At 39.8% G+C, this 72,089-nt stretch overlaps 1 protein-coding gene across 7 annotated transcripts; it reads left to right on the forward strand.

Annotated features, from left to right (window-relative positions):
• The first annotated feature begins 2,864 nt into the window (after positions 1–2,864).
• Positions 2,865–57,959, forward strand: ZFX (zinc finger protein X-linked). Of its 7 annotated transcripts, none has more exons than XM_027054672.2 (8): positions 2,865–2,960; positions 26,314–26,402; positions 29,270–29,839; positions 51,307–51,456; positions 51,676–51,819; positions 52,193–52,342; positions 52,876–53,016; positions 53,861–57,959. In XM_027054672.2, exons 2-8 carry the CDS (start codon positions 26,342–26,344, stop codon positions 55,042–55,044), a joined length of 2,400 nt encoding a protein of 799 aa, XP_026910473.1. In that variant the 5' UTR covers positions 2,865–2,960; positions 26,314–26,341; the 3' UTR covers positions 55,045–57,959. The 7 variants fall into 7 exon arrangements, with proteins under 7 accessions (XP_026910473.1, XP_026910479.1, XP_026910472.1 ...); XM_027054671.2 differs by lacking the exon at positions 2,865–2,960 and adding an exon at positions 3,050–3,512; XM_027054675.2 differs by lacking the exon at positions 2,865–2,960 and adding an exon at positions 5,301–5,654.
• Positions 57,960–72,089: the final 14,130 nt, after the last annotated feature.

Below are 72,089 nucleotides of genomic sequence, written 5' to 3' on the forward strand. Positions count from 1 at the left end.
CCTTTGTAGTGGAGCTAATTTGTTTGCAGTGTTCTGTGATTTATAATCCATGAGAATTTGGCTATTGGTGACTTTCAGTAATTAAACAATGTCTTATTCAACTAATGACTTGTGTGAAAAAAATACTGTTTGAAAATCACCTAATTGTCAGTCACTGTTTATTTTAAAATTATTTCCCTTGGAGAGGGTGTGTGGCTTAAAGGCTCAGATTAAAAATTCTTACTTGACATTAATTATAGCCAGCTGAATTCCAACGTGATGCAACTTGCTCATGTTAAGATAAGTATGACTTAAGTATCAAGTATCAGATAAATGGTTCATTTTTATAGGGCATGCTTGGTTCAATAAAACCAGGGCCTCTCTAGGGGAAAATAAATATTTTTCAACCTTTGGGATATAAAATAATGAGTTACTACAACTTTATTCAAGAAGGTCTCTATTTTCTAAGCCAATAATTTATTGTTTCCCATTTGGATTTCTATCAGTCAGTGATGTGGAGTGAAAATCAACAGCTTTTCTTCTTCTTGTTCTTCTTTTTTTAATGGCTTCTTTTCGACTAATCTTTCTTGGGAAAAGTGATTGAAAGGCCTTGTATTATTTTTGGCTCCAGGACCTATAAACATGTCAGGGATTTTAGTTAAGTTATTAAAACACTGTCAAAACCTGGAGTAGATGCTTTTAACTATCTGATATACATTAACAGCCCTGAAGGAACAAATAAATTGTAGCACATAACCAAAATCCATGTGACTGCATTGAAACCATCTATTCTGTATTCACAGCATATGCCTTTGAAATATTCTGCTCTCCATCTACCTAAATAAAATTTCCCTCTGTTGTGTGTTTATTTAAGTGAGAAAATGAAAGCACTTAAGAATGTTTTTATTCTGCCACACACAGCTTCCTTGTTTGCAGTTCCCCCAGGGCAAGCACCACGTATTTTTACTCCCTGTGTCCAGAATTCTATAGGTCCCAAATACCAAAACATTGAACAAAAGTATCAGTGCAAGATAGGCTGTCATTCAAGTGCAAGGTGTCAAGTCCTTCACCACTCACTGCTTGATTACCAAATGCTTTCAGTGATCTTGGGTGTCCTGCAGGTCTTTTTGTGAACATTTCCACAAACTATATTTTATATGTTATAGTAACATTGAACAATTTCTGATCTCTGCTGCTTATACCTTCTTTGCTCCTTCACTTTATCATGAGTGTTTTATATTGAGTGTATTTCTAGGAAAATGATTTTTATCATACACATCTTTATGGCCTTCCATAAATGGATTTGAAGCACAAATTACTTTCCCTTTTTTGACAACTCAAAAAGAGTTGAGCTCATCTGTACAATCATCTACAGAATATTTGTTGTACTGCAGTAAAGTTTTATCTACTATAATTAATAGAACTAGGGCAGTCTTTCCTTGTTTCCCATCAAAGTTAACAGTGTCTTATGTTTGAAAGGGCTCTTGAAAAGTCTGAAGACCTAAACTACTTCTGGACTTTTAAATGGAGGAAACCTCTTTTTTATTTACCCTCCTTGATACTCTTTTCTGAAGTGCTTTATACTGGTGTTCTTAGAAGTATTTGATGGTGATTATGGAAGAACTAACAAGAATGCTGACATTAGATTTTTGTGTTCATGCTGCTGTTCTCACGATGATGAGACCCCATTCTTGACACACCATAGCATTTAATGGACTCCCTTGGAAAGTACTTAAACACTGGTTATCAACCCTTTTTTGAAATTGTATTAGTGTGTACAGATATTTCTCATTTTTTACTTGAAAAAATATTAGTTTTATTTACCTTTCTGTGAATACAGTCTGTATCACAACCTAATGCAATTTTCTATAAATGGTGAAGACACGCTGTCATTCACCATTTTTGAAAGGATATTTTATCTCTTCAGAAAAACCAAAGGTAAAGCCTGGAGAGGAAAATTGCCTTCCAGTACGTTCTCAAGAGATTTATTGTTATTATACCTTTGTTTTTTCTTCTTGAAAGGATTTTATAATGGTAACATGTCTGAGGGAATGGACAACTTGCATTGTGGGAGTTTTAGAAAGTTATGACAGGAACCTAAAATACATGGCCTCTGTATTTAAAGAGACTTCACACCAATATGCTATTTGTTTGATAACTTTTGTGTTCTTTACTGTTTAAAAATCTCTTTGTCGAACATTTAGTGAACTGAAGAAAACATGTCACATTCTGGATTAACGTAAGGATTACAGTTTAACGTTTAACTAGTAACTTGTAAACATAGTTTGGGTCCCAAGTTCAGAATGGAAAGAGCATAAAAATTTAAACTAATGAAAACACAAAATAGACATTCTTGGAGTTGATAAACCCTTGTTTAATCAAATATATAGTTTTCTTTTTCTCCTAAATCTTTTTAAACTTTAAGCGCTTGTTTAAGTAGTTTGTAAAAAATATCCATACCCAATTCTACTACCTCTCTATATTAAGGCTGTGGAAAACTCATTATTTATGAAACAATTACACAAGACTTATATTTCATAGGCTCCCAAACTCTGAAATACAGATATATAGAAAATATACATTAAAAATCCCTGTTCATTGCAATGTGCGAAACCAGTTTCAAAAGGTAACCCTTTTCCTCATCCTTTTTTCCGCAAACTAATAAAACCAGCTAGGTCCTTTGACTGAATGCTTGTTTAAAAAAAAAAAAATAGACGGCTTGGTAGTAGCTGGAGATAACCCTTCTCCCCCTCCTCGTGCCCACACACCCATTTAGACTGGCAAGCCTATTTTCATTTTATTTCAAAGAGTTTTTTTTTTTTTTTTTTTTTTTTTTAAGCGAAGGCAGGGGACGGCGGGGGTTGCTAAATTTATCTTCTCCAGCCACAGGGATGAAGAAAACACATTTACTGCGGGCGGGGGTCTGAGGGCCTGCAAACAACTCGAGCAGGCGCCTCGGCCAAGACGGGCGCGGAGAGGCGGTAGGTCCCCGGGGAGGGCCCGGGGGGCGGCCGAGGCCCGCGGGAGATGGTGGGGGGCGGCCAGGCCGGGTCGGGTGCGGGCCGCCTGCCTCTCGGCGGGGTCGGCGGACCGCGGCCCCGCGCAGGCTTTACGGCCGAGGCGGCGGCAGCGGCGCGTGTGTAGCGGCGGCGGGCGGGAGCGCGGAGGAGGTGGAAAGAAGGGGGGCGCTGTCACGGAGACTCCGGCCGCCGGAGACCCCGCCGCAGCGAGGCCACTGGGCTGCCCGGTCGCGGAGCGTGAGCGGCGCCGACCCGGGGCGCCAGGGGGACACACCGGGCGGAGGAGGGGGCCTATCTACCCTTCCGCATTTTCCTGGGTCTCTCTCCCGGGCGGTGACGTGACGTGCTGACGGCGGGCCCGTGCCGGGGAGCTGGGCCGCTTTTTGTCAGCTCCGAGCTCGGCCCCTCCTCCCTCCCTCCGCCCGCCCCACCAGCCGGAGCCCGGCCCAGTGCTCCAGAGAAAGGCCGGCCTGCAGCACCCGCCACCGTCGCCGACCGCCGCACGCCCGTCCGGTGAGTTCCGGGCGCCGCCGCGGCCGTGGGGCCTAGCGCGCGCGGAGCGGCCTGGTCCCGGCCTGGTCGGCGGCCCGCGAGGCGCCCTTCCGCGCTAGGCCGGGCGGTGCGGCGCGTGGCGCCGAGCAGGCCCCGAGGAGGCCGCAGTTAGGCCCGGGGAGGAGCCCGGCTGCCCCGAGCGGCGGCGGAGGCGCGCTCCGTGAACGGGCGGAGGTTGGGGGAGGGTCGCCCGGTGGCCCGGGAGGCGGCGGAGGGGCGTCGGGTCGGCGCCGCGGCCTGCCGGGGGCACCGCGCGGGGGCGAGGCCTGGCAAGGAGGCGAAGGCTGCAGGCGTGAGGTGAAGGCCGCAGGCCGGCCGGGCCGATTTTCGCTATGTAAATATCGGCGAGGGGGGGAGGGACGGGGGACAAGATGGCGGCGGCTCGGCGCCTGCTGCAGGGGACGATTGAGGGGGTTGTCGGGAGGGGGAGCCGCCATCTTGAAGGCGGCGTCTGAAGAGAAAATTCCGCTACAGCCCGTGAGGGGGGGTCGGAGAGCGGGCGGCGGCGGCGGCGGCGGCAGCGGCGGCTCCGGTGACGGGCCCCCGAGGCCCGGCACGGCAGCGTGTGCGCGCGGAGGGGGCGTGCTCGCTCCCCACAGCGGCCATTGCCCTTGCCGCCATGATGGGCGCTCAGGCTCTAGGCGCTCGGCGGCAGCGCCACCTTGCTGCCCTGCCTGCCGCAGCCCCGTGACTGGTTGCTGCTTCCGCTGCATTTTAACTGAGCTGCCGCAGGCGGCCATCTCGTCCCTCAGCGTTCCTGGCCCCGCGCCTTTCTCCTCCTGTAGCCACCCGGGGGGCCGTCGGGACGGGTGGCAGCCCAGGCATCTGGGCTCACTACGGCAAATGGAACTCCACGACATTTTATTTTCACTCCATGTCATACGTGGCTATCATGGTGCCCTCGATGCGGTTGTTTTCCAACGTTCAAGTGTTTTCTCGAGTATCTGAATAAAGAAATAAAGATAAAATTTGATAGGAAACGAGTTCTCACAACTGTTTTATCCAGTAGGGGGAAAAGTGTAAATTGCACAGCACGAAAACGGAGGAATAAGTTTCTTAAGGAGTCTTTGCAACTTGCTTATTTGAAAACAACTTTCTTCACAGGGGGCGTCTAAGCAATTAGTGATCTGTTGGTGTGAACTTTTTTTGAGGAGCGAGAAGGACACAGGTTTTTAAAATTTTCTTGATGCAGTATCGTTCATGTGCTTGTCCTGTGTGTTAGTTTATTTAATTTGAAAAATTTTAAGTGGCATCTCGTCCCTTAAAGGGCGTTTGATTGCGTACTGCACAACTCCCCCGTAAACTCAGAACCCAGTGTTAGTGATGCGCTGTGCTGCTGAGTGATAAGAAAGATTAGAAAGGTTCTTGTAATGCAGACGGTGGTTGTTCAGAGGCGGATGGGACGAGGTGAAATGCGCTGAAGTGCTGGCGTAAAAGGTACAACCGATTACTGGGGTTCCAGAGGAAGGCAGGGTTTCCGTTTGGAGCATGAGGAAAGGGTTCCTTAAGTAGGTGACGTTTTGAGGTTACTTAAGGTTGGGTAGGACTTTGTTAGGCACAGGTGGGGGTGGGGAAAGGGCATTTCAAGGGTGAAGTTTCTTCGCAAAAGAGCAAGAATTTGGGGAGGGGGGATGTTTTGTCAGGAGTAGATGGTGAAGGTGGGGGGGGGGTGGTGGGAATCCCGGCTAGAAAAGGTGGAAGGACTTGCTTGCCAGGTGGAGGGGCTTATATGACAGGGGAGGCAGGAAAGCCCTCAGGTAGGGTGGTGACACACCTGAGCTGGGCTTTGTGTTCACTTAGCGGCTCCACTGGACTAGGAAAAGTTTTCCAGGTTGGGAAATAATGAGAGTAGCAAGTGGATCATTGTTCTCACTGCCTGAATGATTATCAGGACTTCAGAAGTTAAGCCAGCCAGTTTTGCTACTTTTTAACTGATCCGTTTGTACTAAACAGCTGCTCCTCTTTTCTGTCCTCACTTCTCGCTCCAAATAACTTCTTGCTCTGAGTTACAATTTCTGTAGTAAACAAGAGTGAGAGGTTTCTAACTTTTCACATACCGGGGTTGAGAATTGCAGCACTAGTGCTCTGGGTTTCTTGACGAAGGTAAGCAATGAACCTGTAAGTATTCTCATGGTAATTTTTTTAAGAAGTCGGTTTGAAAAGTTAGGTTAGAGGAAAGATTACTAAAAAGGCAGCAGCCTTCAGATGGCCTTTTGCAACCCCTGTTCTTCCCCTTGGTGAGAGTAACTACCCTTTTGTTGGATATGGGACTTGGACTGTTTGCTAAGCCAAGCCTTCTCATGTTTTTATTAATATCTGACTGTCCTAGATGCACACGTGCGGAATGTGTTCCCTAGAATTTTATGATATAAATCTGTAGGTAGCATAAGTATTCACTAGAAAGTTATTTCAGTTTTTCGTTTTTCCTGGACTGCAAGAGGTCATAGCAGTGATGCTCTGTGAGAGGGAACTGAAGATTCTCGTGTTTATCATAAGGGGCCATGGTTTAGAAAAGTTGGAGAAACAGTGCGTTGTAGGAGGCCGACAAGAAGCAAGTTGCTAAGCAAGTGGGCTGCGGTTGTTGAGGTGGTAAGGATAAACATAAACTTAGAAGAAGAATCAGTTGCTTTATGTCTGGACAGCTGGGAAAGACGTGGAAGAGCTCTAAAAAAGAGAAAATTGTGTAGCCGCGCACACAGTACAGCAGCAGTAGGTGTTCCAGGACAGCATGAGTGGATGGTTAAGATTAAGGAGATTCAAGTTGCATGGTTAAGAAGACAGATAATAACGTAGTTCAGAAGGATTTCTATTGGAAACTGTTAAATGTTTTTGCCTAAAAGGGTAGACCTTGATGATCTGGAAAACTGGTGTAATACCTTATTACCCAACCATTTTGGGTAAATGAGGTGTTAGTCTTTAATTTATGTGTATATTTCAGATAGGTGCAAGGTTCCTTTTTTAAAAACGTGCCCGCAGAGCATTACAAAAAAAATTTTGTCAACATTGCTCTTTGTAAATGCTTCCTCTTTAACCCCATCTGGGATCGTAATTGTCACTGACGACTTGTGTTATTTGTGTTTGTGCACACTGGCGATTCAAGACTTTCTTTTTTATTCTTAAACTCTTCAACTCGTCCTGAAACCCCTCAGCCTCTGCAGATTATCTAATCTCTGACTTAAACCAGAAAGATAGACAACAATCTGATCTAAGCATCTGAGTTTCCTTCCTTTCCACTGCATGCTCTTCCTCTTGTCTCTACCTACGCTTTCCTCGTGTTCTTTCGCTGCAGGAAGAATTGGCCTCCTTCAGGCCTGTCCTCGGGGCTCTGTCCGTGATTCTGCTGCTCGCTTGCATCATTGCCCTCTAACTCTGCTGGTGCCTTTCCCTCTCCTTAGAAACATTCCTAGGTTTGCTCATGTTAAAAAACCTCGCTTGTCTTGTTCCTTTCGCCATTGCTTTTATTTCTATTCATCGCACTTATTCCTAAATCCACTATTTCCGAAATTGAGAAACTTACACAGCATGTCATCTGGTGTATCAAATAAAAGTGTTCTTTGTTTCAGAAATTCTGTCTGTGCTCTCTCTGTGTTCTGTTTTGGGATTTCCCTCAAGGTCGATCCTCTGTCCTTTTTCTTGAATCTTCGCCCCTGTTTTCAGTGTTCTTTACCGTTTTTCTCATCTAGCATTTCCAGTTGCCTACTGACCATCTCCTACCCAGGTATGTTATTGTCTCAACGTGGCTGAAACCAGATTTATCTGGTATATTGTAGATGCCTAGACTGTTTATAGAAAATCTTCTGTTTCTTTCTTTTTCTTGGCCCAGAGTCCTTCAAACAAGTCTTGCTGTCTAGCTTGCTTTTTGTTAATTGCACTGTCGTTTCTCCCGGCTCATTCTTCTCTAGCTCATATAGCAGTGTGGACATCTTTAATTTAGCATTAAATTTACTTAATGCTATCATATTTTAACTGTGTGTTTATATTTTTGTCATTTTTTCCCCTAAACTCTGAATGTAGAGATAGGTTCTCTTTTATTCTTCTCCTCCAGCAGTACCTGGCACATGGTCATTGCCTCTAAAAACAATTATCTCGGTTATTGGGTGCAGAAAACTTTGTAGTTGATTAGTTTTCAAGTATTAAAGCATCTAGTCTATGTGTCCCTTGACCACAAGGAGTATACGTATTAAGGCACGCCACATGAGCTGGGTAACCCCCGTTCCTTAACTGTTCGGTTAATATGGCCAGTCTATTCTTATTCCTGTCAAATTATTTTTCCAAACAACCTTTTTATAAAAATCCAGGTATCTTGTAACATTTATTAAAGTGTAAACACTTTAAGGAAAACTAGCTGGGGAGTGGATATACAGCCATTAAGATTTAAAAAAATATATTAAAAAATTTTAAGTTGTGAAAAATTTCAGAACTACTGGAAAGCAAGTGTCACTCAGATTTAACAGATCTTAAATATTTTATTACATATTTGCTTCATAACTTGTTTGTTTGTTTGAAGAAAGAAAATCTCACAGATCCATTTAAAGAGTGTTCATCCCATTCCTGTCTTTTCTTTGCCAGAAGTAACGATTGTCCCGATATATATGTACCAAACCCAGTATCAGGTATAGCTTTTTGTGTTTTAACTGTACATAAATGGTATCATACTGTGTGTGTCATTTCATGGATTTTTTTCCACTTAACACCGTTTTTGAGGTTTATCCATTTTGTACGTGGATCTAGTTCAGCAGTTCTCAAAGTGTGCTGTAGGAATTCCCAGGGATCCTTGAGATTGTTCTGGCTGCGTTCTTGTGTGCACTGCACAAGTGCTGTACAGAGGCTGCACGACACATGATGTCATAATAGGTTGAACACAGAAGCAGTTATGGGAATCCAGCTGTTCTCTATTAAGCCTATTTTAAAGAGGTTTGCAGAAATGTAAAATAATGCTACTCTTCACTAATTTTTGTTTTGAAAAACAGCTATTTTTAAATGTTATGTTTATATACCGTTGGCTTGTTAGTTTTTATGAATTCATAAATATTTTTTAAATGTTTAAGATTTAATCTCTAATGTAAATATCTATAGATAGAACCCACATAAAGAAAACCTCTTTGGGGTCCTCATTTTTTAAGAGTGTAAAAAGGGTCCTGAGACCAAGAAGTTTGAAAGCTACCAGTCTGGTTCATATATTTCAATGTATAAATACACTGTGCTTTATCTATCTATTCTTACGGAGGGGCCTTTATGTTTGTAGTTTTGTACAGTTTCAAACATTGCTGCTGTGAACATCCTTATACAGGGTTCTTCTCTCTGGAGATTATAGATGTAGAATTGCTACATTCAAAAGTGTGCGTTTGTCAACTTTACTGGGAATTGCCTAATCATCAAATTGTGTTCCATATGACACTCCCACCAGCTGCGTGTGAGCCTGTATTTCTCCAGACTACTGCCAAAAGATTAGCCTTTGCAAGTTTTTCCAATCTGTTGAGTATAAATTGTGTCTCGTTGCTGTTTTCATTTTGCATTTCTTAGATTACTATTGAGGCTGAGCTTTTTGCCCCCCATATTTATTGGGCATTTGAATATTCTGTGACTTGCTTGTGTGTATCTTTGGTCCATTTTTCTATTGGATTGTTTCCTTTTTCTCATTGGTTGATGGATAGTCTTTTTATACTTTGAATACTAATGATTTGTAATTATACATCCTGAAAATACCATTTCCTAGTCTGTGGCTTTTTTTTTTAGCTTGTTTGTGTAGGACTTCCTAAGGTGAAGGTTAGTCTTCTCAGGTTTTTTTTCGTTTATGGCTTATGTTTTTTGTATCTGTAAGAAATTGTTCCCTTACCCTAAAGTCATACCCATGCTGTGCTTTTCAGATTTAGGTCATTAATTCTTCTGGAATTTTTTTTCTCTATTGTGTGATGTAGGAATCTAATTTTATCTTTTTAATATGGATTCGTTGAGCCTTTCTGCCCCCTGATTCGTAATGAAACTCCTGAGATTTATTGTAGTCTCATGTAGACACATCCGTTTTTCGTTGGTCTCTTCTGATTTCATTGGTCTGTTTGACTCTACCACTCTGATTTAATAATGATAGCTTTATAACTAAATCTTTTTTTTTCTTTATAATAGGTTCTTTTTCTTCAGAAATTTTAAAGCTATTTCCTTTGTTTATTTTTGGGTCCGTTTGTCAATGTCTGTGAAAAACTATTGGATTTTTGTAGTTCCATCAAATTTGTAGAGTAAATATATAGATACATATATGCTAAGTAGTGGAAATGGGATGATTTGAATCTGAGCATGGTCTGGTGATTTTCATAAAACTCTTGCACAACTTTTGGGTTTTTTTTTTTTTTTTGCTAGATACTACACAGTTCTTATTGTGAATAGGATTTTGTTACTAATTAATATTTTTATTTAGTTACTGCTAATGCATAGCGAACACTGCAGACTTAAATGTATTGATCATGTAACCTTGCTGATCTTCTCCCTTACTATGTTTTATAGATTATGAGATGCCCTTTCCCCTCTACATTTTAGCATTTCTGAAATCAAAATAGGTTTTTAGTAGACGTAGATCACCATATAAACACTGTTCAAGCAGTTGTCCGATGCAGTTACTATTGCCTACACGTGCACATACTTGGTCAGGACTCTTCATTTTGTCCCCACTTAAATGAGCGTGTACCCTGTGGTGTTATTTCATGCCAGACAGTACAACTGAAGGCAGAATAAATTGCGAAGTGGATGTCTGACTGGAAGGAATATCCTATAGATAATAATGGAGCATTTTAAGAAGGGCTGTATCACCAACGCTTTTTTGACAGAGGGCAATATTGTTGAGAAAGACTGACTGGCTTTGAGTAGCAGAGCAATCCATGGTAGGACCCTGAATGTGAAGTTTTAGGAATACCCTACCAATTTCTTTTTGCTTCTACTTTTCTATGTATGTGCAGGATCTGATAAAATACGTCAAAGTCTAAAAGAATGGCCTCAATCTAAATTGAATATTCTAAATAACAAAGTACGGCATCAGTTTGTCAGGGTTTTTTTTTTTTTTTTTTTTGTATGTAAAACAAGGATGCAACTTCTTGTTGGTAGTATCTTTAGATTCACTGAAATGTGTGAGTAATAATAGTTTCTAATTCTTTTATATTTTCTAAGTAGTTGTATGTGAATAATGAAGGTTTTGTTTGTTCTTTTCCATGACTTTTCTGCCTCGTGTCTCTTTTTTTATTTTTCTTGGAACTGCATTGACTGATGCCTTTAGCACAGTGTTGAATGGAAGCATTGGTAGCAGGCATCCTTGTCTAGGTACTTTAATGGAGTGCTTCTAATATTTTATCATCAAATACCATACCGTATTGATTTGTTTTTGGACGGGCTAGTTATTATTTATTAGTTTATCTTATCATTTCAGAGTTTTCGTCACGAACAGGAGTTGATTTTTTTAGTGCTTTTGCCGCATCTATCCGTGTGATAAATTGCATTAATAGATTTCCTATTTTAAACTGTCTTTGGATTCCCTGGATATTGGCATCCCTTTGTCATTGCCATGTACCTGTCTATTTGGATGTAGTCTTCGTTTTGTTTTGATAACAAGGTTATGCTAACTTGATAAGATGAATTATTTTTTTGAAACAACTTGTATTTAATAGAGATACTATGTTTCTTGAAAGTTAGAATTCATGTCTAACTCATGTCTAATTCATGTCTTTTCTGATTTGGTTTTTAATACAGTAATACTTTCATGGTGATAAGTCATTTTGGCTTTTCTTTTTTGTTGTTTATTTATACAAAATGAACAATATTCCAGAAAAATACACATTTTCCAATATATTGGTATAAAATATAGGCTTCTCTAATGACTTTAAAATATTAATTTCATTTATTTCTTTTCTTTCTGATCAGTACTACCAGTAACTTGATTGTATTATTAAGGCTTTCCAAATAGTTCTTTTATTGATCCTTGCTCTTCCTGCCAATATGATTAATATTTCTTTCACTCTATTTTATTTGCATTTATTCTGATATTTTAAATTTTTAAGTTGAAGATTTAGCTCATTAATATTTAATCTGTGCTCTTGTATGCCTTTAAGACTATAAATTTCCCTCTGAACTATAACCAGATGCTGTGATTTTGACGTGAATTAATTTTTATTATTTAGTTCTAAATATATTGTGATTTTCATAATTTTCTTATTGCCCACTGAATTTTTTAGAACTTTGTTTTCAAATTTATGGGATTCTTTTTTCCCCTGTTTTATCGCGGGACATTTTTGATTTTACTGCATTATAATTGGGGAGCATTGATTGATATGCAAAAATTAATTGTATTTGTCTATACTAACAATAAACAGTTTGAAAATCTAATTTAAAAGCCAGTACCTATCACTCAGCTGTAAAAAAAGAGAATGAAATCTTGCCATTTGCAATGACATGGATGGAGCTAGAGAGTGTTATGCTAAGTGAAATAAGTCCGTCAAAGACAGATACCATATGACCTAACTCATAAGTGGAATTTAAGAAACAAAACAAATAAGCAAAGGGGAAAGAGAGAAAGAGAGGCAAACCGAGAAACAGACTCTAAACTGTAGAGAACAAACTGATAGTTACCTGAGGGGATGGGTTAAATAGATGATTGGGATTAAGGAGTGCACTTGTGGTGAAGTAGCATGTGTTGTATGGAAGTGTTGAATCACTGTATCGTGCACCTGAAACTAACACTGCACTGTATGTTAACTGGAATTTAAATAAAAACATACTGGGCTACCTGGGTGGCTCAGTCTGTTAAGCGTCTGACTGTTGGTTTCGGCTCAGGTTGTGATCTCACGGTTTGTGAGTTTGAGCCCCACGTTGGGCTCTGTGCTGTCAATCTCCTGGTTGGGATTCTCTGTCTTGCTGTATCTCTCTGCCTCTCCCCTGTTCGTGTTCTTTGTCTCAAAAGTAAATAAATAATACTATAAAAAATAAATAAATAAAAATTTTACTAAGATCTTTAGTAAAATGCCTTACTAAGAACTTAATGAAGAATTAAAATAATGGGAAATAACAGAGTTTATGGATGAGAAGTGTCAATATTATATAAAGACATCAGTTATGATATATAGAGATTTCATGGAATTCCAATCAAAATCCCAACAGGACTTTTTTTTTTTTTTGGATATACCAGTTCTCAAATTTATATGGAAATGTTAAGGGCCAGGGATAGCAAAGACAATCTTGAATAAAAAGTTGGAAGACATACCCTACTATGTATCGAAGTTTATTATAAAATTATAGTGATGAAAACAGTGGGCACAAAGCTAGATTGATCAGTGGAATAGAATATTCTGAAAGTAGACCTACATATATAAGGTCACCTGATTTACAGCAACAGCGTATTGGGATTTGGATTGAATGTAGAGGTTAATTAAGGGAAAATTGATACTATTGACTCATCATACTGAAAAGCAAGGTTTTTTAAAAGTTTTTATTTAAATTCCAGTTGGTTAAATAATAGAATATAGTATTTCAGGTGTATAATACAGTAATTTCCCATACAAATCCATACAACACCTAGTGCTTATCACAACAAGTGTGCTCCTTAATCCCCATCACCTATGTAACCCACCCCTGCACCCACCTTCCCTTTGGTAATCATTAGTTTGGTCGAATAGTTAAGAGTCTGTTTCTTGTTTGCCTCACCACCCCCCCCCCATTTGTTTCATTTCTTAAATTCTTAAATATGAATGAAATCATATGGTATTTGTCTTTCTCTGACTTATTTTGCTCAGCATATCCTCTCTAGCTCTGTTCATGTCATTGCGAATGTCAAGATTTCATTCTTTTTTATGACTTAGTAATATTCCCTTGTATATATATACTCACATCTTCTTTATTCATCAGTCAGTGGACACTTGAGCTGTTTGCATAATTTGGTTATTATAGATAATGCTGCTGTAAACATGGGAATACATGTATCCCTTTGAATTAATGTTTTCGTATTCGGGTAAGTACTCACGAATGTGATTGCTGGATCATAGGGTAGTTCTGTTTTTAACTTTTTGAGGAACCTCCATACTGTTTTCCAGAGTGGCCATACCAGTTTGCATTCCCACCAACAGTGCAAGAGTGTTCCCCTTTCTCCAGGTCCTCACCAGTACCTGTTGTTTCTTGTGTTATTGATTTTAGCCATTCTGACAGGTGTGAGGTGCTGTCTCATTGTGGTGTTGATTTGCATTTTCCTGGTGATGAATGATGTTGAGCATCTTTTCATGGGTCTGTTGGCTATCCATGGGTCATCTTTGGAAAAGTGTCTTCATGTCTTCTACTCATTTTTAAATTGGGTTATTTGTTTTTTGGGTGTTGAGTTGTATAAGTTTTTTATATATTATGGATACTAATCCTTTATTAGGTATGTCACTTGCAGATATCTTCTCCCATTCCATGGGTTGCCTTTTAGCTTTGCTGGTTGTTTCCTTTGCCATGTAGAACTTTTTATTTTGATGAAGTCTCTACAGTTTAATTTTGCTTTTGTTTCTCTTGCCTCAGAAGACATATCTAGAAAGAAGTTGCTGTGGCCCATGTCAAAGAGGTACTACTGCCTGTGTTGTCCTTTAGGATTTTTGTGATTTCAGGTCTCACATTTAGGTCTTGTATCTATTTTGCATTTCTTTTTGGGTTTGGCGTAAGAAAGTGGTCCTGTTTCATTCTTCTGCATGTTGCTGTCCAGTTTTCTCAACACCATTTGTTGAAAAGACTATCTTTTTCCCATTGGATATCCTTTCCTGTTTTGTCAAAGATTAGCTGACAATGTAGTTGTGGATTTGAAGAGCAAGATTGGTTTCTTTATATATCTGTGTTTTTTAATTTATTTTTTATTTTATTTTATTTTATTTTATTTTTTAAAATTTTTTGATGTTTATTTTTGAGAGAGAGAGACAGAGTGTGAGTGGGGGAGGAAAGGAGAGAGAGGGAGACACAGAATCTGAAGCAGGCTCCAGGCTCTGAGCTGTCAGCACAGAGCCCGACGCGGGGCTCGAACTCACAAACTGCGAGATCATGACCTGAGCCGAAGTCGGACACTTAACCAACTGAGCCACCCAGGCACCCCATCTGTGTTTTTTTAAATGGAAACATCTTCTTTATTTTTTTTGAGAGAGTAAGTGTGAGTGGGGGAGGGGCAGAGAGAGCGAGGGAGAGAATCCTAAGCAGGCTTCGCACTGTCAGTGCAGAGCCTGCTGTCGGGCTTGAAGCCATGAACCACAAGATCATGACCTGAGAGGAAACCAAGAGTCAGACGCTTAACAGACTGAGCCACCCAGGCGCCCCTATTTGTGTTTTTTAACCCCACTTAGAGTTTTCAAGTATTTTTATCAATGGGATTTAAATGTGTTACGTAGGAAAGCTTTTGTCTTCAAGTATATTAATTTTGTACCAGCACAGTTTATGAAATCATACTGATAGTAATTTTTCAGTTGATTCTTTTGGATTTCCTAGATAGATCATGTATAAATAAGTCTAATTCTTTCAAATAATAATTATATTTTGCATTTTATTATCTTACCTAATCATATTGGTTATAAGTTCCCATATAATCTTAATAAGAGTGATAATGGGTATCCTTCTCTTAATTGACTTTAGAAGAAATACTTTTAGTGTTTTACCTTAGTTTTAATCCATGCCTTTTTGTATAAATTGATACATCATTCTCTTATCCAAAAACACATGTTGTAACATGAACTAGTTTAAGATTTGCATATACTCCTTTGTTGTTTATAATTTATAAAATTGTTATAAGATTCACCCTTTAAAAATGTACAGTTGGGTGGTTTTTATTAAATTCAAAGGTGTGAAATCATCACTAATTTTAGGACGTTTTATCACCCCCAAAAGAAACCTTGTGTCCATTAGCAATCACTACCCCCACCCCCCACCCCTCACCCCTGACAACCACTAATCTACTTTCCATTTTTATGTATTTGCCTATTCTTGACATTATGTGTTTTTTTTGTGTTTGGCCTCTTTGACTTAGCATATTCTTTCCAGGGATCATCCATGTTGTAGCATGTATTTGTATTTCATTCCTATTGTATTTTTTAACTGTTAAAATGTTTTTCTATTCCAATTTGAATAGCCTTAAATAAAAAAAATAGATGTTCTCAGAGTATGGGAAATTAAAAAGGGACAAAAAAAGGAGGCATCCTAACTCATTGTTTAAAATTATTTCTACCCTGCCGAAACCTGGAGAGAATACTACCAAAAACAAAATAACAGCAACAGAAATGGATGTTGAATTTCAACTTTTTGGCATCTGTTGAGAAAATTAGGTTTTTCCTTTTTTAACTTGTTAATTCAGGCCATTATTTGGCTCTGTCTTTGAATTCTAGACTAATCATGCTTTGTCAAGGTGCATGTGCATGAGTGAGCGCATACATATTTTTTACAAGATGGATCACATTTACAAACACTTCACTTGGGATTCATAATTAATCAAATTTGTAGTTTGATTACATTATTTTTGTTAGGGGTTTTAAAAATGGTAAAATTTTGTAAAAGGAATCAAGAAAGCTTTTCTCCTCTGTCCTGGCATAGCTCAGATAGCTTTGGGGAAAACCTAGAGCTTTTTGAAAGGGTAAGAGACAACTCTCCTTTATTAAAAAATTCTTTGGGGGGGATGGTGCCTGGGTGGATCAGTCGGTTAAGCGTCCGACTCTTGATCTCGGCCCAGGTCATGATTTCACAGTTCGTGGGTTTGAGCCCCACGTCGGGCTCTGCGCTGATGGTGCAGAGCCTGCTTGGGATCCTATCTCTCCTTCTCTCTGCCCCTCCCCTGCTTGTGCTCTTTCTCTGTCAAAATAAATAAATAAACTTAAAAAAAAAAATTAAAAAAATTTTTTTTTCCTAGGGGCACTTGGGTGGCTCAGTCGGTTAAATGTCTGACTTCAGCTCAGGTCACGATCTCACGGTTCGTGGGTTCAAGCCCCACATTGCCTCTGTGTTGACAGCTCGGAGGCTGGAGCCTGCTTCATCTTCTGTGTCTCCCTCTCTCTGCCCCTTCCCTGCTCATTCTCTGTCTCTCTCTCTCTCTCAAAAATAAATGTTAAAAAAAAAATTAAAGTTTTTTTTCTCCTTAATTTCATGGTGATTGGGTTTTCCTTTATTAACAATAACATATTTCCCCTCAATATGGTAGCATGGAATTATAGAAGATTTTCTTAGAAAATTTTCATTTTCTTTGTGTTTTTTTTTTTCTTTATCATTTCAAATGATATATGTTTGTGCTTTCAGTCCCCACTCCCTGCTTTAGATAATTATTTAGTAGTATTTTACTATCTCCCTATACTCCTGGAAAGAGCCAGGTTTGGGTTCCTTTGGGTGGGGAGTATAAATTAGCTGGCTCCTTAACTTTGTTCCAGAGAATGATCATGGAATTAATGTTGCCGATACTTAACCTGGAGCTGATACTCAGTGGAGCATGTCATTCTTAGTCATATAAGAAGCGGGTGTTCCTGCAACACAGGGGTTTGTAAAAAAAAAATAAATGAGAAAAAAGTAGCTGTATTGCAAACCAGTGCCTGTGGTGTCTAGCCTGGTCTCTCTCCCTCTCTCTTTTTTTAATTATTAAAGGATTTAGTATGTTATGGGTGCAAAACATACTATTGATTGCATTGACAAAAGATCAGTATTCCCTGATTCTGCGACTGTCAATTTAAAAATTTTTTTTGTTATAGTTGTTGAAAAGCTTGGTGTTATATTCTTGCCAGTGTTTAACATGTACTGTGAACATTTGTTAGTATCATTGCTGAGTTTACAGAACCTCACAGACCCAAGGTAATGTATTTAGGAAAAGCAATTAACAAGCATGTGATCATTCAGGTGAGGGAAAGAGTAGAGTCCATATTAGTCAAGTTGCTGTAATTTTAAAGAGTTTCATAGTTTATTAAAAATAGCTTAAAAACTATGAAGCTGTAGGGGCACCTGGGTGGCTTAGTTGGTTAAACTTCTGACTCTTGGTTTCGGCCTAGGTCTTGATCTCACAGTTGGTGAGTTTGAATTTGAGCCCCACATCGGGCTGTGTGCTGGCAGTGCAGAACCTGCTTGGGATCCTTACCCCCCCCCCCTTTCTTTTCCTTCCCTTCCCTTCCCTTCCCTTCCCTTCCCTGTGCACGTGCGTGCTCGCTCACTCTCAAAAAATAATAAAACTATGAAGCGGTGATACATGATTTATACAACTAGTTAATAGAAAACTAAGAAAAGCCCTTGTTAGCTTGAATGAAGTAAAATGAAAGTAAGACTGCTTTAATCCAAAAAAACCCAAATTCTAATGCATTATCAGAAAGATTTTCTAATATAAGGAGACATTACTTATTAAGAAGGAGTTTGGTAAGAAAAGCACTTACTCAGTTAACAACTTTGGGAATGATCAGTTAGTTCAAAGGGGTATTAAATGCCCAGTTTGGGGGGAAATGTCAGGTGCAAGAAAAAGGAAAAGTGGAGGAAACAGTTTCTGATAATACAAGCCTTTCTCCATGTACTGCATTTGACAGAAATTAACCTTTAAAAAAAGTCCCCCCCACCGTTTTATTTAGTTTAACTATTCCATGTACAGTATAGTTTAAATTAATTTCCACTTCATATCATGTCAGAAAACTGTCTTATCCTTTGATCACATCAAGTGTTTGACACATTCAACTCCAGTACACCTGCACCTAAAGGCAGAATACTTCATTTGAGGAAATATGTGAATTGAATTCCTGTTCAAAATCTCAGCAAAGGTTAATAAACTCTTTTAAAAATGCTTTTCATGACAAAATCAAGAAGAGTGATCCAAAGAAAAGGGTTTTTATGTATTATTTTTAAATTGAAGTATAATTGACAGTGTTATATTAGTTTTACTGTGTTACGTATATTGCAGTGTATTCAGTATATGTGGTATATATTCAGTGTATTAAAATACCGTGACTCGACTTGTATATACCTTCTGAAGTAATCACCATCTGTCACTATACAAAGTTATTTAATATTTTTGACTGAATTCCCTATGCTGGACATTGTACCCCTCATGTCTTAACTTATTTTATAACCGAAAGCTTGTACCTTTTACTTCCCTTCCCCTATTTTGCCCATCCCCTTCCACCCCATACAGTAGATTGTTGTGTAATGAGCATGGGTTGATGAATTATTGAATGTGTTAAATGGCAGTGTTTATTTAAGGAGACTGTACCGCTTTACGTACGGAAAACTAGTTACAAGGTATATGCATTTCCTCACGTCAAGCTACAGTCTTACAGGCAAAGACATTTAAAAACTAGTGCTTAGTGTGGACAGCACATCAATGCAACTAGGTTCAGAAAGTACTTTGGCAACTCTTAGTCTGAGCACGAATAAGGGTTTTGGAAAATTAGGTGGTAAGAAGGCTTGTCATTTCAGGATCAAATTTTAATAGATGTTGAAAGTTCAAACTCTTAGACTTTAAACAAAACTGTGAAATTTATTGGCTCAAAATGATTCTATGGAAACAACTAATCTGAAACAAAACCTTGGCATTGAAATTTTGAGCAAGTGTACAAAAGTTCCAAGTAGGACAGGACACGGAAGGCCTGGGCTCTGCAATTTACAACAGCATGCATTTTCTCCTCTTCTTGTCATAGAGGGTGGGCAAGGTTGTTTGAAAACAAAGTATTCTCTTCTTCAGGAATGGAAGGTGAAATGAAGCTATTACATTAATATTGTTAATTATATATATCTCTTTCCTTAGTTTTTGAGTATTTGATCTGTCAGGGGTCGATAAGAGTTGTAATTTGTCCCTACTATTGATTTTTGTTTTCTGTCTCATAGTTTTTTGTTTTTATGTATTTGCATGCTGTTTTATTTGATACAAATCATAATGACTTTAAATTCAAGATAGAGTAGAGAACATACAATTTACTTTTTTTGCCCTTTCAAAATCACATTGAGGAAGAAATAGAAAAATAAATTCAGGGAAACAAAAGAACCTGATAGGTATGTTACTTGCAAACCAAGATATGATAAATTTCTGGTTGAATAAAGCACTTGGGAATCAATTCATGGCAAAACCCTAGAGAGCTTAGTGGCCTTGTTCAGAAAGCTGGAAGGACCATCCAAAAATTATATTCTGCATTACCCCCAGTGTCAAAAGCAGGCATGTCCTAGGAGGAGCAAGCCTTGGGCACAGCCAGATAATTAAAGGTATGAAAAGCTAAGTCATTTACCTATTAGTATAGGTGTCTTCTGGTGTGGGTTTCCTCCTGAGAGAATGCCAGAAATTCAACTTTCTGATTTGCAAATTCGTCCATAGGAAATTCCAAAGTAGGTCCTGTGGGGAAAAAGGAACAGTGCTTTAGGTAGCTTGTGGCTATCCTGAGGGATGGCAGACCTCCAGTACCAGGAAGATGGGATACTTGCCCACCGTTAAAAAAAAGCCTGGCTGGTTGCATGGCTCCTTTGTCTTCCTTGGACTCATTCATTCTTCTAGACTCTAGACCTCTAAATGTGGTCATAATTTAGGTTCATTGCAAGCGAAGATTCTCACTTGAGCTGGGTAAATATAACCTAGCTATCAGAATGTAACTCTGATTTAGATCTTCATCTACAGATATGAATGGACAACCTAGAAGAATCATGCTTTTGAGGAAAATCAGCAGCCTGAAAGAGAGGCACCAAATCCAACTGACTGAATAATGAGACAGCAGAGGAGACAGTTTAATATAGAATACAGAATTAACTTTAAATCTTCAGAGACATTTGGTAAGATACTGTATCCACTAAAAGAGAAAAGATTGCTGTGAAAAAGTTTATTTTGATATTAAAATATGACCTTTTAGATAAAATTCAGTAGATAGAGTGAAAATCAAGGTAGTTAGCTTAGAAGAAAGAGTTGAGGGGTTCTGAGAATGTAGTACAAAGAATATATGAGAGGAAAATTAAGGTAACATGGAGGCTAGTTTTAGGAGTCCTTGCATCCTACAGTAGAAATTCTAATATGAATGAACAGAGAAAATGGAAGAAAGTATAGAAACAACAGAAGAAAATTCCTTGAGTTCAAGAAAAACTCAAGCCTTTTTTTTCCCCCCCAAGTAATCTTTATGCCCAACATGGGGCTTGACCTCACAACCCTGAGATCAAGACTTGCATGCTCTTATGACTGAGCCAGCCAGACGCACCTTAGAAGGGTTCAAGTCTTTTGATTGGAAGGGCCTGTTGGGTTCTGGATATAAGACACCAGAGCTTGTTAGAGAGGTAGCAGTGAAAATAGAGGACCTGATGAATTTATGAGTGGCTAGCATAGAGACAAATTTAAAGGTTGAGTTGGTAAGAGAAGTGAAATAGAATTCCACACGTGAAAATTAGGTATCCGGGGACACGTGGGTGGCTCAGTTGGTTAAGTGTCCATCTCTTGATTTTAGCTCAGGTCATGATCTTAGAGTTCAGTTCGAAAGATCGAGCCCTGTGTCGGGCTCTGAACTGACAGGAGCCGGCTTGGGATTCTTTGTCCCTCTGCCCCTCCCCCACTCACATGAACGAACTCTGTCAAAATCAATAAATATTAAAAAAAAAAAAAGAAGAAAATTAGGTATCTGAAGAAATGGCCAACATCAAACAACATGGGGGAAAAATTGGAAAGAAATGTAACTTAAGAGAGAAGATTTAAATGTAAATTTTCATCAGTTCCACTTTCACTCTAAGAAAAATTCTGTTAGGGGTACCTGGCTGGCTCAGTTGATAGAGCATGTGACTTTTGAACTCAGGGTCAGGAGTTCGAGCCCCACGTTGTGGGTAGAGTTTACTTAAATAATAATAATAATAATAATTCTTTTAGAGACAGATCAGGTTTTTGCCTTTCCTGCAGCTTGAGTAATTTCATCTACAATATGTAAGTACAACTGGTTCTCTGAGTTTGACTTAGGGAGAGGGACTAGAGTTGAGTCATAAAATTAAAAGGCAGTGAGTTTCTGGGAGGCCGAAAGCAGAAAAGTAATTACTGTATGCATATTAGCTGCAAAAAGCGAAGTTATATGTAAGCACCCTTTTAACTTGCCCACGAGGGAGATCATCAAAGTGTCTAGGCATCAAGAGATCCACAAGGGCAATGTCCTATATTCATTATCACTAATTTAAGATCGATAAATACCCTTGCTATACCTATTAACTTGGTATGGTATTTTTATTGTTTTATTTTAAGGAATGAAAGAAAGTTTTTGTGAATTTCCGGAGTTTCTCTCAACCCATGATTTCCCTTAAAACTGTATGTTTTTCTGTTGTGAATTCTTCCATACCATGTTTAGGATCATGACTTCTGCAACTGGGAAGGGAATATTTTACTGAGCTTGAGGTAGAGTGGGGTCCCAGAAGTATTTTGAGGACATTTGATAATCAGACAGAATGTTAGTATGTCTCCAAATTGTTAGTCTTGGTTCTGTGAACTATTCTGGTTTGAATTCTCCAAATTCAAGTGAGAATTCAATTCTCCAATTCTCCAAATTCTCTGGGCTTGGTTCTTGCAGCAAAGGTAGGAACAATTTCAGTTACGTTATTTGTGCCTGTTCCCTACTCTCAGACTTTATCACAGTCCTGAGAACTCTTGTGAGTAGGTTCTGTTCTAAGAACATTGGTTTCATTCTGGTTGTCAGAGAGAATTACTTCTAACCACATAGGGGTTACACAGTTGAAGGACAGTCCTCTCTGCTTAGAAGTAAAAACACGTTTTTTCCTCATTGGAGTTTTTGTAATGACAAAATAGAAGGAAAATGAAGCAGTCAAAACTGTTTTAACAATTACTGCTCACCTAAGTCAAAATAAGGTGAGTGGATTACCCTCCATTTGGGCCAGAGTATCTGTTAGAAAATAAATGGAGGGGCGCCTGGGTGGTTCAGTCGGTTGATCGTCCGGCTCTTGACTTCAGCTCGGGTTTGTGGGTTCGAGAACCACATCAGGCTCCCTTCTGACAGCGTGTGGAGCTTGCTTGAGATTCTCTCTTCCTCCCTCTGCCCCTCCCCAGCTCTTTTGGTGGGGGGAGGGTGCGTGCTCTCTCTCGCGTGCGCGCGCGCGCGCTCTCTCTCTCTCTCTCTCTCTCTCTCTCAACATAAGTAAACTTAAAGAGAAACGGATATGATATAAAATGATGGGAATAAATAGCGCATAAGTCTGTTGTGGTACCTAGGGTTAGTATTTTAGAGCACCTTTCATATGGGGGAAGTGCGAAGCTTTCTGAGCAAGGGAGTGCCCTGATACAAAGCAGGGCTTTCATCCCCGGGGGGGGGGGGGGGGGGGGGGGGGGGGTGGAGATCGGGAAATAGGAAGCTGAGAGTGAGTGGTGACAGTGGGAATAAAAAGACAGGCACAGATTCCTGAGAGGTTGTGGAGAAGAAATGAAGGTCTGACTACCTGACTGAATTTAAGCGGGGAGGAAGGAAAAGGCCATAGCGGTCATGTCAGGAGAAAGCAGGGTCCTATCCTGGTGAAAATAGTCCGCAGAGGGTCTGGTGGGAGTGTTAGGTGCTGCCCTTAGTATGTGGACTTGAGGACTCACCTCTGTGTAAATGGTAGTTGAGACGGTGGCATAAAAGTGGAAGGCAGAGGGCTGGGCAAGGCTGCGGTGAGGAGCCAGAAGGCAGAGTAGCCAGTGGCCGGGAAGGTGGAAAGAACACTGAGGAAGGAGAGAACTTCAGAACCTGGGGGATTGATTATCTGTCAGACTCTGAGAGAAAAGCCCAGGAGGATGAATACCCAGCACAGGAGTTTGTGTGCAGCTTGAGAATCCTTAGAGCTGGTGGGGTTGGGTTTATGTAGGGAAATTGGTAGAAGGGCCCTTAATACCTTAACAAATGCTGTTTATTGCCCTCTTAATTGGATTAATTTCGAGTAGTAGTATAGCGTTATGTTTAGAAGATTAATTTATAGTTTATCATTTTGTAATTACATTATTGGGAAGAAGAGAAAGCATTATGGCCGGGGTGATTTTAATGGGGAGAGAGCAGTTGACAACTTTTTCAAAGCATGTACAAGTTCCATTTTTCAGAGTTGAAAATTGTTTTGTTGTTTTCAAGAAATTTGTTTTTAATGTTTGCTTATTTTTGAGAGAGAGACTGAGCAGGGGAGGAGTAGAGAGAGAGGGGACACAGAATCTGAAGCAGGCTCCGGGCTCTGAGCTATCAGCACAGAGCGGGACACAGGGCCCGAACCCACGAACTGTGAGATCGTGACCTGAGCCGAAGTCAGATGCTTGACCAACTGAGCCACCTAGGTGCCCCTGTTGTTCTTTTTAATTTGAAGCATTTTGAATAAATAACATGAAACATGTCCTTCCTTGAAAATGAATAGAAAGGTTCTCAGAGTTGATATGTTGAAAATTAATTTATTACATTAATGTTATTTGAGTTTCTAATGGGTATATAAATAAGAAATATTTATATGTAAGTTTAGCGTCTGAAAATAAGATCTATAAGTAAATAGTTATTTATGGCAAACAGGTAAAATCAGAGAAAAATGGTAAAAGTGCCAGAGAAATTCAGAGGAGGGAAAGATTATTTTCAGCTTTTTCTTTAAAAAAAAAAACTTTTTTTAATGTTTATTTTCAAGAGGCAAGGAAAGACTGAGTGCGAGTGAGGGAGGGGCAGAGAGACGGGGAGACCCAGAATCCATGGCAGGCTCCAGGCTCTGAGCTGTCAGCGTGGAGCCAGATGCGGGGCTCGAACCCACCAACCATGCGATCATGACCTGAGCCGAAGCTGGACGCTTAACCCACCCAGGTGCCCCTCAGCTTTTTCTTTTTTTGTCGGGGAAAGGATTTGGGGGAAAGGTGTTCTAGGTAGAAGAAACCCTGAGCTCAGTGTAGAGTTGGGGTCTTATGAGGACACTGGACATTTTTGTTTGGCTGAAATGTGTGTGTGTGTGTGTGTGTGTGTGTGTGTGTGTGTGTGTGCGTGCATGCGAGGTACTTGAAGGGAAGGTAGGGGACAGAATGAGGGAAAGATTGTTTAGGTATGGAATTTAGAAGATGGCAAGAGTGTGAACTTTATTTGGAAGCAGCTGGGAGCCATTAAACATTTTTGAACCAAGGAATGACGTCATCTAGCTGATGCTTTAGAAAAATGACTCGGAGCATCTGGCTGGCTCCGTTGGAAGAGCATGCGACTCTTGATCTTGGGGTCATGAGTTTGAGCCCCACGTTGGGTGTAGAGATTACTAAAATAAATACACTTAAATAAAATAAAGAAAAAGGGCTCTTGTTTCTGTTATTTGAAATTTTAGTGAGAAGCTTTCACCACTTACATCATCAGTGAAAAATGATAAAGGTAAAAGAAAGATGGCTAATAGTACCATTTAGGCAGATTAGAAAGAGAAAGTAGAGAGATAAGGAAATCAGTGGGGGAGGAGGTTTCTGTAATACTTAGAACATGAGTAAACCACAATCCCTGATTAGCGATTAGTGCTAGATAGCGTATTCTTTAATTGGTTAAGTTTTTTATTGTTGTAGGTTTGGGCTTAAGTAGAAAAGGGAACATTAAGATTACTGGGATGTCTTGCAAAAACCCCAGGCAGACAAGGTCCTGTAGCTGTACTTCGGAAAAGTCTAGAACCAGGAGCTAAAAAGCTTTTGGTAAACTTCCCCTCCCTGGTCCTTCTACTTTGTTTCTCAGGGCATTCACTGGATTCTATTTATTTTTTATTTGTAAATGTGATCTCACTAGTCTAAGCAGTAGTTGGAAATGGCCTTTCTCAAGCTCCTGTGTTACAGCAAGGGTGGGTGATGGCAGTGGGGAGAAGACTGATTGACCCTTGCTCATGGTTTCAGATTCTCAGGGATAGGACTTTGATTTTATGGTGCTCAAAGATGAACTTATTTTTACCATTTTGTAGCTAGTGCCAGTCAACTCTGGCCAGGAGAGTATAAATACACTGTGGAAATTTACTTACCTAGATTGGACGGTCAGTTAAGGGAGGTCAATGTAGGGGGCGCCTGGGTGGCTCAGTTGGTTAAGCCACCGAGTCCTGATTTCTGCTTAGGTCATGATCTCGAGGTTCGTGAGATCAAGCCCCAAGTGGGGCTCTGCGCTAATAGCGTGGAGCTGCTTGGGATTCTTTCTCTCCCTCTTTCTCTTTCCCTCCCTCCACTCATGATGTCTCTCTCTCTGTGTCTCGCAAAGTCAATAAATAAACTTAAAAAAGAGAGGTCAATGTAAGTTAGGCAGAATTCTCAAAGGCTGTTTATTACTACAGTTACGCATTTTGGATATTTACAGTGGTTTAATGTACTGGTTGAAAGATAGACTACATTAAATATAGAGAAGCAGTATGAAAATCGTGCAGAAATTTCCCCCCAGTAAGCTGTAGAGTGTGTTTTGGTTGAACTTTAATAAACTTCTTTACCCTTGTGGGAATATGGGCTGTATATATGGACTGAGAGGAGACGAGAGTGTTGGGGTACTGGAAATGTTCCAGATCTTGGTCTGGGTTGTGTAGTGATTATACAGGTTTATGCATGTGTAAGAATTCATCAGGATTTATATACTTGATGTATGTAAGGAGTATCTCAGTTAAAAAAACTAGGCGCGGCCGACTTGTTCATCTGCCTTGCCTTGTCCTACAGATGCCCATATGTCACTGGACAGCAGTTAAGTTAGTTCCCTTTTGTTTTAGAGAGAGACATTTTTGATAGATGTTCATCTCTCACATAATTTCGAGTGCTTCAGAAATAAATCACAGTGAAATTTTTAATACATGATACAAAAAAAGTCATGCTTGGTTTCCTTTTTTTCTGCTTTAGGAGCTGTGACTGATGAGAATCAAAGGCCATGGATGAAGATGGACTTGAATTACAACCACAAGAGCCAAACTCGTTTTTTGATGCAACAGGTATAACTCGGGTTGTTCCGCTTCCAACTACCACATTCAGAGTTGGCTATCAAGTGGGCGGATTGCTAGACTCTTATGTTGATATTCACACTTACGTATCTTTTTGGCCTCCGTTGGTTAAGGGGAGCACATTCTTATTCCTCTCGTTAAAAACCTGGTTCCCTCATAACCAACACTCCTATTCTTGTCTTTGACAGCAGCGGTCTCAAAACGTCAGTGTCCTCTTCAGTTAATCTCTTGCCCATTTCCAGCACTGAGTCCTATTATTTCTCCCTTGCTTACATCTCTTCCTTCTACTTTCTGCCACATGGACAGGCTCCGTCATCTCATTCTTAGTTTGCGGTAACTTTTATTTTCCTTACCCTTAGTCTCTTTAGCCCACCAGTTAAAACACTCATCATAAGATAACATGTGGATTGTGTCATTTCTCCATTTTCCGTTCATGACCCAGCAGGTAACGTATAAACCTCAGGCCTTCCTCATTGTGACCCTTTCCTACTTTTACAACCCTGTCTCTCAAAAGGGGACAAAAGGAGCCCTTTGCTTCAGGAAGACAGTCTTACCTCACGCTCCAAACTGTAAGGAATAATAAATTCATGAGGTTCTAATACTATAAAAAAATGTATTCACGGTTTCAGATTACCCATGATTCCAACTATATAACATTGTAAAGTGATTTTGCTAGGTTTTACAATGTAAAATGGTTTTATATCACACTAGCTAGCTACCCTTATAAATAAAACGTTGACCGGTTTTCCATTGGACTTGAAATGATCGTATTGCAGTATGTTAAAGAAATAGTGATTAACTTTATCAGGAAATTAAATATTAATGATTTTAAATCTTTAACTTTTCTTAAGTCTCTAAATCCAGCAGGGGTATATGTATTTCTCTTAACATCCTGGGATAGTCTTTGAGTTCACATTTGGTAACTTCACTTTGATAATGATCAGTGCAGAGGTATAATTCTTCATTAGAACATGAAGTATAATTAATGTGCTTTAAAGAGAGACTAGGCTCTTTGGAGAAAAATGTACACTCTCTACTGGCTTAATCTTGCCACAGACAAGCCTGGGTCATGGGCTAAGTGGTGGATTGAAGGGCTGTTCCATTTTAGCCCTGGTTGGTAACACTTAGGGTGTTTGTTTACCTTTGAGCAAGTCACTTAATCAGTCAGGGCCTCCGTTTTCATGTCCTAATAATAATGAAACCTCTCATTACAGTTTTTCAGAACACTTCCCATACATTCCCATTTGATCATCACAACAGTCCTGTGAGGTATGCATGCCAGATACTACTGTCCTCATTTTATTGATGAGGAAACCAAAAGTCAGAGGTTAAATGACTTGCCCAAGGTCACAAAACAAATCAGTGTCCAAACTCTGTTCTCTGATTTAGGTTTTGTAACCAGTCTTCTTGCCACTAAATGCTTTCATCCTCATGTCTGCAAAATGGAGGTTACAGTGATCTGTTGCTGGTGCTAATATTGAAAATATGGGAAACAAATGAGTATGGAACATTTTGTAGAAGTGCTATAGAAATTAAAGCAGACATATTTGTTTTATTATTTTTAGATGTGATTAAAATGGATATTAACTGGCTTTAAGATTTCTTACATTTTTAGTGGTATTTTTGGCCCTGGCCGGTCATTTGTGTTGGTTGAACAAAGCCATGTGTCTTTGAGGGCCTGGCCAGTGACACACAGTCATTGAGTTAGACAGCTGCTTGGACTCAGCCTGGTCTGAGTCCCATCCAGAAGCACTAGTCGACAGAATGGTGTTTTAGGTAAGACTTTGATAAAACTTTGCTTTTCCCAACACTAGGATCCAAGATACTGGATTGTTTTCGTTTATTTTATGTTAGTTTCTGGCAAGGATATCTGTTTTCGATTCCCATTTGTGGCATTCATTCAGAGTAATATTTATTGAGCACCATAATCTGTGCAAACGGTGTGATCTTGGTGAAGTCATTTAACCTCACTGGGCTTCAATTGATTCAACCTTCTACCTTCATTCCTTAACTGCAGAGTAAGGTTTCTTATATTCTGAGGAGCTGCCTGGGGAGTTAGGGTATGGGGCGGGGGGGACAGGAGGAGGCTGGATAGAGCTGGAATACCCTGGTGAAGTGGGGGCAGGCACCACTCCAGTCGACCTTGGCCTCCATCACTCCAGAGCACCTGCACTTGTGTGCATTTCATCTGTCCACAGAGATTCCTTAACCAGTTGTCTTTTCTTCTTAACTGTGGCCTTCTAGCCGTCTTTTTCATTTATGCCCCAATCCTTTTATATCCTAGATTCAGAGGATAATTTCTAAATTTCCATAGTCATAAGTAGAGGTTATTGGTGAGATATTATTCCAGAACAGAGGGGGAGAAAGGGGAAAAAATGGATTAAAAAATACTTGTGAGAGATGGAAAGAAGAAAAAATATTGAGGAGAAAGAGAGCAAGAAGGAAAAAGAAATGAAAAACTCATATAATCAAGGAAAATGGTGTATTTGCCACCAGAAGTTACATCACTTGCTTTTATAATCTTCCCTTAAGTACCTGGGTATATGAGCTTAACTTTAGTGAGCCTAGAATTTGACTTTCATGAATTTTTTTGTGTGTGACTGGCTCGGTTGCTTAGTTTTTCTGTATTTCCTTATCTTAACTTGATTTGGGATGAGAATAAAAGTTCATGTATTAAAAATTTCTGTTCTGATATGATTCAAAAATAGATTCCCTCTTCTTTAATCTACATTAATGTTTGAGAAAACTGTGGAACTAGTCTGTTTTACTGCTAGAAATCGAATAACATTTACATTATTTGAGGTAGACTTGCACACCTACCTGAAATTTGTGGTTTTAATTTTTTTTTTTTTTTTAAGGAGCTGATGCTACACACATGGATGGTGATCAAATTGTTGTGGAAGTACAAGAGACTGTTTTTGTTTCAGATGTTGTGGATTCAGACATAACTGTGCATAACTTTGTTCCTGATGACCCAGACTCTGTTGTTATCCAAGATGTTATTGAGGATGTTGTTATAGAAGATGTTCACTGCCCCGATATCATGGAAGAAGCAGATGTATCTGAAACGGTCATCATTCCAGAGCAAGTGCTGGACTCAGATGTAACTGAAGAAGTTTCTTTAGCACATTGCACGGTCCCAGATGATGTTTTGGCTTCCGACATTACTTCAGCCTCAATGTCTATGCCAGAACATGTCTTGACGAGTGAATCCATACATGTGTCTGATGTTGGACATGTTGAACATGTCGTTCATGACAGTGTAGTAGAAGCAGAAATTGTCACCGATCCTCTGACAACGGATGTCGTTTCAGAAGAAGTACTGGTAGCAGATTGTGGCTCTGAAGCAGTCATAGATGCCAATGGGATCCCTGTGGACCAGCAAGATGATGACAAAAGCAACTGTGAGGACTACCTTATGATTTCCTGTAAGTCTTGGGGTACAGTGATTGTCAAAGGTATTTTGAAGGCTGTCTTTCCTAATTTACATCAGGGGTGAAATTCTCTTGACTTCTATAAAATTGAAGTAAATCTCATAGACCTAACTACATTGTTGTTTCAGTTTAGATCCTGTAACATAACTCAAAATGAAGAGAAGTGAAATAGTGCAGAGTAAAGAGTCGTTTCTCTGTAAGGACACAATAGAAAGATGAGATTTCTTCAGTCTAGAAAGACAAGGACGGAAAGGAGTAGAATTGAACTTTCTGAAATCATGAAGGATGGGATTAGGCTGTTAGAAGCCTTTATTAGGATTAGGAATCCTCTTGAAACTTTTTAAAAGGAGTTCAATTTGGAAAAACATGCGTAACCAAACTCCTTACATTATTGTATATGGATGTAGAGTGCTACTTATGTACTTACATGTAAAATGCTATTTATATAACAGATAGCATGGAAGAGAGCTCTGGTGTAGTATCGAAACATTAAATGATTCCAAAACATGATTTCAAGTATAATGGACTCATGGTAGGTTATTGAAGAAAAGTCAGGTATTTTAGAACACAATTGTACATTTTTAACCTAACATCGGGAAGGATAGCTATGTCTTACAACATATTTCTTGGTACCATTTTCAGAGAGAAAATCCTCAGTTGGACAGACCACCGTTCTGACCCAGTATGGGGATACTCATGCCTTTAGGAACTAAACTTCAAACAAAAAAAGACTCACAGACTATTTGCTTATATAAATTCACAAGACTATTTGCTTTGCTTGAATACCTGTTATAATACAGGAATTTAATGTAAGCATATATTGGAGTCCGCCAGCATTTTAGGACATACCTTTTAAAAGTTCCAGATTTTAGAAATTCGACTTCTTTGTGTGAAGAGGAGGAAAATGCCTTCATTCAACACATGTGCATTGGGGCCCCTTACCGTGTGTTAGACGTGGTTGTAAGTAGTGCATATATGGATAGGTGATAAAGAAACACCGAAAACCATTGTTCTTAGCTTACAGTTTACTACAGGAGAGAAAGATAGGTTGCACTGTGATGCAGAGGTATGACTAAGTTGCTGTGGACACAAGAGGGAATTGCTGACCTTTGAACTCGTGGATGAGCTCTAGTTTTACCAGGTGAAGAAGGGCATGAGTGGGAGGGAGACATATCTTTGTATACTTTCTGGTTAATTTGATAGAACAAATTTCTAGAAATAGAATTGCGAGATCAAAGGGTATACACATTTATAAGTCTGGTGATAGTATCTCAATATTTTGCCTGATAATAACTCCCCCACCAAGTTTATGAGAATGTCCATTTCCCTAAACAAATGACCAGCACAGGGTATTATTTTCTGTTTTAGTTTTTGCCAGTCTGACAGGGAAAAATATGGTGGCCTGTTTGAAGTTTGAATTTATTTCAGCAAGATAATTTTGGTAGTTATACAGAATAAGAATATGGTGAGGGAGAGACTAGCGGTAGAGAGTAGTTGAAATGGTTCGTTTATGAGATAAGAAGATCCTAAGTACCTTCGTAGGAATGGGGACAGAAAGAGGGAACTGGATTTCAAGAGAGTTTAGGAAGTAAATGAAACGAGAGAAGTTTGGTGACGGAATAGGGGTGGGGATCTGAGGGAGGAAGAGAATTCATGGACGACCCTAAGGTTTCTACCTTGGGGAATTGGGTGCCTGGTCATACTATTACCTGAAAGCAGGAGGAGATTTGGTGGGAAGATCATGATTTAGGACCTGTTAGAAGTTTGAGTTGCTTGCTGGGGACAATCTGGTGGATGTTTCTCCTAGGCAGTTGATGATATGAACTTGGTGCTTTTGAGAGAGTTTGTGGCTACAGGAGGATATTTGGGACAACGGCATATAGATATATATGGAAATGGGTGGTGGTTCCTCACAGAGTGCTTTTTTTTTTTTTTTTAACGTTTATTTTGAGAGAGAGTGCGTGTGCACATGTGCAGGGGAGGGGCAGAGATAGAGGAGAGAGAGAGAATTCCAAGCAGGCCCTGCACTGTCAGTGCACAGCCCGATGTGGGGCTCGATCCCACAAACTGCGAGATCATGACCAGAACCAAAATCAAGAGTCAGACATCCAACTGACTCAGCCACCCAGGCGCCCTCCTCAGAGAGTGCTTGTAGAATAAGAGTGTCGAATATGGATCCTTTGGGTATTTAAGAAGTAGATAGAGAAGAGGCCATGAAAATCCGGAGGTTTTGGGAAGAGAAGGAGGAGGAAAATCTTTAGAGAGTGTTTTTAACACTGTTAAAGATGAAAAGAATTCCTGGAAGTGTCAGTCGCTGAGAAGAGAGAGAGGAGCTGTTTCATTGAGAAGTTCGGAGATTGATTGGTATCTTAATTACAGTAGTTTCAATAAAGCATGGGCCAGTGGTGTGGAGATGGAAGAGATGAGCTGTAATGGATTGAGAAGTTGGTGGAAGTGAAGTAGGTGAAGCAGTTTCTATAAATGGCCATTTTGGTCGGTGAATGGACAAAAGAGGCAGGAGTACAGCTTTTGATGTTTGGCTGGATGGTGAAAGTGTGTTGAGCATATATTTATAGGCTTACAGGTGCAGGACACAAACCGTTGGACAGAGAGACTCAAGATAAGGGAAGGGCTACCAGATGGAGCAGTTCCAGAGAAGGGGAAGGGAATGAGGTCCAGGGCAGCAGTGGAGGGCTGTTCGGTGAGGCCCCTTCTCTGAGACAGAGGCAGTAAAAGAAGCTTTAGAATGTTGGGAGCAGAGCACCTGACTGGCTCAGTTGGTGGAGCTTGCTACTCTTGATCTTCAGGTTGTGAGTTCAAGCCCCACGTTGGGTGTAGAGATTACTTAAAAATAAAACCTTTAAATAAATAGCATGTTTAAAAAAAACGAATGTTGGGAGCTATTTTCTTTGTGTAGCAATTTTACCTGCTGATACGGAAGGACCTGCAGAGGTTGGGTGGAAAGCTGAAGAAGAGAGATGAAGGGTTGAAAAACCTTAGTCTTACAGGGAGGGACCAGGGCGGGAAGCTTAAGAACTCAAAGGATAGATTGCCTCGCTGCCTTGAGGGGCCCGCTGTGGTTGGGAGTCTGAAGTTTGTATGTAAGATGCAGCATTTAGGATGAAAATGCCATTTTTAAATATCACTGCCAGATTTTCTTCTGCAAGACCAGGCAACCCGGAGGCAAGGCTGGAGAAAGTAAGGAGTTGGGTTCATCGTGCTTGACGAGGGGAAGAGGACCAGATGAAAGATTCAGGAGAAAAGCCCTCTTGGTTTTCTCCTTGACTTCTCTTTGCACTTAAACTCGTTTTCTCAGGAGTGAAACGCATAGCGTTGGTATGACCTTTAGCTGCATTCTATCACTGTCTCTTGCCTTTATTGCTCTTCTAGGAAGTTCATCCCTCCAAGAATGTCATAACACCAAACCAAACAAAAAAACAGGAGTTGCTTTAGTAATGATTGACATAGTATACTAGATTCTTACATTGTATTACAGAGTCCAGACTTGTAAAATTTTCATTAAAAACCTTACAGTTCTCTTTCTTTTAGGCCCTGGGTTTCTTAAGGATGGACACAAACTGCTATTGTGTATTTTTGTATATTTTATATATGTATATAAATATGTATTTTAAGAACATAGTGATAATTTATTGTTTTCCTTTTAAAATAGAATGTCACATCCAAGCTCAAAGAATACAAAGAACACACACACGTTACCTAATCTCCTTATTTTACTATAATGAAATGGTTTGATTGCTTTTAAGTTGGATTTAGAGATGGTGACGTCTTTGTTTTTGTTTTTGCTTGTGTCTTTTGTCTTCTCTATTATGCAGGCACTTCTTGACTCATTTTTCCTCCCTTCCACACCATCGTCTCTTTTCCCTTCAAAGTGTGGTCATGTTAAAAATGTAATTTACTATTGGCTTCAGAATCAAACCAATTGGATGCTTTAGAATTAATTAGCATTTCTCTTGTTTCTGCCTCCCAGTGCTGCATTTTCTCTTAAAACCTAAATTGATTTCAGAAGTTTACGATTGACAAGAGCTTTGTGGTAAGCGTATAGAGGAACTATGGCCTGATTTTCTCCATGATAGAGAATGCACAGATGCCATTTTTAGCAGTCCACTTTAATGCTTTTCATAACATGGTGAGAGATGGTAGTATCTATGAATTGCTGTGATACTTATTCATCACTCTATGGGTCAAAGAACGTGACCAGAAACTAAATACTCTTCAAAAATTCCAGTGAGTCATTGGATCTAAGAGCTTAATAAACAGCTTTATAAAGTCTTTAGTTTCCATCTTGGCAGATTTCTTGGCTCTGAAGGTCTCATTTAAAATGATGATGGGGACACCTGGGTGGCTCAGTCGGTTAAGTGTCTGTTGATTTCGGCCAAAGTCATGATCTCATTGTTCGTGGAATTGAGCCTCGCGTCAGGCTCTGCAATGACAGTGTGGGGCCTGCTTGGGATTCTCTCTCTCTCTCTCTCTCTCTCTCTCTCTCTCTGCCCCTCCCCTGCTTGTGTGCTCGTTCTCTGTCTCAAAATAAATAAAACAAATAAATAAAATGATGATGAAGTAGCAATTCTCATTATTTACATCGTCATAATCGCGTATATAGACATAAATGTCCTTTGTCACAGTAGAGCTGTCTTTGAGGCCAGGATGACCTCTTTATCTCGTCTTTGCAGTCTAGATGTTAAGATGGCTTTTAAATTTGATGATCTGTTTCCTGAGTACAATAACTATCCACTGCATCTTGGCCATTTATGTATCTTCTCCATTAAACCCAATGCAGATAGGTATGAAATAAATATTTGTTGAATATATAAAGATTATAGCTGAAAGTCTGTGGGTACCATGCCATATCTAAGGTGTTAATAATATTTCTTCCCTCCCGAAAGCTAGTGGTTCTTACTTGGTTCTGGTTAGGTTAGATATGGTGGTACTGAGTTTTCTGGGTCTCTGAGAGATGGAATGTTGAGTCATCGACTTGTTAACCAAATTGGTTTTCAGTTCTCTTTTAATCCAAGACAGCTGCCAGACATCCCTCATTTCTTTGCAGTGGTCTTCAGCCTCCCAGAGTTTCACTCTGCAGCTGCATAGTCAAGATGCTATTTTGTTAAACATCAGTTTGTACAGTAGGGAAAGTTGGAGAAGATCTGGTGATCGTGTGTCAGGCACTGCCTTACAACAGCTGCAGGAAGCAAAATATTCTCTGGGTGCCTCTGACATTAACGTGATCAACAAGAAGTCATTCTTTAGGTCTTGTTGACATATCCCATGTCTTTTAATTAGAACAGTTAGGTAGAAGATGACCAGGAGCTAGGTATTCCTTTCTAATCCTAGATTCAACATATGTGTTAAAATAAACTTTGTTTGGTAACAGCTTTAACACATATAACATCATGTAACACATGTCACACAGTTTCACCCATTTAAAGTGCACTTCACTGGTTGTTACTGTATTCACTAACTTGTGCAGCCATCTAATTTAAAAAAATTTTTGTTACCCAAGGAGAAACTCCATACCCTTTAGCTATCATTCCCATCAACCCTTTCTCCCTGTCTCTCCCAAATCTATGCAACCCCTCATCTCCTTTCTGCCTGGATAGCTTTGCATGTTATGGATATTTCATGTAAATGGAATCCTATAATGCATCGTCTTTGAGACTGGTTTCTTTCACTTAGCATAATGTTTCCAACGTTCATGTTGTGGCACGTGTCAGTGCTTCATTCCTTCTTATAACTGAAGAATACTCCATTGTCTGGGTGTAAGTTTTAGTCCATTTGTAAGTTTCTACTTTTTTGGCTGTTTTATCTGTAATATTAACATTTGCATGCAAACTTTTGTGGACCTATGTTTTCATTTCTCTTGGGTGTGTGTGTGTATGTATGTATATATATATAAAGAGTGGAATTCCTGGATCGTATGGTAACTCTTAGGTTTAACCTTTTAGGGAACTGCCAGACTGTTTTCCAAAGTGGCTGCTCTTTTTTTTTCCACCAGCAGTGTATGAGGGTTCCAGTGTCTCCACACCCTTTGTAGCACTTGTTAATAGTGTCTTTTTTTTTTTTTTTTTAAGTCATAGCCATCATTGTGGATGTGAAGCAATATCCTGTTGTAGTTTTGATTTACATTTCCCTGATGGCTAGTGATGTCGAGCGGTTTTTCATGGTCTTATTAGCCATTTGTACATGTTCTTTGGAGAAATGTCTACCTTGCCCATTTAAAAAAAAAAATTGTTTTTTAATGTTTATTTATTTTTGAGAGAGAGAGAGCGTGAGCCAGGGAGGGGCAGAGAGATGGAGACACAGAATCTGAAGCAGGCTCCAGGCCCCGAGCTATCAGCACAGAGCCTGACGCGGAGCCCGAACTCAGGAACCGTGAGATCATGACCTGAGCTGAAGTCAGACACTTAACGGAGCCACCCAGGTGCCCTGATGCCTTGCCCATTTTTAAATTGAGTTGCCTTTTTACTATTGAGTTGAAAGAATTCTTTATATATTCTAGATACAAATCTCTTATAAGATCTATCATTTACAAATGTTTTCTCCCATTCTGCCAATAGCCTCCACTTTCTCAATAGTGTCCTTGGATGAACAAAAGTCTTAAATTTTGATGAAGTCCGATTATATATATTATTTGTTGCTTAAGCTTTTGGTGTCATATTTAAGAAACTGTTGCCTAATCCAAGGTTATGAAGATTTACACCTGTGTCTCCTTTTAAGAAAGTTTTATAACTTTGGTTCTTATCTTTAGGTCTTAGGTCCATTTTGAGTTTATTTTGGTTGATGGTGTGAGGTAGATAAGGAGCTAACTTCATTCTTTGGCATATGGATATTCGGTTGTCCCAGCACCATTTGCTGAAAAGACCGTTCTTTCCCCATGGAATGTTTCGGCCCTCTTATTGAAAAATAATTGTAAATGTGAGGGATTAATTTTTGGACTCTTAACTCTGTTTCCTTGATCTGTGTGTTTACCCTTATGTTAGTTCCATGTTGTCAGAGTGGGTAGTGAATTTGCACAATTTACTACCCTAAATATTAAAGTCTAAATTTTAAAGCTCAGGCAAAAATGCTTAATTCGGTCATAAAAGGTGTAACAAAATTAATAAGTGATGGCGACATTATGTGTTCTTATGGAAAACAAGGGTACTTGGGTCTGTCTGTCTTTTATAGTAACTTCAAAGGAAACAACTAATACGCCTCTGGAGCATGGGATCCTTCCTGCCAAAAACTGGACGGTTGGCCGGAGAGTTTATTTTCTAACGTAAACCTATATGATGCTTCTTTTCTCGTATACATTTTAATAAAATGCATGCTTTCAGTTATTTTAAGCAGTTTAAAAATAGCTAAACTAAGAAAACACGAGCAAATAATTTAAGCCTAGAACCCTTTAAACTAGTTTGGTTAAATGAAAGTATGTCATCGTTTTTAACATGTTGATTATAAAATTGGAAATTTTACTTTGTGCAGACCATAACTTTAATAAAAGTATTTTATGACAATGAGTGTGGAGTAGTAATATATATAGCTGTGTTCTCTCCAGTTTAGTTGTTTTTATGTTCTCAAGGCCAAAGATGTTTTCACTAAGATAAAGTTGTATTCAGAATACTATTTTCTACAATATGCAACTGCTTGTATAAACGCTGAATGTTAATACGTCATTAGATTGGTTAGTTCTTAACTAATGCTTATTAAACTCTTTTGGTCTGGTGGCATATGTGTAATGACGTGCATTTGGATTAGTATTGCAAGGAAAGAGCTCAGGTGCTAATGTGTGCAAAATGCTTTCAAGCCCATCAGACCTATTTTCTAATGACCCCGGAGTCAGTTTGCATTTCTGTCACAAGATGGAATTAAGTTCGTTTGGTGAGGTTTGTTGTTAATAAAGCTCACTTTTCAGGGGGAAAATATTTACGACTGTATTTGTGGTTTGATTGTTATGAAGCCAATTTGGACAACTTAAAAAAATATTTTTTAATTTAAGCTTTTTTAGTTCAAGAGAGATTATTTAGTTGGAGATTTGTTAACAAGTTGGTAACAATAAAAATAGGTGATAGTAAACCTTCAATAGATAGTATCTGTGTGTCAGTACTTAGTATATATTATTTTCTTTACACAGCCTTATAATGTTGGTGTTATCACTGTTTTTTACAGATCGGGTAATAGGAACAGTTCCAGTAACTTGACCAAAGTTACACATCCAGCTGGCATTAGGTGGAGGATTTGAAATCAAGTGTGTTTTATTCAAAGTGTCTATCTGCCCTTCACTCTCATATTGCCTTCCTTCATGTTTGTATGTGTATGTATTTATATATGTCTGTATATAAAGCTGTTACTACAGAGCAGTAGCGTTTGGCTTAAATAGTGCTTACTGGTGGATGGAAGAGGCAAACAGAATTCAGTGATTGTTAAAATTTATTATTGAATACCCAATTTCAGCAATAATTTAGGAGGCTCAGTTTCTTTTTTTTATATTAAAAATTGTTTTTAAATGTTTATTTATTTTTGAAGGAGAGAGAGACAGTGTGAGTGGGGGGCAGGGGCAGGGAGAGAGGGAGACACAGAATCTGAAGCAAGCTCCAGGCTCTGAGCCGTCAGCACAGAGCCCAACGTGAGGCTCGAACCCACAAACCGCGAGATCATGACCTGAGCCGAAGTTGGACGCTCAACCAACTGAGCCACTCAGGAGCCCCAAGGGGACTCAGTTTCTTAGTTAACTCATGGCAGAAACCATGCAGACAGCCTCCAAACCCTCTTCCATTGGTTTTCTACCTAAATGTTATTTTTCTTTCAACTTTGTTTAAATGAGGAAAAGGAATCATACATAATACATAAGCTGTTATTTTTACTCTTGTCCATGTTTACTTTCCTTGTGCCTTCATTCATTCAGAAACATTTATTGACCAGCCACGATAAGCTAGGAACCTTGGTAGCTGTTAGAGATAAGCAGTGAAAGCCTCTGGCTATTTAGAGTCCAGTCCTGGAGGGAACACAAACAGAAACAGATCATTACTGTTGATTGTGAAAAGATGCACAACTGAATGTACAAAATATTTTGGAAGCGAAGAAGATAGTGGGGGAATTTTTGGTAGATGAGTGAGCTACATGCTATGAAAGCATTGTTTATTTTTTTAAACGTTTATTCATGTTAGAGTGCTAGGGGCGGGGGCGGGGGGGGGGGGTGGGTGGTGGCAGAGAGAGAGGAAGACACAGAATTCGAAGCAGGCTCCAGGCCCTGAGCTGTCAGCACAGAGCCTGACGTGGGGCTCGAACCCATGAACCACGAGATCATGACCTGAGCTGAAGTCAGCCGCTCGACCGACTGAGCCACCCAGGCATCCCTATGAAAGCATTATTTATAATAATAAACCATAATAATGGTGTATAACCAAAGTTCTGTGAAAGCTTGGTTGAAGACATAAGTCAACATATTTCATCTCCAATCCTATGCATTTCCTTCCCTCCCATCTTGTTCTGAAGCAAATTCCACACGCCATTCCATTCATAGGTATTTCAGTATATGTATCTGAAAGACAAGGGTTTTTTAAGCAAATGAAACAATGTCATGATCACATCTTTAAAAAATAATTTGAGGTGAACTCAGTTTGAAGGATGAACGGGTGACTAAGGAGGGAGGGATGTCACAGAGGAGGGAGGACATATTTTTTTTTTTTAATTTTTTTTTTCAACGTTTATTTATTTTTGGGACAGAGAGAGACAGAGCATGAACGCGGGAGGGGCAGAGAGAGAGGGAGACACAGAATCGGAAACAGGCTCCAGGCTCTGAGCCATCAGCCCAGAGCCTGACACGGGGCTCGAACTCACGGACCGCGAGATCGTGATCTGGCTGAGGTCGGACGCTTAACTGACTGCGCCACCCAGGCGCCCCTAGGGAGGACATATTTAAAGGCAAGGAGATGTGAAAGATCTTGGAGTGTTCAGAGACTCTTTGGAGTACAAATGACAACTTTGGCAAAGAGAATGTAGGAAATGGTGAGAAATAAGATTGGCAAAATAGGCAGGGCCCAAAATAAAGGCCTTTGAATGCACTAAGAAGCCTACTTTACCTTTTTGATGTGGGGAGCTGTTAAAAGGTTGTAAGCAGATTAATAACAACGTGGTTAGGTGGATTGTTTAGAAAGATCATCCTCTTGGCATTGTTGAGAGCAAGCAGACAGGAGTAAAATCAGAAACAAAAACTGCACCACGGGAGATTATAGTAGTTCAGATAAGAAACCAGTGACAATACTTTGAAATAAGGTTCTCTCAGTAGATTTTGGCAGAAACTGGTTCATGACATATTTAGGGAGCAGAATTTGGATTAAATTTAGGCTTGAGGAAGAGGGAGTATTCGAAGCTCCCTCTCTGGTTTCTGGCTTGTGCAGCTAGGCAGATGGCAAAACAATTACCAGAGGAGGAGCATGTGTGGACATGTTGGAGATCTGTCCGGCTGCTACATATCGATGTCCCTTTGGTGCCCCTGGCCTCCTAGTTTAGGTGTTTTGACCAGTTGGTCTGATGTTAGCTCCTACTTAAGTACAACTTTTGGTCGTGGTAGACTTCCAGTAAAAAGTGATTCCGGGAATGAATGAAGAAATAAATTCAAACTTCCGTGTTTAAGGCACAAACTCTTAGAATTAGTGCAATCTGATGGTTTATTTACTGATTCTCAGGGCTATTAGCATAGGAGACGGTAAAATAGTCGTTTATTCCTTTGTTCTGTGGGCTGATGGTTGGATGTTTATGTATCTTACCATTATTTTTATATATGCACTCTGTCATTTTTTTGTTTCTCAAACCATTTGGTAAGCCACAGAATAAAATTTTAGAATTTTAAAAATACATACCTTCCTGGGAATGTTTCTGAAACGTGAGAAAAGTTTTATTTAAAGAAGACATATCGAGGGGCGCCTGGGTGGCTCAGTCGGTTAAGCGGCCGACTTCGGCTCAGGTCGTGATCTCGCAGTCCGTGAGTTCGAGCCCTGCGTCGGGCTCTGTGCTGACAGCTCAGAGCCTGGAGCCTGTTTCAGATTCTGTGTCTCCCTCTCTCTGACCCTCCCCCGTTCATGCTCTGTCTCTCTCTGTCTCAAAAATAAATAAACGTTAAAAAAAAAATGTTTCTTAAAAAAAAATAAAGAAGACATTGAATAAGCTTTAAGCTTGTTTTGATAAAATTAAAAAGAGATTGCTATTAATCCATCTAAAACTATAGTCTTTACTGTGGGTACTCTGAAACTTACTTAGAAATCACCAAAATTAAGGAATTAAAGAGTTTTCAGTTTATTGTTCAGTCTGGATGTCAGTTAGATTTGTATCAGTTGTAAAGCCCTCAAGTAAGGCAAATATATTGTCTTCCCCTCTCCCCACCAAAAATCACATTGGGTGAAAAGTCTGTATCTTGAAAGCCTTAGAAGCAATTGGAGCTTCAGATTGGCCTCCTGACTCCTATTTATTGTTTATCTGCTTGCAGCCTAGACAAAATTGTCCAATAGCTTGCCCTTTGAACAGATCTGTGGTTACTTTGTGGGATGATGGGGGTTGGGAAGGGAAGAGAGAGAGGCGGAGAGAGGGAGAGAGAGAACGTGCCTTTCGTTTGAGGCTCTTCGAGAAGCTCTTCAGTGCTTCAGAAGCAGTGGAATCAGTGCCTGCAGCTTAGAGCCAGCCATCCTTCCATACGGACGCCAGCCCTGCTGCTCGCTAGCTGTAGGAATTTGAGCAAATTACGGACTTCTCTTTGGCCTTGGTTTTTTTTATTTGTAAGATGGCAGTCCTACTACCTGACCTGTGGGCTGATCAGAGATCCCATGTACCAGGCACCCAGCATGGAGCCTGCCTGTCAGTAACTCTGGTCGTTGTCATCCACACACAGTCTCTCCCGTTGGTGGCATCAACCAGGCTGGCAGGACTCACTCAGGACTGGCTTTACTTAAGACCTTCCTGTTGTCTCATCAGGGAATTCCTGGGCAAAGGCAGGCACAGGGTGGGATTGTAATAGTCATTCCTTTCTTTTCCCCCTGAATTAATGGAATTAAGAAGCCAGTGCTTGGTTAACTAGGTTTAGTTAGTGCCATTTTAGTAGTGCACTTTGGCAAATATTTTCCATTAGTTCTATCTCCAACACCATGCTAGAGATCACTGTGACTTAAGACGGGCGCTTGAATGGCTCTGATCCTTTAATTCCCTTTCTACATATTAAGGCTAATTTCATTAAACCTTTGAACCTGTCCAGGAAAGTTTCAAGAATTAAAAAGGAGATCAGATTATAACTAATTCTCTGAAATCTTTTATAGGCTATGTAACAAAAATAAGATGGGATTTTAACCCCAGAAAGGGTTCCTGAGGAGGAAGCTAAGAAAGGGAGGTCCAAAAGTGAACTTCTAAGTGTATTTACCTACAAGAACATTTGCTTACTCAGCAGAATGCTTCCTGCAAGTTACTTAGTTTTTTAGGGGCTCTGGTTTCCCGTCCGTAAGGTGGACAAAACACCTGTCATCAGGCTGTTGTGATTGATCTCATGATAAAAGAGAGGGACACCACTCACCACAGTGTCTGGGACCTAACAGTTGCTTATGAGCTCAAGTATCCTTTTAAGAGGAACTGCCCATCTGTGATATCTTTACCAATTAAGTAGCTGCCCGCCCACACAGGCAGTCTTAGGACTCGAATAGTATCAAGCTTTTATTCTGTAATTTTTTCTTTTGATTGGATTTTGGGTTTAGAGGTTTAACAATTGAAGTGATTAAGTAGTAAGACTGTTGGACTTGTCAGAGTAAGTTAGAACAGGCTTTTGATTCAGAGACCCAAATTCCTTCTTTCTTCCACAGCAATACTGACTGCAGCTCTTCTTAAAAGGCCCGATCTCCCCCCTTGATGTTAATCCTAACATTCACGCCTGGGGATCCTGTTAAAACTTGGGAAAAGATTTGTGTATTCAGACTGTCTGTCCCTTGAAGTAAATTATTTAGGAAGTGAAATTGTCTTTATTTTTCTTTCACATTAACCTGTTCCAAGATTTACAGGTAGCTTCTAGTTCTGGAAGGCTGGAATTTTGTGACTGAATCCTTGTCTTCCCTGTGGGTACTGGTCCATAGGTTTATAGGTTTCAAACTTAATTAGACTGTCTTAGAGACTGATTCTGTCCTCTAGCATGGGATTTCCTTCTGAATTGTTTGTGCCTTCTAAGAAATATATCCTTAAGTTTGACCTACTTCTCCATCCTCTTAGGTTTTTTTTCTTTGAGTCTTCCTTCTCCCAGTGATTTTCCTCTTAAAGCTTTTTCTCGTTCAGCTCCATTCTGAAGTAGTTGCTTTCTAGGCTTAATGTCATGCAGACATTTTTCTGAAAATGTCCTTCTCATTTCCTGAGATTAATCCACTGTTTTTTGGATCCCCATGCCACCTTTGTTCTTGACTTACTTCCTTATTGTAATAGACCACATATTGAAATAACTTCTTAAGGAGTATAGATTGTATACTAAAAAAAGTTTTATTCTACCTTATATTTGATTGATCATTTGGTTAGGTACAGACTTCTAGGTTAAAAAGAATTTTCCCTGAGAACGTGTGATGCCATGTTTCACTGTCACCTAGCATCCAGTGTTACAGTTTAGGAGCCTGATGCCATTTTGACTCTCATTCTTTTGTAGGTGTTTCTTTTTCTTCTGAAAGCTTTAAAGACCTTCTCTTTATCCCTACTGGTATGAAATACCATACAGTTGTGCTTAGTTTGGTGTAGGTCTTTTTCATGCATTATGTTTTCATGCATGGTGAGCCCTTTGAATCTAAAGATTCATGTTCTTCAGCTCTCTGAAATGCTTCTATTTAATATATTGCAAGAAGAATCTCTGAAATTTCAAACACAGAAAGTGTATATCCCAACATCTGTCTGAACCTGTGTGTTCCAATATGGTAGTCATTAGCCACATGTGGCTCATTAAGTTTAATTAAGTGAAAATTAAATAAAATTAAGTATATAGTTCCTAAGTTGCACCAACCACATTTCAAGTGCTCAATAATCACATGTGGCTAGTGCACATATAGATGTAGAACATTTCCATCATCGCAGAATGTTTTATTGGTTAGCACTGGTCTGTATAGGCTCAGTGAAATTGCAAAAAACATGTTCTCTTTTTTAAAAGTCAAAGAAGTGATGCAGAAGTTCAAAGAATATATTACAAGACAGTATGAGGCAGATAGAAAGTAAACTAATCAGAAAGAAGTTAAAGAGAAAAATAAAAATATGATCAAGATAAAAGCCACCATAGAAGCAACTATAAGAATAAATATATCTCAGTAAATAAACATGGGCAGAGGACCCAGCTTTAGGAAATCACAATAATGAAATGGTTAAGGAAAAAAAGGATACAAAAATGTGGAGAAGATGGCTAGATACGGGAGACAGGTAAAGGAGCCAAACACAAGTGAAATTTTGAAAGAAGGGAACAACCAGTGAAATACAAAAATATTTACAATGGAAGAAATTTTCCTGACATAAAGATTAGAATCTTTTAGCGAATTTTCCTAAAATAAAGATCAGATCTTTCTTGTTTCAAGAAATTAACAGAATGATAAAACTAGCAAGTCATAATCAGTAGTGACGTTTAGTGAACTTCAAGGATAAAGAGTATAATGATATCCACACAGAAGTACTCAGTGTGTGACGACAGTGGAACAACTCTACAAAGTTCTGAGAAAATGTAACTTAAGAATTTTATAGCCAGCCAGTTTGTTCTTCAAGTAAAGGCCACGGACTGACATTTTCATGTATTCAAGAACTCAGGAACTGTAGTATCCATTAGCCCTTCTTGACAGCCCACCCTATTTGGTAATGAATCTAGCAAACTGAAGGGTCAGTCACTAGAACCGTAGAATGGAGAAACTGATAAAAGGATTGGTAGTAAGTATTGGCATTCACTTAGTACCAAACTAAAAAATATTTGGGAAGTGGAGGTATGTCAGTGTGTTAAATTCCACATCTTTCATAGTAGGATGACAGCAGATACTGGCTTTAAAATTGATTCATGTATTATAAGCAAAATATGACTCTAAATGTTTTTGTAGTATATTATCTTTAGAAGGTTAAGAACTCGTATAATGATGAAACATTTACTCGAAGATCAGCATTCATATATTTAAGAAATGAATGTTGTATCTGTACTGTATGTCAGACTGTATTGTAGGCACTCGGGATACATCAGTGAACGAAACAGATGTCCGTGCCTTCCCCTCCTGGAGATTATATTCTAGCAGAGGTACACTGACATAAATAAGTGATATGGTATAAGTGATACCTTGTTGGGAGAAGAAAAGAGTATAAGGAGGATTTGGGGTTGCAAATGTGGCCAGGGTTTGCTAAGAAGGTGACATTTGAGCAGAGACTTGACACGTACAAATCTGAGTTTGGGAGATAGGACTAGAGTGGAGATGCAAAATTGGGAGTTGTTGGCATATAGGTGAAACTTAAGCTATAAAACAGTGACATTGCCAAAGGAGTGATTGTAAATAAACCAAGACCCAAGACTGAGTCCTGAGGTTTACGACATTAAGAGGCCAAGAGGAAGCCCCTGAAAAGGGTTGAGGAGGTATGGCCAGTGAAGGAGGAGGAAACCAGAGAGCTTGTGTCCTAGAAGCCAAGTGAGGAAAGTGAAGTAGAGTCAAATGAATGCAGAGAACGGGTGACCTTGATGAACACTTCTGGTCAAGTCATGGTCCCGACTGAAGTGAGTTTAGAGGATATGGAATAACAAGAATTGGAGAAATGGGATCCAGAGTTTTTGCTTTAAAGGGGGACAAAGAATAGTTTGTTTATATGCTGATGAAAGTGATCCAGCAGAAGGTGTGGGGGAGAGGGGGGCAGGCTTTAGCTAGGAATACAGGTGAGTTGTCTGTGGGAACATGCCGGGTTTAGTTCCGGGTAGGTGGGTAGATCTGTTAGTGGATCTTCCAGTTGTTTCAGTTCTCAGTGAAGTAAGGAGATCAACTGAGAGCAAGAATGGGGAGGTGAAATTAGAGATTTGAGGAGACAGACTTAGAAAACAGGAGGGAAGGTAGCAGGAGAGGTTCGCTTCAGGTTCAGGGTCATGAATTTAGAGTGAAACCAGCGTGCGTGCATGCATGGGAGAGTGCATGTGTGTTTCCGGTCAGATTTAGCTGCATAGGTGCTGGTGGAGAGGCGTAGAGGAAAATTGCAATTAGGCTAGATTGTGGTTCTGCCAAGCCACTATGATGAAATGAAAGGAAGGGGTAGGGCAAGGGATGGGAGAGCAAGGGAATGGATAGACCGTGGAATTAGATTTGTCTTGGTGTTGATTTCAAGTAAATTGTAATAATTTTTATTTAAAAATGCCATGTTAAAAGGGCGCCTGGGTGGCTCAGTCCCTTGAACCTCCGACTCTTGATTTCAACTGGGGTCATGATCCCAGGGTCGTGAGATTGAGCCCCATGTGGGGGTCTGCTCTGAGCATGGAGCCTGCTTGGGATATTCTCTCTCTCTCTCTCTCTCTCTCTCTCTCTCCCCCCCTCCCCCTCCCTACCTCCCCCCCACCCCCCTCTGCCCCTCTCCTCCACTTGGTCGTGTGCACGCTGTCTCCAAAATTTAATAAAAAAGGGCATATTACAGTATCCAATTTTCATTAAAATATCCGTTCGCTTTTCCTTTTATTTGTAAATATGCATAGGGAAATGTCTAAAGAATGATCTGTAAATTGATAATTCTAGGTGGTAGGATTTTTTTTTTTTTTAAGTAGGCTCCACACCCAGCGCAGAGCCCAACCTTACTACCCTGAGATGAAGATCTGAGCTGAGATCAAGAGTAGGGCACTTAACTGACGTGATCCACCCAGGTGCCCCACTAGGTGGTGGGATTTGGTCACATTTTTATTTCCTTTTAAGGTTGTATTTTTAAGTAATCTCTACACCCAGCGTGGGGCTTGAACTCAGAACCCCAAGATCAAGAGTCACATGCTCTTCCAACTGAGCCAGCTAGATGCCCCTATTTCCTTTTGTATTTTAAAAATACTTTTCTTAAATAGTAAGCTGTATAATTTCTACAAGAAATTATATATATAGCAAAGAGCAAGAAGCATAAAGGAATGGAAATAGAAAAATAACGTATTGTCTAAGTTCAGGGCACTTGAGGTTGTCTCGGGGCTCCTGGGGGAGATGAGACTGAAGGCAGAAGGCACTCTGCTTTGCTCAGAGGTCAGTGGCTAGACTGTGCAGTTTGTAATTTATTTGGTAGGAAATGGGGTACCATTGTAGGCTAGAGAGTAAGGGGACTGGATCTTCATTTTAGGGAAGCTAAGGGCTGTGTCTAGGGGGTTTTGGTAGGAAACATAGGAAGAGAGAGATCAAATGGTGAAGAGATCTTTTTTTCTTATGTTCATTTGTACAAAATGCAATTCTGCTGCAATCCAGTATCACAAGTTTTTCTATTTTGGCAAATATTGTAATGAAATTTGTCTAGAAACTTAGGTGAGAATGACAAAGCAATATTACCTATTTCGTAAGGTTTTTGTGAGGAGTAAATGGGACATTTTAAGGGCTTATCATCATGCTCGCCATGAGGTCCAGGGTCCATAAATGTTCCCGTTCTCCGTCACAATCACCATCCTTCCTTGCTATGTAGATTGTTTATCAGTTTAGTTTGGGGGATTTTTTTTTAATTAGATCAACATTCGTTTAACAGTTGACTTGAAGTAGTGTACGCCCCCACCCACCCCAGTAATTTTTCTTTTCCAGAAAGTACTGGGTTTCTGAAATCTTAACGAACTGTGTTTTTAGACACCATACTGTTTATTAACATTGCGCATAAACATCCTCGATTTTCGGTCTCTGAGAGATTTTACTGATGCTCCTTTGAGGCAGTATAAAATACTGCCTACATTTTGCTATAGTTTTGTTGTTACTAATGAGATTGTCACATGTTTCTCAGTTTTGAAGTTTAAAATGTCGGATGAGATGTAAAGATTATTCTTATGTAAGGCTTGAGGAAACTGTGATGCCAATTTTGCTTTAACAAAACTAGAAAAACTGCCAAGAAAATTTACTAACATAGTGATGGGAACTGGTTGGTGGGACTATTGGCGTTTCGTTTTGTTGTAATTCTAAATTTTATACAGTAAACATACATGTCTTAAAAGAATCAGAAGATGAAAATGAAGGTCTGGGTTCTAAAGATAGGCGCCTCTTCTCTCATCCCTCACTCATTAGTTCACTGACTTTGGGCAAGTCACATGCCATCTCCGAGTCTTTTTTTCTCTATCTGGAAAAGGTAAGAATCAAAATAACAGTACATACAAATGATGAGGAAATAGCAAAATGTCATGCCAATGGTAGTTATTATTAGAAGTAGTCTTAATTTCCAGAAATTATGCTCTTCTCTTTTGGCCTAGTTCCAAAGCTCTAGTTCTTCATTACCACATTAGAAGAAGGCACTTAGGCAGAAATCATACGTATGATGACTCAGTTTTATCAAAGGCACCTTTGTCTGGTTTTAGAAATGCATTTTTAATGGTAGCTCTAAAATCACAGGGAAAGTTTGAGTAGTTAACAGAACCATCGACGTGGGCCTTTTTTTTAACAAATCACTTCTGTAATATTTCATATTCAGAATAATTTCCTAAGTTCAGTTAGTGGGATAGATTCTCAAGGTGAAAATCTGAAGGTGAATTCTGCTTTTGTTTGATAATAGAATAGCTTTGCTTGGCTCAGGTGAGCCTGTATATTTCAAATGTGTTTTCCCACACATTTATGAAAGCAAACAGAAAGGTCTTTTACTTCGGATTATAGGTAAATTAAATACATGACATTTTGCAAGTTCCAAAATGATTAGATTTCTCAGTCATCAAACATCTTATCTTGTGAATACCAACAAACTAACCTGTACAAAACAGCTAGCCTGACCTTGTTTTTTGTAAACACAAGGACATTTGATTTTCCAGTACCTGTTAAAATCAGTTTTGACAGACGAAGGGCAAGCTTCGTTAACAGCATCAAAGGGTTCAGAGATGATTTCTCTGAAGATGTAACAGATTTACTCAGGACTCTCCTATGAGTTTGGTGAGATCTTCATCCTTCTAATGCTACCTCAGTTTGAAATTCCAAAGCTCCCTTTAAGAAAATAGCCTTGGCTCAGTCAGCTGGGTATGTCATAAAAATATTTAGCTTTGAAAAAGGGTAAATACATATCAGGCCAGAAATAAGGACTTAATGCCAAATCTTTCTCCCTACAAACCGTTTTTATAAAGCTTAGTCAAGATACTGGAATTTAGGTAGTTCTGTGCAGAGTTCAGGGAACCTTTCTTTGTTTTTGTGGTTTTGGTTTTGGGGGTTTTTTTGTTGCTGTTTTTTGTTTTTGTTTTTGTTTTTAGAGAGTGGTGGGCAGAGAGAGAGGATCCTAAGCAGGCCCCATGCCCAGTGCAGAGCCCTGCTCAGGGTTCCATCTCAGGACGGTGAGATCATGACCTGAGCCAAAATCAAGAGTCAGATGTTTAACCGACTGAGGCACCCAGGTGCCCCTCTTTATTTTTTTAAACCACGAAGAGCTTAACCAGCTGATCTCTTTGAACCTTCATATCGTGAAGCTTGTCCCGGATCAGCTCATTTTCTCAAACTTCTTAAGCTCTTCACCCAGTCTGCCATCTTCTCACTGATAACTGCAGCCCTTGCCTGCAGTTTCATATCCACAGTTGGAGCCATCAGCCTTGAACTCCTCCAGCTTCCGACACTGCAACCTTCCCTCTTAACGTACCTTCCCCCAAACGTACCGTTTGCATCCATGTTTACCATGTTTACCACCTCGAGTGGATAACATATTGCTCCCCCAGTCTAAGGGAAATTTCTTCATCTTTGCCTCCAGTTTCATCTTCCCTTTTTCCTCTAAGATCTTGATCCAGAAGTTTTACCATGTCCTCTGGCTTCAGCTTCTTGTTGTACTTGCTCCCACAGACTGAATATGCTTGGGTATTTTTATTAATTAAACAGAAAAGTCCTTGACCCTGCAACCCATTCTAGTTAGTGCCCCTTTGTTCTCCATTTTAGAATGAGACTTCTTGAAGAAATGCACACCTTCCACTTTAATCTGACCCCATCTAGCCTTCACTACACTGTTTTTCACCAGGAGCAGGAGTGACTTCCAGGTTGCTGTGGTCACTACAGACCTTCCTCCTTCAGTCGTGCGCACGCTGCGTTATTGCCATGGGCCTCACTAGGCTTCTTGGAATTTATAACTCCCTAGCTTCCTTTGTGATCTTCCACCAACCTCTCCGGCTTTCCCTTCTCAGATTCCTTTGTGAACTCTTCTGGTCCCTCCCTTAAACCGTGATGTTCCTCAGGATATCTTTGGCCCTCTCCGCTCACGCTGCAGGTCCTCAGCGTGTGATCTCAGGGCTAGTTGACACGGACTTGGTGGCTCCAAATCTGTGTCAGCCTTCAGCCTTTCAGACTCCCAATATTCAGCAACTGACCTCACACATCTCGTCGACTGAATCATTGGTTCATCAGTATTCTGAGCATCCACCATCACCAGACTCGGTCCTGAAAGACTGAATAATGAAACGGCAGGTTCTGCTCTGTCAGTCGGAGGGATGGGGGAAGATCCCTGATAGTGAATACAGTGAACTGCATACTCTGCGAGAAACAAGCAAAGGGTGTGCTGGGAATGTAAAAGGATAGGGGCAGGCACCAGCTTTGAGAGCTTTTAGGGATGTTACCTCTCGGACCTTAAATTAATTAATCATGCAGGAAGAGAGGTCCTTCTTGACGTTTCCTCCTCCAGTCACTCAGTCACCTAAATCAGAAACCCCTTAGTTATCCTTGGCTCCTCTGTCATGTTCAGTTTTGGGTCTTAAGTCCTGCCGTTTCAGTCCTGAGACGGGGCTCATGTCCAGCCCTCTTCCCCATCTGCTTCTGTCCTGATTCGAGGCCTCGTCATCCTTTGCCTGCCTTATTGCTATAGACTCACAAGTGGTATCCTTGCTTTGTCTTGATCCCTTTGCATCCACTTTTCTAAAGGCCAGCGCGGTGTAGGAAAAATGGTGCTGTGCCCTTGTCGCTGCTCTGCTTAAAAGTCTCTGATCAGAATCTCTAAATCTGCCCAAGTACCTGGCTTCACCCCTAGATTCTGATTCTGTAGTGCCGCTGGGCTGGGGCCTGTGTTTTTAAGTTCCCTAAGAGATACTGACATCTGACCCGATTGAGAAACCTCTGGCCTACCACTGTCAAGTCTCTGAGCTCCTCTGCCTAGTTGCACAAGGCCCTCCGTGACCCCAGCTTTGGCTTAGCAGACAGCCACATTTCCCACCGTGCCTGCGTGTCTACTTGTCTAGGGAAAATTATCCAGTTTCGTATGACTCATGTTAGAGATTGTATTCGTAAAAAAGACTTTTAAAAACGGTAACGTTTTATTTAAGTAATCTGCTATTGTTATTTGTAATGCATTCCCTGCGTTTTCAGTGGATGATGCTGGCAAAATAGAACACGATGGTTCCTCTGGAATGACCATGGATGCAGAGTCAGAAATCGATCCTTGTAAAGTGGATGGCACTTGCCCTGAAGTCATCAAGGTGTACATTTTTAAAGCCGACCCTGGAGAGGATGACTTAGGTAAGAGGAAAGTTTCAGCATAACCTGCATCCTGATCAGCCGCTTCAACCCGATGACTTTTGGGTGGTCTGGATTGAGAACCTTTGAAACCTATTCGGAAGATAACTTTTAAGCAAGGATTTCCATGTAGGGGGAGAAAAGTCTGTAAAATGCAGTAAGTCACCCGGATGGAAATGAAGTTTTCAGATAAATTCTTGGAGCTGTCGTCTTCCCTGATAGGTGGCACCGTAGACATTGTGGAGAGTGAACCTGAGAATGACCACGGAGTTGAATTACTTGATCAGAATAGCAGTATTCGTGTGCCAAGGGAAAAGATGGTTTATATGACTGTCAACGACTCTCAGCAAGAAGACGAAGATTTAAGTAAGTAGGTGCCCTTTTTGTGGGAGAAAAATTTTATGTTTCTGTAGCGCCCTCTTTAAATCTGGTCAGAATTTGAAGGAAACGAGTAGCGTTACTGTACAGATTATTATGCTGCCGTATCCCAGGGGCAGTATCCGCGACTCTACGTACGCTTCGAATGTTGCTTTAAAAACGGGTTAGGGTGAAAGCCAAGGAATGGAGGAGGGTTCATTCAGCAAGTATCTGTTGACTGCTCACGACTGTGTGGAAGCTGTGTTCTAGGTGTGTAACGTTTGGGCCTTTCTACCTGCCTCTTCACCGAATCTGAGTACAGACGTCTCCCCTGCCATCTCTGTAAACACGGTCACAAAGGTTTATATCACTTCCTATTCAGATGTTGCTGAAATCGCTGATGAAGTTTATATGGAGGTGATCGTGGGAGAGGAGGACGCTGCTGCCGCGGCGGCCGCCGCCGTGCACGAGCAGCAGATGGACGACAACGAAATCAAGACCTTCATGCCAATAGCGTGGGCGGCAGCTTACGGTAAGTCGCTCAGCAGCTCCTTGGACGCCGTTGGCTCGTGAACATGACTCCATGCCTGGAACGGTGCCTGTTGTCCTAGGGTTCCGAAATACGAAATACCAGTGCCCTGTAAGGGTTATTTAATTTGAACACAAGTAGAGGAAGATTATAAAGTCTACTTTTTGTCTTTATTTCTAACAGGAATTTCCCTCATGTGTTTATTACGTAGAAGGGAGTACTGCAAGAAGTGCACAGGCTTTCCAGCCGAAACTTTTCCTCTTGATTGTATCTGGCCCATGACTTTGCAATTTGGGGAGACGACAGGGGAGTCCATGGGGCACAATGCTGACCTGTGTTTTTTAGATCTGGAAGCTAGGCATTTCCTACCGTCTCACTATAATGAACGTGGTCATACAACCCATTACCTAGAATGGGGACTCTCTGTCATTCATGAGTATCATGGCTTACTTTTCATTGTTATAGTTAATAAAGAATCCCTAATTTTTTATAATTTATAATACTGTATAATTTTGTTTTTTAATGCGCATTGTTAGGTAATAATTCTGATGGAATTGAAACCCGGAATGGCACTGCAAGTGCCCTCTTGCACATAGATGAGTCTGCTGGGCTCGGCAGACTGGCTAAACAAAAACCAAAGAAAAGGAGAAGACCTGATTCCAGGCAGTACCAAACAGGTGAGGGCACATGAGTTCCACAGCGCAGCGTGCTTTGCGAGCTCTCAGATGAAACCCTAGCGTGTGTCCACGGAGGTGTTGTGATGGCATTCTAGCTGCTAGACCACATTGTAGCTTCTGTGTACTGAATTTGAAAATATAATTTTAAGAATTCAGTGATATTCATGAATGATTTCCTGGGATAAAAAGAAACAAGGAATGGATCGAACACGGATGGGAAAAAAATTCAAAACGTGGGTGATTTTTATGTGGAAATGAGAAGAAATCCCTCAAATATGTCGCAGGCATTAACTCTTTTAAAAACTCAATGACTACAAAGAATCTGATTCTGTTAGCATAAAGTAGGCATACTTTATAGAGCAGGAGGACGGGTACTCGAGTTCATGTGACCTATTCCTGTCTATTTGTGTATGGCAATTTGCATATGAAATTTCTCATAGGTGGGTTTAAGCTCTACTGTAAGTTGACACAAAATTACGTTTTTTGGAATCGGCAAAGCAGGAACTGTGATTACGACACTTTATTTTTCAAAATAATTTTCTACCGACTGGTATAGCTTCAATCGTTAGTTGGTAGGAGTCACCTATTTATTGATTGATTTTTCAAACTGGAGGGACTGAGGTTGGTACAGTCAGACTGAATGAAGTTTTCAGACCAGGGTTCTCTTTATGACCAGGTTGCTGTCTCTCTTACATTGAAAACTGGCAGAAGGAATGTTAAGAAGCAAATAGCTTAACGTAGGAACACTTGCTTAATGATGTTCAGAACGCACACTTTGAATGCTTGAAGAAACCAAAACAGAACTTGGTTTGATCACTCATGTTCCTTTCTTTTCCTTTCTTAGCAATAATTATTGGCCCTGATGGACATCCCTTGACTGTCTATCCCTGCATGATTTGTGGGAAAAAATTTAAGTCCAGAGGTTTTTTGAAAAGGCACATGAAAAACCATCCCGAACACCTTACCAAGAAGAAGTACCGCTGTACTGACTGTGATTACACTACCAACAAGAAGATAAGTTTACACAACCACCTGGAGAGCCACAAGCTGACCAGCAAGGCCGAGAAGGCCATCGAATGCGATGAGTGTGGGAAGCATTTCTCTCACGCTGGGGCTTTGTTTACTCACAAAATGGTGCATAAGGAGAAAGGAGCCAACAAAATGCACAAGTGTAAATTCTGTGAATACGAGACAGCTGAACAAGGCTTATTGAATCGCCACCTTTTGGCGGTCCACAGCAAGAACTTTCCTCATATTTGTGTGGAGTGCGGTAAAGGTTTTCGTCACCCGTCAGAGCTCAAGAAGCACATGCGAATCCATACTGGGGAGAAGCCGTACCAGTGCCAGTACTGCGAGTATAGGTCTGCAGACTCTTCTAACTTGAAAACGCATGTAAAAACTAAGCATAGTAAAGAGATGCCATTCAAGTGTGACATCTGTCTTCTGACTTTCTCAGATACCAAAGAGGTGCAGCAACATGCTCTTATCCACCAAGAAAGCAAAACACACCAGTGTTTGCACTGTGACCACAAGAGTTCGAACTCGAGCGACTTGAAACGACACATAATTTCAGTCCATACGAAGGACTACCCCCACAAGTGTGACATGTGTGATAAAGGCTTTCACAGGCCTTCTGAACTCAAGAAACACGTGGCTGCCCACAAGGGTAAAAAAATGCACCAGTGTAGACATTGTGACTTTAAGATTGCAGATCCGTTTGTTCTAAGTCGCCATATTCTCTCAGTTCACACAAAAGATCTTCCGTTTCGGTGTAAGAGATGTAGAAAGGGATTTAGGCAACAGAACGAGCTTAAAAAGCATATGAAGACACACAGTGGCAGGAAAGTGTACCAGTGTGAGTACTGTGAGTATAGCACTACAGACGCCTCGGGCTTTAAACGGCACGTTATCTCCATTCATACGAAAGACTATCCTCACCGTTGTGAGTACTGCAAGAAGGGGTTCCGACGACCTTCAGAAAAGAACCAGCACATAATGCGACATCATAAGGAGGTTGGCCTGCCCTGATAGTCCTTCTACAGACATTTATGGAGATGTTGGCCTTGAAGCAGAAATCTCATTTTAAAGCCAGTCAGTCTCGTTCACATACAATACTGTATATTGATTTATGCTGTGTACAAATAGAATTATTGCTTCTAGTTGAGTTTTGTTGTTTTTTTGTTTTTGTTTTTTTTTTTTACATTTTGTTTAATAGTGTGTTCTGAATTCTATTCAGTTTGTTTAATAAATGGGGGAAAGCAGCAACAAATAAGTTGCTTTTAATAAAGTAATCCTTGATGCTATACTGGATTTTTCTATCTTACAAGTTTTATATTTATTTAAATATTTACCTTGCTTACCTTGATGGTACTCTTCTAAGACCATTTAACTTAAAGTTAAGGTAACTTTAGATTGGTAACTCTGAAAGTATTCGTGTTGACTCATTTTTTTTTTTTTTCCCCATGAATTTCTCACAATAAAATTGTCAGAGACATCTACTAACATAAACGGGAGATTTTACAGTCAGGTCTAATTATCCTAACATGGAAGTCCTTGACTTGTCTTGCTTGCTCTTCTCAGACCACATGACAGTGAAAGTTTCCATTTGAGCTTTTGCCACCCGGGCATCGCTGAGGAAAGAACAGTGGCTGGGTTCGTCTTTACTTTTCATTTCGTTGAGCAGACAAGCTGTACTTTTTGCAGGGAGGGGGGGTTGGGGTGGGGGGCTTTCTTTGGTGTATTTACATCTTTTGTCAGCATAGCAGACTTCTAGAAACCTTCCTTGACAAATTTTGCTTGGTCATGTTGTATTTTGATTATTCCGTCTGTGCTGCTTTGTCTCGGAATGGTTGTGTGTTACAAATGAGATTATCGAGGACTGCATTTTGGAATCTCCTTGAGGTAATTCGTGGCTCGTAGGATCTTTTGCGACTTTATATATGTAAATGTACCCTGAATTATATATATGCACATATATAGAGAACATGTATCTGTGTGTATTGCTTATTTTACATATTTATACACACAACCCCAGTAGTAGTTGTTTAAGATCTATAATGAAAAGTATTAAATTTACAATAACACGAAAGATGCAGGGATGCATGAGAGAGCATTTTGTAAATCATGCTCTTCAGAGAGACTACTCAGGTGAAGAACTAGAAGGAAAATAAGGACACTAGTATTTTTAAAGAGTTAAAGGTATTTTCTTTTAAATATCTTTGGTAATTGAAAAATAGACGTTACGATGTTTCTAGATAGAATGTTTTCATACAACTTCAGCTCCATGCCTTTATATTTTTCTGAAAAGCTAATGAGCATCCAAGCAGAACTCCCTCCGTTCTCTCAGAGAAACTCTTGAGGGAACTCTGTGTCTGTCACCCAGTGAAGGGGGATTAAGGAAGCCACAGCTCCGTGTCCCAGAGATCGGGTGCTAATGATGACTTCCGCTTGGCAGGTCCAGCCTGCTCTGTTATGTCTTAGTTACAGTTAGCAAACTTTAAAAACCTGAACACCCAAATTGGCTTTGGTTAGAAGATAAAGGTGTGTTTAAGTGCATGAGGAAAATCTGAGGCCTTATTTGGAACATCCCCAAGTCTTTCACGGTTTTGTTTTTCTTTGAGAGTTGGTATTTTTTATACAGTTCTGAATCAGTTCAGAAACGCATACACTGAAGTCAGTTACTTAGAATTGGATCATGCGAAGATGGGTCTTGGAAAATGGAGAACAGTTTTTGGGGTCCTTTAGATGGGATGTCAGCATGTGAGTATCCGGCACGTTGTAGGAGATTTAGTAAGGACTTTTCTTCCCACCTGATAGCTGCCTTGCCACTTCATGATGGTGCTCCTTCCCCTTTGTGCTGTTCGGGTTTAACCTTTCATCTTTCTCTTTGCCATTGATACTTGTATTCAAGAATTCTATTTATAGGGTTAGAAATCTAAATATTTGGTGTTTGGCAAGCCTCTGAAGTGCTAGATTGATTTCATCCACTTGGAAATCAAGTGCTTTAGGCTGGTATGAACTCCAGCCTGAATGCCAGTTAAAGCCAAGGCATGGGCCTATCCCAGCGGGAGCTCCTGTGCTCTCTTGGCCCCATAAACATTCTTTTTTTTTTTTTTTTTTTTTTTTTTAAGCGTAACTTACAATTGTGTGATTCATTGCCCTGCAGTACTATTCTTGAAAGCTCTGTCTGTTTTTTTGTGAGAACCTTTAAAATCTCCCTTAATTTCTTTTTCCCAGAAGTCATGTAAAAGAAAACACTTAAGTGAAAGTGGAAAGTTATTAACTTTAAAACATGCTGTAAAATTAGTACAGAAAATATAAAGAATTGGTCATTTAACTATATTTTTTTAAATAAACTGAAAGATAAAGAACACAACACTGTACACACTTTATATTTCTCTTACATAGTCTGGAATCATACACAGCTATTTTCTTTTTAAAGCACAATATTGAAACCTTTAAAAGGTATTTAAGGGTTTGGTCAAGTGAATATGATAAGATGTATTTGTCTGTATAAAGAGAAAATGAACTTGTAGTCACTGTTATGTACTGACATTAGTTACAACCTAGTTTTAATTCTTAAAACAATTTTGATTAGCAAAGCTAAAAAAAATGGATGTTTCAGTTAAATGTTTTAAAGAGGTACAGATTTTTACAAGGACATAATATAAGTTATTGTTCTGTAGAAATATCCTATTAAATATTGTATGTCCCTCCCTCTGTACACTTTGTAAAAAAAGTAAAATACATAAAAAGAAAATCATATAGGGATGTGTGACATTATTGTAATTGTGTACTTGAGAATAACGTGCAAAAATAAAAATCAGAATATTTTCCTGTTAATGGATGTTTAGTCTATTTGATACCAGTACTAAGTTAATGCTTTTTCTTAAGGAAAAAAATGTACAGTTTTTGTAAACCTAATAAACATCAAAAGCAGTGGATTATTTTCATTTCCCCATTTCTTAATTCCTTCCTACGTAACAGTGGAATGCAAAATGCTTGATTGCTTTGAATTTTGTGACTCAGTGCAAATACTCATACTAGTTGAGCCCTGCGAATTTGCAAGTCATATGGCAGAGAACTTAAGAGGTGATTGGTGAGTCCTTTGATGAGCATGTCCTTGAAGTTCTTTTTTTTTTTTTTCTTTTATTTTCATGAGGGATTTGTTTTATTAGCATTCTCCGGTTCCCCTGACGTGAATTTGCCCTGCATAAAGTTGTTTTTGAGAGCACTTAAAGTTCATTGCAGCATCAACCCACAGCACATTTAATCCCTGGGTGTTGTCCTCACCTCCACAGCAGAGAAGCCCTGCTCTCGAGTGACACCTTTGTGCCAAGTTTGGAGTGCTTTAGTTAGTAGACGCTAAGGTACTAGAGAACGGCCACTGTCATGTGAAAATCAGATGTTAGGTAAAAGCTACCAGGAGTTCAAAGAGAGTAACAGATGGATTTGAGCCGTCTTTGATTGTTATTTTTTATTTTATTTATTTTAATTTTTTTAATGTTTATTTTTGAGAGAGAGACAGAGCACGAGCAGGGGAGGAGCAGAGAGAGGAGACACAGAATCCGAAGCGGGCTGCAGGCTCCGAGTTGTCAGCACAGAGCCCATGAGCCGTGAGATCATGACCTGACCTGTAGTCGGACGCTTAACCGACCGACAGCCACCCAGGCGTCGCAAGCCATCTTTCTTTTTAGAGACGAGATCCTTCAGATCTTCAACTATTGTAGGTACAAGTGTTTGCCTAATAGTTGAAATAGTAACTAATTAGAACTTGAGATAAGTGTTCAAGAGAACATGGTGTCACTGTCCCGATCCGTAAGTCACGCAAAACCGTGGCGTGTGAAAAACTTAGTTGTAATAGAATGCCTGGTAGACAACATCTTACCAGTCTGATCCCAAGCGGTCGCATAATGTGCTGCTCTGTTCTCTGGGAAAAGCGTGACTGGTCAAAATCCTAAAGGGGTGATATTTTAGAGCAGTGGTTTTTGAAGTGTGGTCTGGCAGCACTGACAGCATCATAATCACTTGGGACTTGGTTAAGGATAAAAATTCTCAGCCGCGCACCACACCCACTGAATCTGGAAACGGAGCTCGAGACCCAGTGATCTGTGTCTTACTGTGCCCTCTGAGTGATTCTGATGCACGTTCAAGTTGGGGGGGAAACATTTTAGAGCACTTGAGGAGCTGGATTACTGGTGCAACATTTTGTGTGGTAGGCAAGACGATCTCTCTCACACACACACAACCCCAGAAATAAGCAGGGAGGGTGAAATGGGACTTCGCTTGTACCTTTGGTTTACCTTTTTTCAAAAAGTGTGAGCCGGCCAGACAGCATACCTTTTTCAGTACCCATGTAAACAGCCTATACTTGTAAATCTTGTACGGCCTCCCCTACGTTACAGTCCTCAAAGGTCCATAGGATTCAGAGGAAGAAGACTCAGCAAATAAGAGAGAAAAGCTGAAAAGTGCGTGTGTTTAATTGGCCCAACGTTACTTAAGCAATTCATACCTGAAAAACCACTTTGCCACATTCTGCAGCTGTTTTGATGAGGTCAAAATTAAGTTTGCCCTTTTGAATTTTATTTTATCTCTTGTGTATATATTGTTTGCCTTTTTCATAAAATAATTCTTGGATTTGTTATATATCGTTTCTGTTATTTTTGACATCTTTGCTGTTGTAAATAAATTCCTATTTTGTTTTAAGTTACCCTAGTGGAGTGTTGGCTATAGACAAGGCACACACACACACACACACACACACAAATGGGGAGGCTTAAATCACAAAGTTAGTAAGTCCCCAACACTTCAAACTGCGAGTGATGTGACCCCTTCCATTCAGCATTTCTAGCATCGATGAGATACCACTATAGCATCTGCACCACCTACCCTGACTTTAAAATCATTTTCTTGACTTTCATGAATTCTTAGTTTACCAAGTTTGAGGTCAACCTCAAGAATTATTTTCGTTTATTTATTTTTTTTTTTCCTATTCCCACGGTCTCTCGTGTTACTTGTATTGCTGACACGAAGGATGGCATTGTGACCTGCTGATACCGTAAAGCCGCTGTGATACTTGGCTGCGGAAAACCAGCTTAGGGGTTTGCGGTGGCCTTTATTGTTCCCGTCATGTGAATGACCGCAGAAGTACCTAAACTCATTGATGAAAACAGAATAGCTAACTGCACCCCTGTTATGCTTCTCAAGAGAGGCGAGTTTCTGCTTCTCCTTTATGGCTGTGTTTGGCTTTACGTTCAGAAGCCATTTCCTTTTGTCCGAGCTTCTTTGAGATAAGGAGAGCTGTTGCAGTCGTGTCTTGGGGTTTGGGGGGCTCTGATTACACCCATTGTCCTCTTTGGGTTCGAACCACATTGGGAAGTGACATACAACACCAGTTCAATGTGTGACTTCTGGTAAAATCGAATCAGGGACGCAGAGGCCAAATCTCATTCCCCTCAGTTTAGGCTTCGAATGATGCAGCCAGTCACCCAAAGTCACTCGGAGCTCTTGAGACTGCTTGGTCTCCCACCAGAGAAATGGAGCAAGTGGGACAGAATGGCTGCAGCAACCCCCCCCACCCCCACCCCGCCAGCTCTCCTAGGCCAGGACTCACAGAAGGCAGAGAAGTCTCCTCATGCCATCTTCATAAAATAGGAAGGGTTAGTCCAACTCTGGGTTGCCTTCTGGCATTAGCCCACTAGCGGAATGTGAGGTTCTCGCCTTTAGCCTTAAATATTTGTTGTTTTTCCCCAGTAAACTTTTATTTGCCCGCTCTTCAGGTGGTTGTTGTGACAGACTTAAAGATTTAGTTCCTGTTTCTTCTAGGCCAGTATGCTTTAGTTTTTCCTCCGAAAACTAACTTTTCAAGGGCAAGTTTGCTTATTCAAAGATGATAACTTCACAAGTTATTTTTATTACATGTTGTCACAAAATTTAGAAAAACGATCACCCACGATGCCACTTGCTCTGTTTAAGGGGTTCATCTTTGTTCTCTTCCAGTCTTTGTACATGGGAATCCTTTATCTGTCTCGTTACCACAGCATCGATTCTGTGTTCAGGAATTTTCATTTCAAACATCAACTATTTCCATATCTATTGGTTGTCTTTAAAAAATTTTTAGTGCACATTCTTTATGGAGACAATATGGAAAATTCGGTATGGTACTGAGAAGAAAGTAAAACACCTTCCTTTTTCAATCCCATTACCTAGAACATACTATCTTTTTTGTTTTTTAAAAAGTTTTAATTTTAATTCCAGTTGACATACAGTGTTAGATTAGTTTCAGGTGTACGATATAGTGATTCACCGCTTCCATACAACTCCCGATGCTCATCATGACAGTGCCCTCCTTAATCCCCATCCCCTACTTTACCAATCCCCCCCCACATACACACCCTCTAGTAACCATCAGTTTGTTCTCCATAATAGTCTATTTCTTGATTTGTCTCTTATTTTTTCTCTTTGCGTTATTTGTCTTGTTTCTTAAACTCCACCTGAGTGAAATCATATGGTATTTGTCTTTCTTTGATTTATTTCACTTAGCATTATACTCTCTAGCTCCATCCGTGCCATTGCAAATGGCAAGATTTCATCCTTTTTATGGCTGCATAATATTCCGGTGTGTGTGCGTGCGTATCACATCTTCTTTATGCATTCATCAATTGATGGACCCTTGGGTTGCTTCCATCTTGGCCATTGTAAATAGTGCTGCTATACCAAATTATGGAAAGAGCCTAAATGTCCATCAACTGATGAATGGATAAAGAAATTGTGGTTTATATACACAATGGAGTATTACGTGGCAATGAGAAAGAATGAAATATGGCCCTTTGTAGCAACGTGGATGGAACTGGAGAGTGTGATGCTAAGTGAAATAAGCCATACAGAGAAAGACAGATACCATATGGTTTCACTCTTATGTGGATCCTGAGAAACTTCACAGAAACCCATGGGGGAGGGGAAGGAAAAAAAAAAAAGAGGTTAGAGTGGGAGAGAGCCAAAGCATAAGAGACTCTTAAAAACTGAGAACAAACTGAGGGTTGATGAGGGGTGGGAGGGAGGGGAGGGTGGGTGATGGGTATTGAGGAGGGCACCTTTTTGGATGAGCACTGGGTATTGTATGGATACCAATTTGACAATAAATTTCATATATTGAAAAAAAAGAAAAGAAAAAAAATAGTGCTGCTATAAATATAGGGATGCATGTATCCCTTTGAATTAGTGTTTTTTGTATCCTTTGGATAAATACTTAGTAGTGCAATTGCTGGATCGTAGGGTAGTTCTAGCTTTAACTTTTATGAGGAACCTCCATACTGTTTTCCAGAATGGCTACGCCAGGTTGCCTTCCCACCAACAGTGCAAGAGGGTTCCCCTTTTCTCCACATCCTCGCCAACACCTGTTGTTTCTGGTGTTGTTAATTTTAGCCATTCTGACAGGTGTGAGGTGATATCTTATTGTAGTTTTGATTTGTATTTCCCTGATGATAATTGGTATTGAGCATCTTTTCATATGTCTGTTAGCCGTCTGTATGTCTTCTTTGGAAAAAATGTGTGTTTATGCCTTCTACCCATTTTGTAAAAAGTTTTTTTTTAATGTTTATTTACTTTTGAGAGAGAAAGAGCATGAGTAGGGGAGGGGAAGAAAGAGAGGGAGACAGAATCTGAAGCAGGCTCCAGGCTGTGAACTGTTAGCACAGAGCCCAATGCGGGGCTCGAACCTGTAAACCGTGAGATCGTGACCTGAGCTGAAGTCGGACACTTAGGCAACTGAGCCACCCAGGTGCCCCTCTTCTACCCATTGTTAAATTGGATTTTTTGTTTTTTGGGTGTTGAGTGTTACAAGTTCTTTATATATTGTGGATACTAACCCTTTATCAGATAGGTCATTTGCAAATATCTTCCATTCAGTAGGTTGCCTTTTAGTTTTGTTGATTGTTTTCTTCACTCTGCAGAAGCTTTTAGTCTTGATGAAGTCCCACCAGTTTATTTTTGCTTTGTTTCCCTTCCCTCAAGAGACATATCTAGGTGAACATACTGTCTTTTAAAGAATATCTGTACTGAGTTTTAATTTTATTGGGTTTTCCAGTTGCAAAATACCTGTTACTGTCACAAGGTTATAGAATACAAAATGAGTATGTGTCTTTATAGACAACCTTGAGCTCACCCTCACGCTTTCTGCAAACCATTTCCTTTTGATAGTCATAGTTAACAGACTGTGTCTTCCCTCTCTACTCATACAAACCCGTATAAAGATGGATAACGTAAAGGGAGTATGAGGCATCTGGGAGAGCAGGTGAAGCAGAGATTTCACACTTTGACCAAAGTCAGATTGCATATCTTTGCATGTCACTTAACATATCATGTCCATCTCTCTGGGACACTGGACTGAACTCTATCTCATTCTCTTTAATAGCTGAATAACTCTCCAGAGATCGAACCCACCATAATTTGGTCAACCAGTCCCCTTTAGTGGACATTTAGGTTGTTTCCAGTTTTCTGCCACTACAAGAATGCTGGAATAATTGTCCTTGTACATATAATCCTTACATACTTGTGTTTCAATATCTGTAGGGTGGATTCCCCCATGATGTGATTACTAAGTGAGAGGGTATGTGCTCTTTTTTTAAGTTTATTTATTTATTGTGAGGGGGGAGGTGCACAGAGAGAGGCAGAGAGAGAGAGAGAGAGAGAGAGAGAGCGAGAATCCCAAGCAGGCTCTGCGCTGTGAGCGCAGAGCCCGATGCTGGGGCTTGAACTCACGAACCGTGAGATCATGACCTGGGCCCAAATTAAGAGTCGGATGCTTAACCGACTGAGCCACCCAGGCACCCCTGAAAATGTTACTAGATATCGGCAAATTATTTTTGGTTAGAATGTAAATTCCAGGAGTGCAGGGACTTTTGTCTGTTTTGTTCATTGTTGTTCACCTAGAACAACATGGCATGTAGCAAATGCTAAAGAAATCCTTGCTGGATGTTCAGGTTTTCCAGGCTGTAGCCGCTCGCCTCAGTCTCACAAACACTGGCTGTTTGGGCCAGTATCATGGATACAAAAATAATCTCTCTGCCTAGATGCCATCCTTGTTTCAGTAAGCCTTGACCTGATTTCCTGGTGGAGCTAAGTAAAACTTTCACATGGCTAATAGCCCTTTGAGTTTTATGAATCACCTGTTCAAATGCTGTGCCCCATTTCCTACTTAGTCCTTTGAACATGGGGCCTGTTAGCTTTTTGATACACTGGCTGCACAATTTTTCAGTCTATGGCTTATCCTGCTATCTGTAATATTTGTTTAATCAGATATATTTATTTTTCCCCTTTTATGATTCCTAGGGTTTCTTGTCCTACTTAAAAAGTTCTTTTCTACCCCAAGGTTCTACAAATACACACCTAGATTTTCTTGTGATGTTTTAATTTTGTTTGGACTTCTCTACAGTTAAAGTTATTTTGGTATATGTTATTTGGTAAGGGGCCTAGTTTCCCTTTTCTCTTGGTTAGAGAGCGAATTATTATAGTAGGTCATCCTTGACCCTGATGAACTGAAATGACATTGTATGTACCAAGTTCATGTATAACCTTGGCTTTATTTATGAAGTGTGTTCTGTTTTATTCATCTATTTGTTATTCTTGTACCATTGGCATGTTGTTTTACTCACAGCACTCTATGCTGAGCTCTAATATCAAAAGGCAAGTCCTTTTCTTTTTCACTGTTCTGTCGATGTTTATTCTTCCAAAGGAACATTGAGATCATTTTACCTAGCTTCCCTTAGAAGACCCATTGAATTGGGGTTTTTTGCTCCAAATTGCATGAATTTTTAATATTAAATTGAGCCTAATATTTGTATCATACTGTCTTCACGTCCATGTTCCTCCATTTATTCTGGTTTTGTTTTGCCTTCTTTAATAAAGTACGACTGCTTTCTTCATATAGGTCATATTTGTCATGAGTACATTATAATTTTTTGGCTACCTAGACGCTGCTAGTGTATAGAGAAAAACTATTGGTTTTTATAAATTTAAAAAAAAATTTAACGTTTATTTATTTTTGAGACAGAGAGAGACAGAGTGTGAGTGGGGAAGGGGCAGAGAGAGAGGGAGACACAGAATCTGAAGCAGGCTCCAGGCTCTGAGCTGTCAGCACAGAGCACAATGCGGGGCTCGAACTCACAAACCATGAGATCATGACCTGAGCCAAAGTCGGATGCCCAACTGACTGAGCCACCTGGGCGCCCCTATATACTTTTATGTACCCAGCGAATCCACCATACTATCATCCCAATTCCAATTGCACTTTAGTAGCCTCTTGAATTTCTGTGCGTGTAGTCACCACAAAAAGATGTCAATTATTTCCTCTTTGTGTCTTATCATAGCTAGAACTTCTAAAACAATGCTGAATAATATATAGTATAGCAGTCATTTCTCTATTGCTCCTTTGGATGGCCATACTTGAGTATTGAACCACTTAGTATAATGTCGGTTTTGGAAAGTAGCATTTACCAAGGCTAGATAATTTCTTTCCATTATTCTTTTACTTAGAGATTTTATTAGGAACTGCTAATACTATCACGTGCCTTTTAGCCACCCATTGACATAGTTACTTGATTTTCATTTTGTATTTGTTAATGTCATAAAGTATACCGGGTTACACTGATAGATTTTTTAAAGTTAAACCATGCTCGAATTTCTAGGATAAAAGTACCCTACTTAGGCAATTTTTATTGTTCTGTAAATAGAGTGTTGTTTAAATTGGGTAATATGTTATTTAGAATTTTTGTATCTGTGTTCATAATTGTGTTCATAATTTTCTTGTTTTGTACTACTGCATCAGGTTTGAATGTGAATGTAATACTAGCTGCATGAGATGAACTTGGAAACTTCGCTATAGTTACAAATGGTTTAAAAACTGGAGGCATTATCTGATCGTTAAGGATTAGATAGAACTCAATTGTGAAAGCATTTGAGTCTGATGCCTTATTATAAATGGTAGGTCTTTACTTTTCTGATCTCTTCTACATTAGTTATTTGACTAATTAATCCATCAGCTTTTCTTCTTAAATAAATGTTAGTATCTATATTTCCCTTGGAAATTTTCCATTTTCTCTAGATCAGTACATCTCATATATTAACGTGCATATACATTACCTGGGAGATGTCATGAAAATGCTCATCCTGATTCTGTAGGTCTGGGGGGTGGGGGCTGGGATTCCGCATTTCTTACAAGGTCTCTGGAGGTGCTGATGCTGCTGGTTCACGGACCACATGGCCCAAGCCCTGTAAAGACTTAGTGGTTCTAGATTTTGGTTGAACATCAGAATCACTTGGCACAACCTTTGTCTCCCCCAGGCCCAGGCCACACCCCAGACCGACTAAATTAGAATCTCTGGGAGTGAGGCTCAGGCATCAGGAATTTTCTAAGCTCGTCAGGCGATTACAGTGTGCAGCCAAGGTTGAGAACTAGTCTTCTAGATTTTCAATTTATTATCCTAAAGACATACACAATATTCTCTCATAATTATTTTATTCTCTTGCACTTCTGGTTTTATCTCCTTTTGTACCCCGAATGTTGTATATTTTGTTTTCTCTATTTTTTTTAAGACTTTATTTTTAAGTAATCTTTATACCCGATGTGGAGCTCGTACTCACAACCCTGAGACCAAGAGTCACACGCTCCACTGACACAGCTGGCCGGGCAAACCTTTCTCTCTGTTTCTTTAAACAGGTTTTCAGAGTTTTAGCTGTTTACAGATATTATCAAAGAAAGGGCTCTTAATTTTGTTTTTTCCTTGTATGTTTTGGTTTTCTATTTAATCTCCTCTTGCATTGTTGCTAGTTTTCTTTTCCTGTTTTCTTCTAGTTTATTTTGTTATCTAGTTAAAATGTCTCATGTTTCGTATTTCACTTATTTTCACTGCTTATTAAATGAACTTCTTGAAAGCTGTGCGTTTTATTTGGTATATGGCTTTAGCTGTGTCCCACTGCATATTAATTGTTCTTTTTCATACTTATCAAGACAGCTCTACACGTCAGTTTTGGTTTCCTCTTTACAATAGTGTTTAACTTCTTTCTTTCTTTTTTTTTTTAACGTTTTATTTATTTTTGAGAGAGGGAGAGACAGAGCATGAACAGGGGAGGGTCAGAGAGAGGGAGACACAGAATCTGAAACAGGCTCCAGGCTCCGAGCTGTCAGCACAGAGCCTGACGCGGGGCTCGAACTCACGGACCGCGAGATCATGACCTGAGCTGAAGTCGGCCGCTTAACCGACTGAGCCACCCAGGCGCCCCAATAGTGTTTAACTTCTAAATAGCAAAAGTTTTTATTAATTTCTTTAGTGTTGATCTCTAGTCTTATTGGTTTGGGTTCAAACTATGGTGTGTATAACCTCTACATTTTGGGGGAATGTTTCAAGTTTTCTTTTTGGGTGAGGTATAATAGGTTTTGTATTAGTATACTGTTTACTTTTCCATATCTGGTATAAATCTATAAGTAAAATTGGGCTTGTTGATTATATTTTCAAATCCTCTATATCCTTGGTAATTTTTGACTACTTAATTTTTTAAGTTTCAAAAAATATTAAAATCAACCCCCATAAGGGTATTTTATGCAGTTTCCTTGTATTTCAAGTTTTGCTTTATGTATTTCGTGTCTATATAGATTTTTGTTACATACATGTAATCTTCGTGACTGTGCCTTTTATAGAACATCATTTTTGTCCTCTTTAACATATTTGATCTTGAATTCTGTTTTATCTGATGTGTTTTCTATGTCAACAATCTTTTTTTTTAATCTCTTACATTACAAATCTCAGTCATGTTCTCATAATCTACTTAGATGTAAATGTACAATACACCACAGGATTTATTGTTACTGCTGTTTCTTAGTCATTTTATCTTTCCCCATGTGACATCTCTGTGCTGAATAAATTGTCATTGGATTGATGTATACTTCATGTTTGCTCCCTCATGTCTGCTGTGTGGGTGTATATTCTTTCTGAGGCCTTGACTACCCCCAAATACCTCCTTTGCCTTAACAAATGATATCTTAGTTGAGAGGTTAGAACTTCGGGTCACGGTCCCTTTTCTCTGAGAGTTCATAGATGTTTCACTGTTTTCCACCTTCAGTGTTCGGAGAAGTCTGATGCTAGTGTAGTTGTTGTTGTTGTTGTTGTTTATACATTGCCTGTTCCTTTGTTGCCTGAAGGGTATATGATTTTTTTCTTTATCTTTGGAATTCAGAAGGTTCACCGGGATCTGTCGTTTGCGTGTGCGTGCGCATGTGTGTCCTAACCATGTCTGGAGTTTATTTGTTGAGCCCTTTCTTCTGGATGACTCAAGTCCCTATTCAGCTGAAGGAAGTTTTCTTATGTTTGTATTTATTACTTCTCTGATTGGCATTTGCTTCTTTGGGCATTCCTGTGATTCACAAATAAGATCTCCTGGATTTGTCTCATCATCATAAAATGGCACCGACGAGAAAAATCCCTTTATTCTCACACCCTAGTGTGTGATCGTGATTGTACTGAAAAAATGAAATGTTTGAAACCAATGTCTCTTGAAGAAAGAAGCCAGAGAATGGTAATCTTTGTAAATGTGTAGCTTGTCCTGATGGAGTAAGAGTGCTCCTGAGATATTTCTCTTTAGTAGAAGGAACTTCAGCCAGAAGTTTCATGTCATAGAATGACAGCATTCTGGACACCCCTTTTGTCTCAACTTCAAAGAAGCATGTGAGAAGGTCTTAACTTAATGCTTAGCATATAGTTAGTGCTGGATAAGCGTTCCCCATATCTTTCCTTCCTGGAATGCTCTAAGTCTTGTTAAGCTAGCAAGAAGGGGAGCATTATTGGGGCGCCTGGGTGGCTCAGCCAGTTGAGCCTCTGACTCTTGATTTTGGCTCAGGTCATGATCCCAGGGTCATGGGATCCAGCCCCTTGTTGGGCTCGGAGCTGGGTATGGAGCCTGCTTAAGATTCTGTGTCCTTCCTGGGGCGCTTGGGGGGCTCAGTCGGTTAAGCGTCTGGCTTTTGATTTGGGCTCACGTCATGATCTCACGGTTTGTCATTTGGAGCCCTGCATCACGCTTTGAGCTGACAGTGGGATTCTGCCTCTCCCCTTTCTTTCTGCTCCGCTTGCTCTCTCTCTCTCAAGATATAAACTTAAAACAAAATTTTAAAAAAAATCTCTGGGAATGCAAGCTGGTGCAGCCACTCTGGAAAACAGTATGGAGCTTCCTCCAAAAACTAAAAATAGAACTACCCTACGACCCAGCAATGGCACTACTAGGCATTTATACACGGGATTCAGGTGTGCTGTTTCGAAGGGACACATGCACCCCCATGTTTAGAGCAGCACTATCCACAATAGCCAAAGTATGGAAAGAGCCCAGATGTCCACTGATGGATGAATGGATAAAGAAGATGTGGTATATATATACAATGGAGTATTACTCGGCAATCAAAAAGAATGAAATCTTGCCATTTGCAACTATGTGGATGGAACTGGAGGGTATTATGCTGAGTGAAATGAGTCAGTCAGAGCAAGACAAAAATCATATGACTTCACTCATAGGAGGACTTTAGGAGACAAAACAGATGAACATAAGGGAAGGGAAACAAAAATAATATAAAAACAGGGAGGGGGACACAACAGAAGAGACTCATAAATACGGAGAACAAACTGAGGGTTGCTGGCGGGGGTGTGGGAGGGAGGATGGGCTCAATGGGTAAGGAGCACTGAGGAATCTACTCCTGAAATCATTGTTGCACTATATGCTAACTAATTCAGATGTAAATTTTAAAAAATAAAAAATAAAATTAAAAAAAAAAAATCTCCGCGTGCCTGCGTGGCTCATTCATTTAAGCATCTGACTCTTGATTTTGGCTCAGGTCATGATCTCATGGTCTGTGGGTTGGAACCCCTGCGTCGGCTTCTGCTTGGGATTCTCACTCTCCCTCTCTCTCTGCCTCCCCTGTTTGCATACTCTGTCTCTAAAAAATAAATAAATAAACTTAAAAAAAGATTCTCTCCCTCTGCCCCTCTCACCCACTCAGACTCTCTCCAAAAAAAAAATAATAATTAAAGAAAATAATTAGAGCATTATGAGAGCAGACATTACCATTGTCCCCAATTAGCTTATCTCACTTTATTCAAATTTAACATGCAATACCAAGCTTTGTTTCCAAATGGACCAATTTACACTCCCACCAGCAAAATCTGAAAACACTGTTTTGGCAAAGATGTGCAGCATTATATGAGAATTCTCATTGCTATGCATTCTCACCAAAGCATGATACTTTCAGACTTTAGTTTTGCCAATTTTGTGCGTGTTAAAAAAAATATTTCATTGAGGCTTTAATTAGCATATTCCTAATGAATAATACTGAGTATCTTCTCACATGTTTATTAATTATTTGTGGTTCCTCTTTTGTGACGTGCCTGTATAGGGTGAGGTTTTTTTGTCCATTTTCTGTTCGATTGTTTGTCTTTTCCTTGTTGATTCACAAACGTCCTTTATATATTCTTAGTATTAGTCCTTGATATTTAACAATCCCTGCAAATATTTTCTCTTGATCTGTGGCTTGCCATTCACCTCTTTCTATTGTGTTTTTGAAGAACAGTTCTTCATTTAAAAAACTTTTTTAGGTTTATTTATTTATTTTGAGAGAGAGAGAGAGAGAGAGAGAGAGAGAGAATATCCCAAGTAGGCTCTGCACTGTCAGCGCAGAGCCTGATGTGGGGCTTGAACAAATGAACCATGAGACCATGATCCGAGCTGAAATCAAGAGTTGGATGCTCAGCCGACTGAGTCACCCAGGCACCCCCAATTTTTTAAAGTAGTAAAATTGAGGGGCATCTGGCCGGCTCAGTTGGTGGGGCGTGAGACTCTTGATTTCGGGGTTGTGAGTTAGGGCCCCAATGTTAGGTGTAGAGATGACTTAAAAATAAAATCTTAAAAAAAATAAAGTAATAAAACAGGTATTTTCATTATGATTAGTGCTTTCTATGTCTTAGGAAGGACCTCCCTTCCCTACTATGAAGAAGATATTCTCTCATGTTATCTTCTAAAAGCTCTGTGGTTTGACTTTCCTTACTCGAGCCTTTAATCCACAGTTGGTTTTAGGATATGTATGCGTTAGGCATCCAGTTTAAGGGTTTTGTTTGTTTGTTTGTTTGTTTCAAACTGGTACAAGTTGAACCCCATCAAAAAACCAATACTCTGCTCCCTGACTTGCAAAGCTGGCTAATATGTAGAATACGATATTCCTACGAATGCGGGTCTATTTCTCTGTTTTGTTGTCTGTCCTTGTCATTTGTCTTTTTCTGCAAATATACTACATTTTTCTAAAAACATCTTTATTGAAATATAATTCACATACCATAAAATCCACCCATTTAAAGTATACAGTTCAGGGCACTTGGGTGACTCAGTGGGTTAAGCCTCTGACTTCTGCTCAGTCATGATCTTACGGATTGTGAGTTTGAGCCCCACATCGGGTGAGCCCCGCTTCTCTCTCTCTCTCTCTCCCCCTCTCTCTCTGCCCCTCGCTCGCTTGTGCTCTCTCTCTCTCAAAAAAGTATACAATTCAATACTTTCGTTGTCATCAAAGGGTTGTGCAACCATCACCATGATGTAAGTTTAGAGTATTTTATCTCTCCAAAAGAAATCTCATCCTCATGGCTTCCTCTACCCCCCGCCTCCCCCAGCCTCTGGCAACCACTAATCTACTTTCCATCTCTACAGATTTGCTCTTCTGGTCATTTCAAAGAAATGGAATTTTACAATATGTCTACTCTCCATGTATCTTTCTTTTAGCATCAATTAATGCATTTTGTCCACTTTTAATGGAATTGTTGTTTTCTTACTGTTGAGTTTCTTGATGTATTCTGGGTATCAGACCTTTGTTGGGCATGTGACTTTCAGATATTTTCTTCTGGTCTGTAGCTTATCTTTTGATTGTATTAACATCATCTTTCGCAGATCAGAAGTTTAAAAATTTTTAAAGTCCAATATTTCAGGGTTTTTTCTTTTTATAGATTATGCTTTTTCTATCATACCTAAGAACTCTGTCTAACCCCAGGTCAAGA

Source organism: Acinonyx jubatus, chromosome X (assembly GCF_027475565.1).
Source record: "Acinonyx jubatus isolate Ajub_Pintada_27869175 chromosome X, VMU_Ajub_asm_v1.0, whole genome shotgun sequence".
NCBI classification, from domain to species: Eukaryota; Metazoa; Chordata; class Mammalia; order Carnivora; family Felidae; genus Acinonyx; species Acinonyx jubatus.

What these genes read in the sequence shown, in the direction of transcription:
- ZFX (XM_027054672.2), top strand. Translation starts at nt 26,342, where the DNA reads ATGGATGAAGATGGACTTGAATTACAACCACAAGAGCCAAACTCGTTT. An exon ending in CTCGTTTTTTGATGCAACAG is followed by an intron (nt 26,403 to 29,269) that starts GTATAACTCGGG and finishes TTTTTTTTTAAG; the next exon opens with GAGCTGATGCTACACACATG. An exon ending in AGCGTGGGCGGCAGCTTACG is followed by an intron (nt 52,343 to 52,875) that starts GTAAGTCGCTCA and finishes GCGCATTGTTAG; the next exon opens with GTAATAATTCTGATGGAATT.